General features: G+C 44.8%; 2 protein-coding genes across 3 annotated transcripts in view; both read left to right on the top strand.

Moving 5' to 3' along the window:
- Positions 1-1842: 1842 nt before the first annotated feature.
- LOC147637346 (zinc finger CCCH domain-containing protein 32-like) lies at positions 1843-54418 on the top strand. 2 transcript variants are annotated; one of them, XM_086799127.1, is made up of 7 exons: positions 1843-2171; positions 2605-2711; positions 2900-2965; positions 41242-41367; positions 41494-41850; positions 52824-53150; positions 53276-54418. In XM_086799127.1, the coding sequence occupies exons 1-7, from the start codon at positions 2078-2080 to the stop codon at positions 53582-53584; spliced, it is 1386 nt and encodes a 461-aa protein (XP_086655253.1). In that variant the 5' UTR covers positions 1843-2077; the 3' UTR covers positions 53585-54418. The 2 variants fall into 2 exon arrangements, with proteins under 2 accessions (XP_086655253.1, XP_086655255.1); XM_086799129.1 differs by lacking the exon at positions 1843-2171 and adding an exon at positions 2295-2354.
- A 16166-nt stretch (positions 54419-70584) lies between these two features.
- LOC147637347 (uncharacterized) overlaps positions 70585-72089 on the top strand; it is a 1834-nt gene continuing 329 nt past the window's right edge. The window contains exon 1 of the mRNA XM_086798852.1: positions 70585-72089. This exon is cut by the window's right edge and continues 329 nt beyond it. Coding sequence (XP_086654978.1) covers positions 71025-72089 — 1065 coding nt within the window. The 5' untranslated portion in view covers positions 70585-71024.

The following is a 72089-nucleotide window of genomic DNA, read 5'->3' on the forward strand; positions in this document are numbered from 1 at the left end:
ATTACAATACAACCATGTCGATTATCCTAGAAAGATACTAAAAAACAAAAAGTATATAAACCTTCATAGAGAAAGTTGATAGCGATATAACATCAATTGTATATAAAATAATAATGTTGACATCAATAGAACAAGAAATGACATGGAAGTTGATGCAAAGGAATAATAAAAGCAAACATAGTAAGAAAGGAAGAGAGAGATAGTAGACAAGGAGAGAGAAATTCATAATATATTATCAAACTTCAATTGTTAATTTATAAATTTTAAAAAGTGTAATTATTACTTAGCTTTCATCCGTAATTTGTAAGAAGTCGGAAGCTCGTATGTTGAAGAGTAAGTAGTGTCATTAGGAAGCCTTGATTTAATATGCAAAAAGTAAGTCTTAACAAAAGTATGAGACATTCTTGATAGAGTTTCGATGTAAGCTTGGATAATGCTTTGAAGACCTTGAGTTTGCTCAAGATCTTGAGTTTCGATGTAAGCTTGGATAATGCTTTGAAGATCTTGAGTTTGCTCAAATTTACTTTTCCTTGTGATCCTTTGTGTTGAATTCGCTGCTTGAAGCTTATGCTTGAGTGGTATGGCTCCTTCTTTTTAATAAATAAAATTAAAAACTAAAATGCTAAAGTCAAAGCTTTATAAAAAGACGCTTTATAATATGTGTTATAAAGCTTTAGAACATAAGGTAGGGAGGCTGGGAGGGAGGGAAGAAGGAGAGAAAGAGAGAGCGTGGAGAGAGAGAGAGAGAGAGAGAGAGAGAGAGAGAGAGAGAGAGAGAGAGAGAGAGAGAGGCAGGAAGAGGGTAGGAGAGGGAGAGAGAGAGGAAAGAGAGGAGAGAGGGAAGAGGGTGGGGGAGAGAGAGGGAGAGAGCGAGAGGGAGGGTGGGAAGGTGGGAGGGGAAAAGAGAGAGAGAGAGAGAGAGAGAGAGAAAAGAGGAGAGGAGTATGGGACATAGAGAGAGAGATGGGAGTAAGATGAAGTGAGTGAGAGAGAGGGAGGGTGGGAGAGGGAAAGAGAGGAAAGGGAGGAGCTAAGTTGGGTTGGAGGGGAGAAAGTGGGATGGGCTGAGAGGTGGTGGTGGAGGTAGTGGGAGGAGCTAGTGGTGGAGGGATTGGAGAGAGAATGTTCACATCTTTAAGAGAGAAGGGTTGCCAGCAAAAGCTCCCTCCACCAAGCTCCCCCAAAAAATACACTCTTATTCAAGAACCACATTAGAACTATTTGAAAGTCTCTCATCTTCTACCTAGTTAATAAGTCAATGATGGAATTGAGATGCTTAATGCAACCAAAAGCACTTCTTATTGAACACTTGCTTCTTCACTCCTTCTTGGGTGCCAAATTGCCAAAAAGGGCTTTGCACACATGACTCAAGTGCATTCTACAAAGGAGAGAAACGTCTTCTACACAAGCATTCCGTTTGGGTTGCCAAAAAAGACCTTGCAGACAGGACTCAAGTGCTTTTTACAAAGGAGATAAGTGCCTTCTACACAAGCATTGGGCTGCAATGGAGAGATAGGTTTTGTGAAAGGAAATAAACAAGTGTAGAGCCACCTAGGTAGAAAAGGCGGGAGGTGGTTAGGGGTGGGTTTGGGCCACCTTCGAGAAGGGTTTTGTGAAAGGAAATAAACTTGCACAGAGGTAGGAAGGGCGTGATGAGAGTAGGAAGCAAAGAAGAAGGTGGTTGAGCCATTTCCAAGAATCTGAAAGACTCACTGCATTGCTGTGTATACACTTTTAAGACTCCTAACTAGCTTAGTGTGGAACCTCAACGGAGGCGTGCAACGTACGCAATCAAGGAGCGGTCATGCGGTGTGAAATGTCGGCAAGACAAAAAAATCATCCAAGAAAACACATATTTATTAAAATCAGCGTCACAGATGCCACATTCTCTCTCCTCTCTCTTTCTCTGTTGATCCTCTCTCTAGCACTCCAGCTCTCTCCTCTTTCTTGAATGCACTGCTCAATATCCACACCTCCTCCTCTATGTGGAGAGAGAGAGAAGGTAAAGAGAGAAGGGTAGGTTTCTTTCCTAGCTAGCGTACAGAAAAGCAGGGTTATCTGCAAGTACGCATGATCGATGGACCATCCTGCTGCTTCTACCTCTTTATCGTCTGGAATGGTGAATCGAGTCCCGCACACAATCGCCAATGCAGGCGAAACCGGTCTGGAAGGTAAAGCCTTTTCACTGCCCTTGCAATTCAGACTGTTCAATGCACTTTCTTGAAGGTGGGTTTTTTATTCGATTGCTTGATTAATCTTTCCCTGCAGTAGAAATTTTATGAGCCATGAGACGGGGATTTTGATTGGTTAAACCCCCCCATCGTTGCTTGCCATGGTTATCTGTCAAAGCATGTGTGAGTGGAAACTCCCATCACCCATTATTTCAAACCATGGTTCACCGTTATCTGTCAAAGCATTTGTGAGTGGGAATCCCAATCACCCATCATTCCATACCATGGTTCATGTGTGAATGGAAGCCCCCATTTCTGCATGGCACGATTTCCTTTTACAGCATGTTGAATGATAACCATCATTCATGTGATATGGAATACACGGTTTTGCAATGTGGTTTATTGTGGTGTGGATGTGTATGCATGTATGCAGGAAGCTTGCAACAAATGAAGTTCCAGGATTGTGTACACTACATGCGGACTGGAAGTTGTGCCTTTGGAGCGAGATGCCGTTACAACCATCCAACTGCAGAAAGAATGGTGAGTCCTTAGTGGGTTAGTGTGCATGTATTTTTACATATACATATATTATGCTGCACGCATGATGCATGCACAGTGTGTATGTATGTATGGATATATGTTTGTGTGTGTGCATGGATGCATATATACGTATGGATGATGCCAGGTTTTGTGTGTTTATTTATTTTCTGGATTTGATGTGATGTCAGCAAGTTGTCACGCCCTGCCATAACATGGAGGAGTTGCCTAATAGGCCTGGGCAGCTTGAATGCCAGGTATTCACCATGATGCTGCTTTTATTTGCACACACTTTTGAAATCAATCTGCAAAAATTCTGTGATTATGAATGTGCTTTGGTGGCCATTTTGAGGTTCAATATCTTACAGCCGAACAGAGGAGCAGAACCAAGACGCTGCACTGATACAAGAGTGCTGAATACAAATGCTGAATTTGGAAGCTATTACCTTTGTGGTCATTGTATTATGAGGCCAGAACGGTCTATTTCTTCGCCTATAATTTGCAAGTACCTTTGCTGATATGGATGCTGGTGGAGATACTTCACTTTGTGGCTGGTTTCTGGGTGGATTTGGACTGCAGTGAGGGCCAAATCCTTGCCACGGTGAAGGTGATAAGGAGTTGGGTGTACAAATGAGGGATGGGGGGCTCTTTTTAACAGGATAATTCCCCAATCCCCTCCCCCCCAAACGGGGTGTTGGTTGGGTCTAGCAGGGTTTTCCACCATGTTGGGCCCTACTGACGGGTGCCAGACCAGCGCTATGGTGGATATCTCCAACTAGATGAGCAAACGGGGTACAAGGGAGAAAACCTATGTTTCATCTGCCACACTGTGCGGCATGTCACGTGCATCCTGCACTTGGATGCCATGGGGACATATACATAAATGAACAGAAGGCGTAGGACTTGGAGTGGAAACTGGTCCCATGTGAGCCCCAATCCGGGACGAGTTAGCCAAGGTTCTGTTAGTAGTCATCTCCTGTCTGTACACTATGTCAGGGCCTTTGTTCTGGGCGTGCCCGCCTGTATTTGGTGTCTTCCCATTTTTCCTCACTCTCCGTATTTTTTTCCTATTTTTTTGGAGGTGTGTATGGGCTGTTGGATGCCCCCAGATGACTGGCCGAGTGTGTTTGTGCTGCCCGATTGAACTTCAGTGCCGGCCGGCTGCCCTTCTCCTGGCCACCTGGGTATTTTATTGGTCGTGGGCTACCAAGGCGGTTGTCGGCTGACTTTGGTCTGGCCGACCAGCAGCCAAGGGCCATATAAAATGGTCCCTTGCCCACACACTCCATCATTGTATTATTCCGGGATTTATTGGTGTACATAGCAGAGTTACATAAGCTTCTCTCTCTCTTTCATCTGTGTATTGCTCTCTACAGCAGTTGTCTTCATTTCCGCTGTGCATTCTGACATGGTTCCAGAGCCCTAGGTGGCTTGAAGCTTGGAGACAGTGGGATGTCGAGGGTTTGCTGATTGAGGTGCTAATTGGAGACTGTTTGGGTTGTACGGGACTTGGAGATCAAGTAGAAGGTGGCCATCACCGTTGGACCACCTTGCATTCTATTTGCAGCCTTCTCTTCTTCTTTTTTCCCACCCACCCTTCCTTCACAAGACCTTGTGAACCCTTGTTGAGATGGCAGATTTGCTTGAGATGGCTAAGAAGCACGTGAAGATCCCGACACTCCCCACGTTCCGGGTGGACCGACAGTTGGACGGGAACAACTACGGCATATGGAAGGTAATGATGGAATCTGTTTTGGAGTCCTATGACTTGGCTGATTTCATTGTTGTTGGGGTTCCATGGCGGGAGTTGGAAGATGGGGAGTTACCCTCTATTCGGAAGGAACGGGAGGTACAGATACAATTATAGGATTGTGTTAATGTCCGAGTCTGTTCTTTCATCTTCCTCAATTACACACCACATGTGATCAATCACATAAAGTAAATGACACTGGCCAGAGGGATTTGGCAGCATTTGGCTTCTCTCTACAACATGGTATCACCCATGAAGAGGATCTCCTTGGAAGTTCAGATGCGGGTGATGAATCCTGCAAAGTCGTCGACGATGCAGGAACACATCAACAAGCTGCAGGCTCTTCATGTTAGAAGTCATCTCCTGTCTATATTCATACACCAGGGCCTCTGTTGTGGGTGTGCCCACCCTGTATAAGGTGTTTTATCTTTTTTCCACACTCCCTGTACTTTTCCCTATTTTTTTCCATTTTTCCTAGTGGTGGGAGGGTTGCCAGAGGATGCCATGAGCACTCCAGTGTTGGCCGACTGCATGTTTATCAGTCGTGGGCTACTGGGCTGCTGGCCGACTGGAGTTTCTCGGTCGTGGGCATTCATCTGCTGGCCGTTGCATTTATGCAGTCGTGGGACCATTTTCAGCAGTCGTGGGCACCTTTTATGCTGGCCGACTGCTCTCCTAGGGATGTATATATAGGCCCCTTGTCCCCACCACTTCCTCATTCAGTTTTCTCAGGATCTTGTGTATAGAGAAGAGTTTACACACCTATCTCTCTGTGTTTCTTGTGCTGTTTATTTTTTGCAGTCTACTTGCTCTTGTCTACCCAAGTTTGGTTATCATTTCCGCTGCATATTCTGACATGGTATCAGAGCCATAGGCTCTAGACAGATCTTGGGCGTTTTTCTGAGCAAGAGGGGGAGCGTTAGGCTGCTGATTGGTGGACTGTTTTGGGCTGAACGGGAAGAGAAGGTGCAAGAGGAAGGCGGGCAAAGGTGCTGGACAGCCACTTGCAGGTTTTCATATTTTTTTTTCCCCACCCACCCACCCTTTTCAGGTTACTCTCCGCGATGGCAGATTTACTAGAGATGGTTGAGAAGCACGTAAAGATTCCGACTCTCCCCACGTTCCCAGTGGATCGTCAGTTGGACGGGTCCAATTACGGCATCTGGAAGGTCATGATGGAGTCGGTTCTGGAGTCATATGACCTTGCTGATTTTATTATCATCGGGGTGCCACGGCCGGAAGCTGAGGAAGGGGAGTTATTATCGACGAGGAAGGACCCTAGAGGCACAGGTTCATATGTGGGACTGTGTCAACGCCAGGGTCCGGTCGTTTATTTTCCTCAATTGCACACCACAAGTGATCAATCATGTGAAGCACATGACGCTGGCGAGAGGCATATGGGAGCACTTGGCTTCTTTGTATAACAGGGTGTCACCCATGAAACGGATCTCCTTGGAAGTGCAGATGCGGGTTATGAACCCTGCAAAGTCTTCGACGATGCGGGAACACATTAACAAGCTGCAGGCCCTTCAGCAGGAAGTCCTACAAGCTGGGAAAGAGAGATCATCTGAAGATATGGCCATCACTTTGCTTTCCCACTTGCCTGGTCAGTATTCTGCTTTCTATTCCTCGTTGATCACGAGTGGCAGGCTCAGCGCCATTACTTGGGAGGAGCTTGTGCCAATGGTCTTGGACCAGGAGGAACGTTTCACGAACCCTCCTCACGGCGGAGGTTCGGAGGCCTTAATTGGCCAACGGTCGAAAGGCCGGAATACCAACAAGGGCAAAGGGAAGGCTTCACCGGAGAAGTCTTCTGAGAAGAAGCGTGATCCAGAACGAGAGAAGCTGAAGGCCGAAAGATCTTGTAATGATTGTGGCGAGAAAGGCCACTACTGGAGGAAGTGCCCTAAGCGGTTAGGGAAGAGTGCTGATTCCTCAGCCTCAGTTGCGAAGACTCCGGCATTTGTGCACTTAGAGATGGTGGACTCCGATGCTTCATCATCTTCGAGCGAGGAGGCAGTTGGCTTCACCGCGAAGGATACCCGGGAATGGATTATGACTCCATCCCGTGACTTCTTTCTGGATCTGAAACGGCAGTCAGGTCGTATCTTTATTGGCGATAACTCCACTATTCCGATACATAGTGAGGGCCGGATGGAGATTATTCCCGACGGCAAGGGGGGCAAGCATGCTTCCCGTGTTCTTTATGTCCCTGCTCTGGGTTTTCATCTTCTGTCAGTGCATGAGGTATGCAAGACTGGCTTTCGGGTGGAATTTGAGGAGCATTCAGTTGCTCTAAGGGACCGTGAGACAGGCAAAGTTGTTTGGGAAGGCGGTGTGGAGAATGGCATCTACAAGCTCTCTGCACTCTCCTCATTGACAGGTTCTCAGGTCGGAGATTTGTGGCACTTTCGTTTTGGCCACTTAAATGTGGATGCTTTAAGGCGCGCCTTCCGGGACCAGATGGTGGTTGGCTTGCCAGATGTTGGTAGTAGGCAAGGACGTTGCAGCTCTTGCATACGTGGTAAGCAGCACAGGGAATCCTTTCTGAAGCAGGCTTCCAGGGGGGATTCGAAACCATTGGAGTTGATTCACACTGACTTGTGTGGACCACAGCAGATACCATCCTTGGGAGGATCTCTCTACTTCATGCTGCTTGTTGATGATTGTACCAGATTCACGTGGGTCTACTTTCTTTCCCAGAAGGACCAGGCTTTTGCTCGGTTCAAGGATTGGCACGTGATGGTGGAGAAAGAGTCTGGATATCAGGTTAAGACTCTCAGGGCTGATAAAGGAGGTGAATTCTCCTCGACTGTATTTTTCAGGTTTTGTGCAGATCATGGCATCAAAAGGGAATTGGCCAATACCGGATCGCCTTCGGAGAATGGAGTTGTTGAACGAAAGAACAGGACTGTGGTGGAGATGGCGAGGACCATGCTGGAGCATCGTGATCTTCCTCGTCCACTTTGGGGTGAGGCTGTGGCAACGGCTGTCCATACCATTAACCGCTCTCCGACGACTTCTGTACCCCATATGACTCCATTTGAGGCATATTTTGGCAGGAAACGCGATGTCTCGCACTTCCGTGTCTTTGGGAGTGACGCGTATGTACATATTCCGAAGAAGCAGAGGGGGAAGCTTGGCTCCAAGTCCCGCAAGCTGGTGTTTGTGGGGTATAACTCTCTTTCCAAGGGATACAGGTTGTATGATCAAGAGAGGAATGAGATTGTTGTCAGCCGGGATGTGGTCTTTGACGAGCATGTTCCAGCATCCACTGTCGAGGAGCTGCGACTTCTTGGAGATCCAGAGGAGTCTGATGACGATTCTCAGTCTATCACTCCAGTTGATCCACCTCAGTCATCAAAGGAGGTTGAGCCCGCAGCTGGAGTTGAGCCCCGACGACCAACAGGAGGCTCCACTATCTGTTCGAGTACCTAGGTGGTTGTTAGACACCCTTCGGGAGTCGGGTGTCACGGAGCTACCCTCCAAGTGGACCACAGAGGACGGCCCTCGAAGATCACATCGAGTCCGAGATAAAAGCAACACGGCGGAGCTTCTTCAGGTGAACTATGCTTTGATGTCTCGTATCATGCGGGACAAGGAGCCCACTTCCGTAAAGGAAGCCCTTTCACAGGATACTTGGAGGAAAGCCATGCAGGTGGAACTTGATGCCATCGAGAAGAACAACACTTGGGAGTTGGTTCCGAGGCCGTCGAAGGGGTAAGTCATTGGTGTCAAATGGGTCTTTAAGACCAAATACGCGTCTGATGGATCGGTGGACAAACACAAAGCCAGGCTTGTGGCTAAAGGTTATGCTCAGCGGCCAGGCATCGACTACGAGGATACCTTTGCACCGACAGCGCGGATGACCACGATTCGGACTGTTCTTGCCCTTGCTTCTTCTCAGAGGTGGCCCGTGTATCAGATGGATGTAAAATTTGCGTTCCTTAATGGTGACTTGCAGGAGGAGGTGTACGTTGAGCAGCCTCCCGGCTTTATTGTTCCAGGATTGGGGGGGATGGTTTACAGGTTACGTAAGGCCTTGTATGGTCTTAAGCAGGCTCCCAGGGCTTGGAACCAGAAGATTGATTCCTTCTTTATTCGGACTGGATTTCAGAGATCGGTTGCAGATCCGAACCTGTATCTCTTTCGGGAACGCGGCATGGCCACACTTATCATCCTTTATGTGGATGATCTCATTCTCACCGGCGGTCATGTGGAGCACATTGGAGTGACGAAGGCTGCCTTGTCAAAGGAGTTTGAGATGACCGACTGAAACCGATCCCGTCAAGTGGGAAAGACTCCGTTGGACACCCACACGCTTAATAGCACAACTTTAAAACCACAAATTTGAAATGGACAACTTAATACAACTTGAAATTTAAATGAAATGAAATGGAAAGATGGACACCAGCACTGGGGCCGGAACGGGCCGACCCCCCCCTCAATATATGATATATTTATTGGGAGTATTTAATGAATACAATGCTCCATGGGTTCCAAGAACCAGATGATGTCCATATACATATGAAAACAGTACCAAACAAATAGGCTCGAAGTCGAATTTCGATGTAGAAGCTCGAAGCAGAACGACCACTAGTGTGGTCCAATCTCTACGGTCCTGTGCTTTCACTGGACTCCGCGGAGAGCGCCTCACTGGTGTTCCGAGACCACGCACAAACAGGCGCTCTCGTACTAACGCCTGGCTCTCCTGATCTCAGCACCTTTGGACCGAGGTTCTCCAATAGAGCTTGGACAACCTGGCACCGAACGGGTGTGGCCGTAGAGGGAGTCGGGAATCCCTTATCAGATTTAAACACAAAATACTTTACTTAAATCTGAAATTCACTTACTTGTGGATGGCTGATAGAAAACCAATACTCGTGGTGTTTGTGTAGGAGATGAAGCCACCCAGGGGATGTGAAGTCTTCTTGTAGTCACCGGTGGAGAAGATGAGCAACCTCTTTCAAGGTAGGAAAAAGACACCTTGTTGAAGAAATAGTCACCTCGTGGCGAACCACCAAGACAAGTACCACCGCAAGAGACCACAGCCGCCTGCTGTGAAAGGAGGAGTACCCACTTGCAAGGAGAAGATACCTGGCTGCTGTGTGGAGGAGAAGAGGGCTTGGATGAGCAGCCTGTTTTGAAGAGAGTGTACACCCACAGTTGCCTGCAAGAGAAAAAGGGCAGCCTGCTGGAGAACAAGTGCAGCCACCTTGTATGGAGAAGAGGGATACTTGGCTGCAGCCGCCTGTGGGGAGTAGAAGCTGCAGGCGAATAGGTGCAGTCGCCTGTATAGGAGGTGAAGCAGCCGCCTGCAGGAGAGCTCACGCAGCCTGCTGAGAAAGGGAACCGGTAGAGGGTACAGCCGCCATAGATGGTCCAGAAGCGCAGCCTGGACAGCATACAGGCGAGGCCGCCAATAGATGATGGGCAGCCTGTAGCGTGTGCAGTCGTAGAGCAGCCAGCCGCCTGGGAAAAGCAAGCGCAAAGAAGATGGTCGCCGGTTTCTCAACGCAAGAAGGTGATCGCCGGGTGATCTCACGTAAAAGGGTGGAAGCGATGATGTCTACGCTTGAAGGAGGGAGCCTTTTTTTATAAAATTAAAGTGAAGTTTTCTCTACGCTTGCATGTGGGTGGGGAGTATGGGTAGGTGACCATGCCCACCCCCACACTCACTTAAGTGGGGCTCCCCACCTTGGCCCCTAAGCGGGTGCCCACATTTAAGTGAATGTGAACACTTAACCTTATAAAACTAAAGGTTAGAAATAAAATAATAAAAACAACATGTGCGATATACTTACCACCTGTTCACATGCACTAAAGCTCGTCAGAATACAGAGCAGACTTCACGACTCACTGGCAGGCGTCCCCGCTCAGTAAGTAACACGTCAAGCAGGCAAACACACAAATACATGTCATGCGAAAACAGTTTCAAACATGCAAAATATGTGTGCATGTGCAAATAGTAACATGGAAATATCTCCTGTTCATGGAACAAGTACGAAATATCTGTCGGCACAAAACTGGCACGACATAAAAACATAAAATCCTGGTCTTCCTATGGAGTGAGAGTCCCATAGGTAAGACACAGTTCCAGGCACGAGTTTCCCTATGGTGTGACAGTCCCGTAGGCAAAACACGGCATGAATACTGGCTCTTCCATGGCGTGACAGTCCCATGGGTCGAACACAGTCCAGGTCATACACGGGTGGCACCAGTCTGGCTCCCGTCCATACGACACCATCCTGCTAACACACGGGTGGCACCAGTCTGGCTCCTGTCCATGTCAGCAAAATACTGGCCTCTTCACATGAGACACTGGCCTGGCCTCAAGTGAACGAGACGCAAAAACTGGAGATGGACCAAATGGTCGGCCAATTGGTGATACCGACTTAGGCTTACTCCACTTCTTCTTGGGATTGGAGATCTGGCAGACCCAGAGGGGGTTTTTCGTCTCTCAGCAGCGATATGTTCATGAGTTGCTTGAGGCCTTTGGGATGGAGAACTGCAAGCCTATTACTTCGCCGATGGACCCGAACACAAAGTTAACCGTTACAGATCCTTGTGAGCCAGTTGATGCCTCGCAGTACAGGAAGTTGGTTGGTTCATTGATCTGGTTGTTGAACACCAGATTGGACTTGAGCTTCTCTGTGGGGCTGTTGAGCTCTTTTATACAGACGCCATTGAAGTCTCATTGGGACGCAGGATTGCGGATCTTGTGGTATCTGCAGAGTACGAAGGATCTGGGACTCTTTTACACTGGAGGGAATGGAGTCAAGCTCCAAGGTTGGAGTGACTCAGATTGGGGAGGAGATCCAGACACGAGGAGATCTACTTCAGGATACAGTTTTACCCTCGGCTCAGGAGCAGTTTCTTAGAGCAGCAAGAGGCAGCCAACTATTGCCCTTTCTTCGACAGAGGCAGAGTATCGGGCTGCTTGTGGTGCTGCTTGTGAGGTTGTATGGCTGCGGAGGCTGCTAGGCGAGATTGGGTTTCCACAGAGGGAGCCCACAGTCATCCAGTGCGATAACCGGAGTTGTATAGCTATTGCTCGGAACCCGGTTTTCCATGCCCGGACCAAGCATATAGAGATACAGTATCACTTTGTACGTGAGAAGATCTTGGCTGGTGACATCTTGCTACTTTATTGTTCGACGGAGGACAATGCGGCGGACCTCTTCACGAAGTCTCTACCTCAGGCTACGCTTAGGCGGCACTCCAGCTCCCTTGGGTTGGTTTCAGAGCCAGGAGCTGAGAGGGGGTGTTAGAAGTCATCTCCTGTCTATATTCATACACCAGGGCCTCTGTTGTGGGTGTGCCCGCCCTGTATAAGGTGTTTTATCATTTTTCCACACTCCCCATATTTTTCCCTATTTTTTCCCATTTTTCCTAGTGGTGGGAGGGTTGCCAGAGGATGCCAGGAGCACTCCAGTGCTGGCCGACTGCATGTTTATCAGTCGTGGGCTACTGGGCTGCTGGCCGACTGGAGTTTCTCAGTCGTGGGCATTCATCTGCTGGTTGACTGCATTTATGCAGTCGTGGGACCATTTTCAGCAGTCATGGGCACCTTTTATGCTGGCCAACTGCTCTCCCAGGGATGTATATATAGGCCCCTTGCCCCCACCACTTCCCCATTCAGTTTTCTCGGGATCTTGTGTATAGAGAAGAGTTTACACACCTATCTCTCTGTGTTTCTTGTGCTGTTTATTTTCTGCAGTCTACTTGCTCTTGTCTACCCAAGTTTGGTTATCATTTCCGCTGCATATTCTGACACTTCAGTAGGAGGTTCTCCAGGTCGGGAAAGAGAGATCGTTAGAGGATATGGCCATAACGTTGTTGTCACACTTGTCACACTTGCCCTCTCAGTACTTAGCATTTTACTCCTCTTTGATCACCAGTGGCGGGCTTAGCACCATCACATGGGAGGTGCTTGTGCCCATGGTCTTGGACCAAGAAGAGCGATTCACGAACCCTCCACAGGGCGGAGGTTATGAGGCCTTGACTGGCCAATGGTCGAAAGGCCGTAACAACAACAACGAGGGCAAAGGGAAGTCTTGATCGGAGAAGTCTTTTGAGGAGAAGCCCGATTTAGACCGAGAGAAACTGAAGGCCGAGAGGACCTGTAATGATTGTGGCGAGAAAGGCCACTATTGGAGGAAGTGTCCCAAGTGGACTGGGAAGAGTGCTAATTCTTCAGCTTCAGCTGCAAAGACTCCAGCCTTTGTGCACTTGGAGATGTTGGACATCGATGCTTCATCTTCTTCGAGCGAGGAGGCAGTTGGCTTCACCTCCAAGGATACTCGGGAATGGATTCTTGATAGTGGCGCTTCCCGGCACATGACTCCTTCCTGTGACTTCTTTCAGGATCTGAAATGGCAGTCAGATTGCATTTTCATTGGTGACAATTCCACTATACCGATTCACAGTGAGGGCCGGATGGAGATCATTCTTGATGGCAGAGGGGGGAAGCATTCCTCTCGTGATCTTTACATCCCCACACTTGGTTTTCATCTGTTGTCAGTGCATGAGGTGTGCAAGACTGGCTTCCGGGTGAAGTTTGAGGACCATTCTGTTGCTCTACGGGACCGCGAGACTGGCCAGGTTGTTTGGGAAGGCGGAGTGGAGAATGGTATATACAAACTCTCAGCACTCTTCTCTTTGACAGGTTCTCAGATTGGTGATTTTTGGCACTTTCGGTTTGGCCACTTGGATGTGGATGCATTGCGGCGAGCTTTCCGGACCAGATGGTGGTTGGCTTGCCAGATGTTGGCAGCAGGCAGGGACGCTGTAGTTCTTGCATTCGTGGTAAGCAGCACAGGGAATCTTTTTCGAAGCAGGCTTCTAGGCGGGCTTCGAAACCTTTGGAGTTGGTACACACTGACTTGTGTGGACCTATGCAGACACCATCCTTGGGAGGTTCTCTGTACTTCATGGTGCTTGTTGATGATTGTAGCAGATTCTCTTGGGTTTATTTTCTTTCACAGAAGGACCAAGCTTTTGCTCGGTTCAAAGAGTGGCATGTGATGGTGGAGAAAGAGTCTGGCTTGTAGGTAAAGACTCTTAGGGCTGACAAAGGAGGAGAATTTTCTTCCAATGCATTCGTGCGGTTTTGTGCGGAACATGGCATCAAGTGGGAGCTGGCCAATACAGGTTCGCCGTCAGAGAATGGAGTAGTTGAGCGTAAGAACAGGACTGTGGTGGAGATGGCGAGGAAGATGCTGTAGCATCGTGATCTTCCTCGTCCACTTTGGGGAGAGGTTGTGGCTACGGGTGTCCATATCCTTAACCGTTCTCCGACGACTTCAGTACCGAACATGACTCCCTTTGAGGCGTAATTGGCAAGAAACTAGATGTCTCCCATTTTTGTGTGTTTGGGAGTGATGCATATGTTCACATTCCAAAGAAGTAGAGGGGGAAGCTCGACTCAAAGTCCCAAAAGCTTGTCTTTGTGGGATATAACTCTCTTTCCAAGGAATACAAGTTGTATGATCCAGAAAGGAACGAGGTTGTCGTCAGCAGGGATGTGATTTTTGATGAGCATGTTCCAGTTTCCACTGTTGATGAGCCGCCACTTCTTGGAGACCCAGATGATTTTGATGATGATTCCCATTCGATTGTTCCAGCTAGGTAGCCTCAGTTAGTTGAGGAGGTTGAGTCTGTAGCTGGAGATGAGTCCCTGCCGTATAGCAGGAGGCTCCGTGTTCTGTTTGAGTACCCAGGTGGTTGGTTGACACCCTTCGGGAGTCGGGTGCTATGGAGATTCCCTTCGAAGGGACCCCAAAGGACGGACCTCGAAGATCGCATAGAGTTCGTGACAAAAGTCATTCAACGGAGCTTTTATAGGTAAACAATGCTTTGATATCTTGTATCATGAGGGACAAAGAGCCCACTTCCGTTAAGGAAGCCCTTGCACAGAATACTTGGAGAAAAGCCAGGTGGAACTGGATGCCATAGAGACTCGGGAGTTGGTTTTGAGCCCGTTGAAACGGTCTGTCTCATTGGTGTCAAGTGGGTCTTTAAGACCAAGTATACGTCAGATGGGTCGGTGGACAAACACAAAGCTAGACTTGTGGCTAAGGGTTATGCTCGGCGGCCTGCATTGACTATGAGGATACCTTTGCACCGACAACGAGGATGACCACGATTCGGACCGTTCTTGCCCTTGCTTCTTCTCAGCAGTGGCTCATATTTCAGATGGATGTTAAATCTGCGTTCCTTAATGGTGACTTGCAGGAGAGGTGTATGTTGAGCAGCCTCGAGGCTTTGAGGCTCCAGGATCAAAGGGGATGGTTTACAGGTTTGCGGAAGGCCTTGTATGGTCTTAAGCAGGCTCTCAGGGCTTGGAATCAGAAGATTGATTCCTTCTTTCTACGGACTGGATTTCAGAGATCGGTTGCTGATCCTAACCTATATCTCTTTCGGGAATGGGCATGGTCACGTTGATCATCCTTTATGTGGATGACCCTCATTCTCACTGGCGGTCATATGGAGCACATTGCAGTGACGAAGGCTGCCTTGTCAAAGGAGTTTGAGATGACCGATTTAGGCTTACTCCACTTCTTCTTGGGATTGGAGATCTGGTTGACCCAGAGGGGGTTCTTTGTCTCTCGATAGCGGTATGTCCATGAGTTGCTTGACGCCTTTGGGATGGAGAACTGTAAGCCTATCATGTCACCGATGGACCCAAACACAAAATTTACAGTTAATGATTCTTGTGAGCTAGTTGATGCCTCTCTGTAGCGGAAGGTGGTTGGTTCATTGATCTGGTTGCTGAACACCAGATTGGACTTGAGCTTTCTTGTGGGGCTGTTGAGCTCGTTTATGCAGACGCCGTTGAAGTCTCATTGGGACGTAGGATTGCGGATCTTGCGGTATTTGCAGGGTACGAAGGATCTTGGACTCTTCTACACCATTGGAGGTGAAACGACGGAACGAGTTCGACTCCAAGGTTAGAGTGACTCAGATTGGGGAGGAGATCCAGACACGAGGAGATCTACATTAGGCTATAGTTTTACCCTCGGCTCAGGAGCTGTTTCATGGAGCAGTAAGAGGCAGCCAACTATTGCCTTGTTGTCAACAGAGGCAGAGTAGTGGGCTGCTTGTGGTGTTGCTTGCGAGGTTGTGGGGCTGCGGAGGTTGCTTGGCGAGATTGGGTTTCCACAGAAGGAGCCCACGATCATCCAGTGTGATAACCAGAGCTGTATCGCTATTGCTCGGAACCCGGCCTTCCATGCCCGGACCAAGCACATAGAGAGACAATATCACTTTGTTCGTGAGAAGATCTTGGTTGGTGACATCTTGCTTCTTTATTGTTCGACGGAGGACAATGCAGCGGACCTCTTCACGAAGTCTCTACCTTAGGCTATGCTCTGGCGGCACTCCACCTCCTCGGGGTTGGTTTCACATCCAGGAGCTGAGAGGGGGTGTTAGCAGTCATCTCCTGTCTGTACACAATGTCAGGGCCTCTGTTGTGGGTGTGCCCGCCCGTATTTGGTGTCTTCCCATTTTTCCTCACTCTTTGTATTTTTTTCCTATTTTTCTGGAGCTGTGTATGGGCTGTCGGCTGCTCCTAGATGATTGGCCGACTGTGTCTGTGCTGCCCGACTGATGTGGTGCTGCCCGACTGTACTTCAGTGTTGGCCGACTGCCCTTCTCTTGGCCGATTGGGTATTTTATTGGTCGTGGGCTAACAGGGCAGCTGTCGGCTGACCTTGGGTTGGAGCCTGGCCGACCAGCATCCAGGGGCCATACAAATGGCCCCTTGCCCACACACTCCATCATTGTATTTTTCCGAGATTTATTGGTGTATATAGTAGAGTTACACAAGCTTCTCTCTCTCTTTCATTTGTGTATTGCTCTCTACAGCAGTTGTCTTCATTTCCGCTGTGCATTCTGACAGGTTCCACTCTAAGCGTCCAAGTTCAGGTGTGCATTTTCTTGCACATGAAGTAGTACCAGTTCGTAGTGTGAGTCTCCCTTTGGAATGATGTCAGGTGACTTGAGTGTTTGGTTTGCAACCAGATGCCATACATCTGTAGGAAACGCATGTAGGTTGCATGTAGAAGGGGTCCAGCCCTTAGGGCTACCCAGCTTTGGATTGGGCAAGGAGTGCCACCCCAAGGGGCCTAAGGAGGCCCTAGGCTTTGCCCACCAGCCCAATGGAGGGCTAATAACTGGCTCAAGCGGCTCAAGACCCACATATTTCTTGAGGAGGCTAACGTGAAAAGCATTATGCAAGCAAGCTTGAAAGCCACCTCATTAATCCGTTCCAACACTTGGAATGGCCCATAGTACTTGGGAGACAACTTTGGGCACTTGCCTTCTTTGCCGGGTTGCTTCCGAAGGTGTGCCTTCTCAAACTTGAGAAGCACCCAATCACCTCCTTTGAAATCCACATGTCTGTGAGGATGTCTATCTGCAGCTGTCTAATGTTTTTCTTGAGTTCTTTGTATGGATGTTCGTACCTGTGAGAAAGCTGTATCCAGATCTCTAACATAGTTCATACTCATCGACAGAAAAGAATTCATCCTTCGTGTGAAGAATAGGTGGAAGCACCACCTTGCCATAAACAATCTGAAAAGGTGCTTTCCCAGTGGAAGTGTACACTGTATTGTTATAAGCAAACTCCACAAGTGGCAAGTACTTCTCCCAATCCGATTTCCGCACAGTGACATAACACTTGAGCAAATCAAGTACAACTGAATTTGTAGTTTCACTCTGCTCATCTATCAGAGGATGATAAGCTGATGAAAAATTCAGCTTTGTGCCCATATTTTCAAATAAAGCCCACCAAAACAACCTTGTGGTTCTCGAATCCCGATTGCCCACAATAGTCTTGGGCATCCCAATGATGCTTGAAAATCTGGGCCAAGAATATTCTCGCCATGTAATATTCTTTCGCACAGGAATGGAATGAGGTTGCTTGCTAAACCTGTTGATGATGGTCCATATGGCATCATTCCCTTGTCCCGTTTTAGGTAAATCCATGGCTATGGACTCCCATGGCTGATCTTGAACAGGTAATGGTTAAAGCAAACCAGGTGCCTTAGGCGTGTCAAACTTCACTTTCTGGCAAACCACACATTCACGCACATAAACGTCTATGTCTTACGCTGCTGCTGGACAGAAACACTGGCTGTACGGCTGCTGCTGGACAGAAAACGCAGGTGTACGGCTGCTGCTGGACAGAAACGCAGGCTGGCTGTAGGTGACTGGTTCACATGCAGAAAACGCAGGTTGTATGCTGAATCAGAGATTGAATTGATGCTGAATGCAGGCGCCTAGGGCTGTAGGGACTGCTGAACAGCAGGTGTTGGAGAGATAGGGCTGGCTGAAGCAACCCCAAACACTCCAAGGGCTGGATGAGACTAGTCTAGTGCTGAAGGCAAGGGAACTCCTAGGGCTGAGGAGGAAAGCTCTTGGCACACTGAAGACTGAATGAGAAACTAAGCCCTATGCAAGTCTATTTATACTAACTGGAGGTTGGTCAAGTTGACTTGTCATTTAATAAAGTTTATATTTATAAATGACAAATAATGCAAATAATGCTAAATAAATAGTATAAAATATGGAAAAAATACCAGATAAATTCTAGTAAATTCCCTAAGACTTCTGGGATGTTCTAAATGATGCACAGGCATATGAATGCATATTATGCAGGATGCAGAGTGCTTTCTGATGCAAACCCTAAGGCTTCTACTGACTCTACATGCATGAATGGTTCTCTCCAAGTGGGTTAAGGGACTTGACTGAGTGACTGACCCGCTAAGGCTGAGGAATGACCTACGTAGCTCGTGCCTGACTTATCCTGGACTGAGGATGTACAATGGGGTCACGGCGTACGACAAATATCATCCTATTGGGTTCTAAAACTGTACAACTGTTGCACTTCTGATGATGAGCCATCTTGTCACCATGCACTGAGTGCAGAGTGCATGTGACAAATGATCTACACCGGGTTTGATGGGTAAGCCACCACTTGCAACGCTAGAGAAGTAGCCATTCGGCAGTGCCGATAACTATGCAGCTAGACCGATAAATATGTAGTTGAGACTGATAAGTAGTCTCCCTCCCCAAATGATGCAATGTCTCACCATGAGACAACTCAATGGGCAAAGTCTTTTGGCTTGCATGCGGACCACTCTCTCCATGATATACATCCTTTGAATCCACAAGGCCATCATGTCGCCCACTAGCTCCAACATGCACAGACTTGTTGCCTCTTGCCCCAAGAGGAGTAGATGCATGGCGAGAAGTGACTGATACCTCTTCCTTGTATATAAAAGACCTCAACCGTTGAGATGCTGGGTCTCGCTGCTTCAAACGAGGTGGATTCTTGAATACTAACTCTCCATTCTCTCCTTCTTTGAGATCACCCTTGCGGATAAGATAGGAGAGTGCCAACTCCCTTGGCTTCTTGCCCACTTCACGAGCCATAGATTCAAAGGTCATATCCACCATGGCATCAGCTTTCCTTGCTTCAATAACACTTTGTACATGGGGATCTTCATGCAAGAATTTCAGCTCTTGCTCCTTTGCTTGCAAAAGCTTCTTCATGTGCTCCAATTCAGCCCTCAATGCATTGGACTCATCCTCATGCACAGGCTCTTTTCCACGGGATGGTTGCCCCATGAATGCAGTGTCATAACCTCTCTCAAGAGGCTTGTGCCTTCCAAGCAATGCATCAGAATCGCGAGAAGCACTGGACTGGCCTCTGGAATTTGGCACTTCCAAAGGGTTGCCATGGCTGTCCATTGAGTCAAGTGTCTGTATTTGCTTCCGATCTCAAAACACCGTGTCTCCTCTTGAGAAAGAGAGACGACCGGGCTCTGATACCAATGTAACCGTTCCCTACAGGAGGCCTGACAAATCTGAAGATAAAATACACGTATTTTAGATCACTTAACTAAGTCAAACAATGGACAACACTTGCAACACGTATTTTAGATCACTTAACTAAGTCAAACAATGGACAACACTTGCAACATTAAAACTGAAAATAACAAAGAACACTTGACATTTTAGATCACTTAACTAAGTCAAACAATGGACAACACTTGCAACATTAAAACTGAAAATAACAAAGAACACTTGACACCATCATTGGGGCCGGGAAGCCCCCTCCCTCCCTCAATATTGTTATATTTCTTGGAGTATTTATTTGTACGAGTGTTCACGGCCCCTAGGCCAGATTTCTCCAAAACAAGGAGTGAATACAATCGGTAAACAATGAGATGTTGTCGGTGAAGAATCAGTTGTCGGAGTAGACCAAGTCACAAGTAATCTCCCATCTTCATTGGGTGAACACATGTCCTCATTGGTCTTCCGGGACCGTGCACCAACAAGCACGCCCGTAGTAACGCCTGGCAAGGTGAAACACCGCGGAGGGAGCAATAGCTGGTGCTCCTGAATCAGCTTTGCTCCCAATTTTCCTCATATCCCAAATGACCTTTACTGGCTCCTCCAAAATGTAAGGGCGCGGCTAGGGTAATCATGGGAAGAAATCACCGTCTTGCAAGGGGTGATATTTTGCCTGACAAGACATGTACAAACAACATTGAATTTTAACAATTATTGAATCTGAAAATACAAAGATAAATACCTGACAAATATTCAAATTCAATTCCTAAGAGAGAAGCTCATCCCCTTTTTATTGCACTCCCAAATCGTAGGCAGATCCTAGCAGCAGTAGATGTTGGAAAGCAGTTGGTACAAAATAGGTACAATAGAATAGGTATAGGAGGTAGAGTTGGTGCAACAGGTACAGTAGATATAGTAGGTACAGTAGGTACAGTCGGGTACATCTGGTACAACAGGAGATGCAATCGAGTACACCAAGCGGGTATAGCAAGTACAGGCGCAGTCGGGTACAACAGGCGAGTATAGCAAGTATAGGTGTAGTCGGGTACAGGCGGGTAATAACAAGGCAGGTACATGTTGATAATAACTAGGTGGGTACTTTTCTTCAATCTTCTCCCAGCAACCATCCATGTGTGGGGGAAGAATAATTACCTCATGCAATAATAACTATAAATGTTATTAATAATGTTGGGCACCCACATTAGAGCAAATGTCTTAAATCTGTGTGAACACCCAACCTTATAATTATTAAGGTTGACATTACTTAAAGGATTTTACATTTTACATTTTATCTTATACTTACCACCTGTTCACACGCCACACCAACTCATCAGCAAACAGCACACCCTTGGTACACTGGGGGCGTCCCCGTCCAGTGTACTGGCACGACATAGCAGGCAAACACAGTCATGCGAAAACAAGTTTATGCATTCAAACATAAATGCATGTGCACATGTAATGGACAAAATCTCCCTTTCATGAAACTTGTACAAAGATTTCTTGTCAAGCACGGAACTGGTGCGATAGGAATGTGAAGTCTTGTTCCAAAAGCAAAACACAAGTCCTGGCACGGGCCTTGCTATGGAGTGAAAATCCCATAGACAAGGTCGGCACAAATATCAGTCCTACCATGGAGCGACAGTCCCATGGATAAGACGCAATCCTAGTCATACATGGATGGTAGCAAACAGGCTCCTGTCCATATGGCACAATACTGGTCACACACGGGTGGCACACAACTGGTTCCTGTCCATGTGATGCCAAATGACTGACCCTTTCACATGGGGCACTGGCTTGGTCACATGTGAACATGGTACAAATCTGGCCGCTCTATGGAGTGACAGTCCCATAGAAGTGGCTCCAAAAATGGAGATGGACCAAATGGTGACATCCCCCCCGGCTTCTAAATAGTTAACCTCAACTGAAAAGCCTTAAGATATGCTGCAAAAGCTGCAGGTAGTCAACAAAGTAATCCTCATCTACCCACTTTGCATCAATGGGTAAGTAGTTCTTAAATTTCACAAGGTATCTCTTGGAAAGCTTCCCATGTGGTAACTTTCTTTCCTTGTGAAATACAATCTGCTCTAGTTGGAGGATCTTCTGAAGCTCATCAATCTTGGGCAGATCTTCTGTGAGAGGCTCTTCCGGGTCTGGCCCCACATATTTCTGCAAAAGACTCACATGAAAAGCATTGTGAATCTTCCAATGACTGGGTAAAGCAAGCCTGTAGGACACTTCATTGATCTTTTCAATCACTTTGAAGGGTCCATAATATCGAGTAGAAAGCTTTGGAAATGAAACAAGCCGAACCATCAAGCTTATCCAAGATGTCATCTATGCGTGGGATTGGAAACCTGTTCTTGATGGTGAGCTTGTTTAGAGCTTGATAATCCACACATGTGAACATGGTACGAATGTGGCCGTTCCCTAGAGTTTGCATTAGCGGCATGATGAGAAACGTTCTTATTCACCTCTCCTTTTGAAAGAAAGTGAAAGCAATAGAAAACACAGGTGTAGGCCCAGGTAGCTATGGCCTCAAAAACCTCGCGATCTGAAGTACTCTTTTTTAGACCCTCTGTAGACTGTACATCAGGATCTTCCTCTATGGCCCATAGTGTTGCGGTCTCATCACGATAACGCCTAACCTAGCGTCTTAGAGTTTCCAACTCGGACAATACATCGGCAAGTGGTGTGTTATGTACATCCCTAGGCACCTCATCCTGCATCTGCTTGTTGGGTGTATTCATTACATGCTCATCATCACTCACATGCTTAGTCACGATTGCTGACCACAAATTTTTGCAAACGCAATAATTTCTAGGCCCGGAACACTCTATCTGCTACGACGAGAGGATTTACCACATACTAGAGAACTGAGGCTTTGATATCACTGTCACAATCCGGAAACGTGTGCACAGAAAATCTTAACCCATACATAGCATCATGGCAAAATACATAGGCATTTGACAACACATGAACTTGCTTTTAAACCACTGAAAAGAAAGATGAAAGCTTGCACAAGACATAGCAATAGGGCCTGAAGTACAACACAACCCCCCCCCCCTCCGCGGGCCCGCCCTCAAGGTATCTTTATTACCAACAGAGTGTTCCTTTACAAGAAAATGGGTGCCAGAGAGTAAGCACTCTATCGGCTGGCACCAGATGCATCCATAATATGATGAAAACAAGTAAAACAAATGCTTGAGACTTCGGTCTCAGTCTTCCAAGAGTCCTTCAGGCACAACCATACTCTAGTACGTGATCACACCCTCTAGCATTTGAGCTGTCCCGCCATGAAAAACCTTAGCTCTGGCCACCCGAAGGTTCCACCCTTAAGAGCCACAGGCCTAATGTAGGTGTAAACACTGTTTGCCTTGGATTTTGCCACGAAGAAGCCTGCTGAAATGGACTGTACAGCCCTGTTTGCTGCCCCAAATCTTGCCAGATAGGTCACCCCAAGTGTAGAGAAGGGTGTCCTGTTGATTGGCTTGAGTGCAAGGCCTTTGGAGCATCAGAAACCTATTGGAAGGTTGGCGATTTCGAGCGTGTGATCTATGGCTAGAAGTTGCCTTGGATTATCCCATAAGTGGAAGCATGGGAAGTTGAAGAGCCGTATATAGGCTAGAGTGGCACCTTGTCATAATCATCTCCTTTGACCGGTGTTTTGGGAGGCAGCTCACTGGGAGATTTGGAGCTCAGTGGAGGGATGCTGCAGTGCCCGTTGGGGGTGTTCGTGGAGCTCGATGGTGATGCGTCTCCTACGTGCGTTAGTCTTCCGCTGTGCATTCTGACATGGTATCAGAGCCCGGGCGTGTGTGGTCGTGGGCGGCTCAGGCATGTGTGGTCGTGGGCGACCCCCTTGCGCCTCGGTGGCTTGCGGAGCTCGAATCGAGGGAGGGTGTTGGAAGGTTGGCGATTTCGAGCGTGTGATCTATGGCTAGAAGGTGCCTTGGATTATCCCATAAGTGGAAGCATTGGAAGTTGAAGAGCCATATATAGGCTAGAGTGGCACCTTGTCATAATCATCTTCTCCGCCTGGTGTTTTGGGAGGCAGCTCACCAGGAGATGGGAGCCCGGTGGAGGGATGCTCCAGCGCCCGTTGGGGGTGTTCGTGGAGCTCGATGGTGATGCGTCTCCTATGTGCGTTAGTCTTCCGCTGCGCATTTTGACAAAACCAGTCCCCATGACTGCTTTCCAGCAGTTGACTAGCCCCAGAGATAAGCTAGAAGCAGTCGCCTGCACCAAAAGAGAGAGAAAGAACGTGCCTGTGTCTGTAACACCTGTAGGAGCAAGTGATCAGCCCTTATGCAGCCCTGGAAGCAGTCGACCAGCTCCAACAGTGCTGGCCAGCATGCAAACTGACACCTGTCAAAACCTAGAGTGTCCAACACTCCCTGCCACCATTTAGTCCATCTTCATTTCTGGAGCCACTTCTATGGGACTGTCACTCCATAGAGCGGCGAGATTTGTACCATGTTCACATCTGGCTAGGCCAGTGCCCCATGTGAAAGGGTGAATTATTTGGTGTCATATGGACGGGAACCAGTTTTGTGCCATCCGTGTGTGACCAGTATTGTGCCATATGGACGGGAGCATGTTTGCTGCCACCCGTGTATGACCAGGATTGCGTCTTACCCATGGGACTGTCACTCCATGGTAGGATTGGTATTTGTGCCGAGCTTTGTCTATGGGATTGTCACTCCATAGGTAGGCCTATGCGAGGATGTCACCATTTGGTTCATCTCCATTTCTGAAGCCACTTCTATGGGACTGTCACTTCATAGAGCGGCCAGATTTGTACCATGTTCACATGTGGCGAGGCTAGTGTCCCATGTTAAAGGGTTAGTGTCCCATGTTAAAGGGTTAGTTATTTGGTGTCACATGGACGAGAACCAGTTTTGTGCCACCCGTGTGTGACTAGTATTGTGCCATATTGACGAGAGCCTGTTTGCTGCCACACGTGTATGACCAGGATTGCGTCTTACTGTCACCATTTGGCTACCCGAATGGTTCACTCTTGCTTTCACACTATGTACATATTGGATTGGTGTCATGTCAACAAATGTTGGAAAGTTGTGCTTGAGGTTACTCCCTTTATGCAACTCTCCGAAGATGAAAGGAAAAGGAAGTTTCGCTTCGGGTTGCAACCACCTTACTGTTCCGGCATCGAATTGCACCCGAAACACACCTTTAGCAGTTCATAGCATCTGCCCTTGCTATGGAGCAATTGGTGTTTAAAATTAAGCAGGATCAAGAATAGGAAGTTATAAGGGCAAAGAGAGGGCTGTCCCAAACCTGCAAAAAGGTGGACAGCCACCTAAAAAAGAGCTTTCGGGAAGCCTTAAAGGGAGGTAAAGCTGAAAGTACCCTAAGCAAAGGGAGCAATATGCAAAAGAGAGGAAATGCTTTTCTTGTGGTAACATTGAGCATGATGGCAAAGAGAGAGTGGTATGCAAAGCTTGGGGCAAATCAAGGATCAGCCTGTCTTATTCATGTTTGATGATTGTGCAACAGATAACTTCATCTCTACACAGATGGCAGCCGCCTTGGACATTGAGATTGGGGACATGGGACCCCAGATTGAGGTAGAGGCTGCTTTTGTTGGCAAAGAGGTGTAGATGACTCCTCTTATTGGCAAGTTGCGAATACATATAGAGGGTTACTTGGATCAGGAGTATTTCTTGATTGCCTCTCTCAATCGATGTGATGTATTGCTTGGCAAGCCTTGGCATCATAGGCTTGAGTCCCGCAAAGAATATAAAACCAACAGGATCACTTTTATGCATAAAAGAGGCATGCATGTCATTGATGCTGGCAAAGAAGGGGATTCCATCCGACTTGTATCTCACATCCAAATTAATAAGGGAATAAAAAAGAGTCTTTCCGCGTACTTGGTTTTTGTTCGTGACAAAATTGAACAACATAATGTGAATGTGGATGTATTAACTCAAGAGATGCTGAATTTTCTTAATGCATATAAAGTTTGTTTTGCCGATGCATTGCGAGGAAACCGTGTGGTGTTGTTAACCGCACTCTCAGAGCTCTTGAGAGCCAGTGAAGGTTAGACTCACTAGGGAATTTGGAAGCAAAGCTCATTGGGGAGAACCAAGCCACGTTTTCTCCGCGGTGTACTCCTTGGCATGCGTTAGTATGGGCATGCCTGTTGGTGCACGGTCCCGGAAGACCAGTGAAAGGCAGGTGTCCACCCAGTGAAGGTGGGGATGAGCCTGTGATTTGGGACTACTCCGACCAACACCTCTTCATCGATTTGAACCATTTTTATTTGGTTGTTTTCACTCCTTTGTGGAGAAATCTGGCCTGTCAGGCCCGTGACACTTGTACAAATATAAATACTCCAAGAAATACAAAAAAGTATTGAGGGGGGGGGGGGGGGCGGCCCTTTCCCGCCCCAGTGCTGGTGTCATTTGTATTTCCAGTATTTGTGTTGTTGATGTTGTTTCCATTGTTTAATAACAGTTAAATTAAGTGTATTTTTATCTTTTTACTTATGAGTTTGATTTTATGGAACACCTTGTTTCTTCAAATACTTATCCTGTCTTTCTTCACAAACTTTGTAATGTGAGACGTTTTGTAGATGACCTCTTCGTTTCCAACATTCCTTCCTTTCAAGAGTTTTTGTATATTAGTCCAAATTCCTTAGGTAGAGGGATCTATTCCAAGGAATTTTGCGAACTTAACCGCACCTCGAATAGCGATAGTTGTGCTTTTTTAGACCTTAAGATCACTCAATCATCTTTAGGCTTCATAGTAGATATTTATGACTAACTTAAAGATCATTCGGATGCCACACTTTTCTTCCAATATTTCTGATACAGCTAAGTATGGTGTTATCTGCTCTCAACTTTTTAGATTCTCTCGTCTTTGCTCTACTAAAATTGCCTTTATCTCTCAATCATGCCATCTTATTTTTCTGCTTATCGAAAAAGGTCATAGTTTCAATAAGATTTTGAAAAAGGTTCGTTCTTTCATGAATTGTAGTAAGTTTATCTTTGGTATTTCAGCTTTTGGAATGTTTAAAATGATAAGGAGTAAGTTTAATAGAAGTGGGGAGCTGAAAAGCCAACTTAATTCATAATTCAATGCTCTTTTTTGTAAAAGTGGCTTGTTCTAGCTTAGAGTAGGGTTTGTTGTTTTAACTTAGAGTAGGCCTTGTTTAGTCTTTTCTTTCTTGCTCTAGATTAATACAGACTTAGTTTGGTTCTTTTCTATGTTTTGTAATTGTTTGTTGTTATATCTAAGAGTAGACTTTGAGTGCTAGTCTCTATCATGGCTGAGTATGCCCATCACCTCCGGAGAGTGATAGAAACTCAGTAGTTTGCTGGTGGCAGATAACAATAACAATGTGGGGATTGAGAAATTGGATAAGAACAACTAGCAACCATGGAACTTTAGAATGAGGAACTACCTTATTGGCAAGAGTTTTTGGGGATATTGTAACTCGCGGGCGGGGGTGCTCGGGGGACTAGGGCCTTTGACACACTTGTTGATACCATCAATGCATATTAAAACATTTAAATATGGCCACAGCCTTAACACATATCCATCATCACTTTGCATAAAATATAAAGCTGGACAAAACATCCACAAATGCTGAAAATGGATCTTGCACATGTGACACCACATAGAGGCCGGAATGGGCCGACCCCCCCCCCCCCCCCCCCCCCCTTGGAGTATTTTATTACCCAAGGAGAATAATATCATGTACAAGCTTTGAGGGCCTTACTCTCCCCACGGGAGATGCCGGATTATCCATATACAAATGCCATAACACAGCCCAACACAAGGCAACCAAGCCGGAACATAGGCTGTAGAAATGCCGCCTGAGAGACCCGAGGATCATTGCATAGATCTTGTGCTAGGTAGTTTTCCACCGAACATACGCGCATATCGTGTGAGTGTTGCACAACAAGAGGAGATCATGAAGCAGGTTAATGAGCTTTTGGAGAAGGGTTTGGTTCAGCCAAGCTCCTCACTCTTTTGTTCTCCTGTGCTTCTTGTGCAAAAGAAGGATGGATCCTTCCGCATGTGTGTGGATTATCGAGCTCTAAACAAGCTCACCATCAAGAACAGGTTTCCAATCCCACGCATAGATGACATCTTGGATAAGCTTGATGGCTCGGCCTGTTTCAGCTGTATAGACTTGAAGAGTGGCTATCACCAGATTCGTGTGGTACCCCAAGATGTCCATAAAATTGCATTCAGAACAGCTTTTGGATTGTATGAGATTTTGGTGATGCCTTTTGGCCTTACCAATGTCCCGGCAACATTCAACCGTATGATGGAGAGGATATTTCGATCCCATCGTAAATTCAAAGGTGTATTCTTTGATGATATCTTGGTTTTCTCCACGAATGAGATGGAGCATAAGACTCATTTGGCTACAGTGTTTGAAGAGTTGCGAAAGCGTAAACTCTTCATAATTGCTAAGAAAAGTGAGTTCTTCTTCTCAGAGATACACTATTTGGGACACACGCATAGATGACATCTTGGATAAGCTTGATGGTTCGGCTTGTTTTAGCCGTATAGATTTGAAGAGTGGTTACCACTAGATTCGTGTGGTACCCCAGGATGTTCATAAAATTGCATTCAGGACAGCTTTTGGATTGTATGAATACTTGGTGATGTCTTTTGGCCTTACCAATGACCTGGCAACATTCAACCGTATGATGGACAGGATATTTCGACCTCCTCGTAAGTTCATAGGTGTAGTCTTTGATGATATCTAGGTTTTCTCCAAGAATGAGGAGGAGCATAAGACTCATTTGGCTACAAGTTGCGAAAGCATAAACTCTTCATAAATGCTAAGAAAAGTGAGTTCTTCCTCTCAGAGATCACTATTTGGGACACATTGTATCCAAAGAGGATGTAAAAATGGATCCTGCTAAAATTGAAACCATTCGAAATTGGCCAGAGTTACAAAATGTACATTAAGTACGTAGCTTTCTTGGATTATGTTCATACTATATAGGCGATTCATCAGGCATTTTGCCAAGATTGCCTCGCCATTGCATGATCTTACAAAGAAGAAAGCCACCTTCCAATGGACTTCAAATGAGCAAGATGCCTTCTTGCAACTCAAAAATGCCATCATTTGTGGACCTGTGTTGATTGTTCCCGACTTGCAAAAGCCATTCACAGTGGAATGTGATGCATGTGGGAATTGTATAAGAGCTGTCCTAAATCAAGAGGGTCATGCAGTTGCTTATGAGAGCCGTCGATTGCATGATGCTGAGATCCATATGGACATTTATGAAAAAGATCTCTTGGCTGTAATTCATGCCTTAAAAATATGGAAGCATTATCTTCTTGGGTCTGAATTTGTAGTCAAGACAGATCACCAAAGCTTGATGTACTTTCTATCTCAAACAAGGCTCTCGGAGAAGCAAATGAGAATGGCAAACTTTCTTTCGATATTTCATTTTCAGATTGTACATACTCAGGGAAAAAAGAATCTAGTGGCAGATGCTTTGTCCAGGAAGCCTTATATAGCTACAGTTTTAGTGGCCTCTCATGGGGACTTATCTGCCATGCGGGATTTGTATCATTTGGATGCTGATTTTTCCCATATATGGACTGATTTGATGGCTGGTCACTCACATGCCTCTTATGTGATCGAGAGGGTTATCTTATGAAGGATAACTGTCTATGCGTGGTGAGGGAGATGCATCCAAAGGTTATGGAGGAATGTCACGCTTCACCTTATGCTGGTCATAGAGGTATTTTACCCGCGACACGCATGATAGAAAGATATTTCTTTTGGCCAAGCATGCGTAAAGACATTGAGGCTTATGTACGCGCATGTATTACTTGCCAAAAAGTGAAATTTGATAGGCAAAAGTCTCCAGGTTTGCTTCAGCCTTTGCCTATTTCCTCGCAACCATGGGAAAGAATTACTATGGACTTTGCTATGGACTTACCTAGATCCCAGCATGGGAATGATGCTATTTGGACCATAGTTGATAGGTTTAGCAAGCAAGCTCACTTTTTGCCCGTCAAGAAAACCATTAAAGTTGATCATATGGTGAAGCTTTTCCTTGCTCACATATTCAAGCATCATGGTATGCCTAAGTCCATTGTTGGGGATAGAGATCCCAGGACTACGAGCCTCTTTTGGAGGGCTTTATTTGATAACATGGGCACTAAGCTTGAATTCTCATCTGTTTATCACTCCCAAACAGATGGTCAAAGTGAGGCTACAAATTTTGCTGTGTTGGATTTGTTGAAGTGTTATGTGGCAGATCAAAAGAGTGCCTGCGAGAAGTATCTTTCACTTGTACAGTTTGCCTACAATAACACAGTACATGCCTCCACGAGAAAGGCTCCGTTTGAGATTATTTCTGGCGGGGTGGTCTTGCCACCCATCCTTCATACAAAGGATGAGATTTTTGCAGCCGATGAGTATGTACGTGATTTGGATGTAGCCTTTGCTCGGGTGCGAATAGCCATTGCAAGATCTAAAGACAAGTATAAGAGGGTTGCCGACAAGCATAAAAGGGACATGCAAGTCAAGGAAGGTGATTGGGTATTGCTGAAATTTGAGAAAGCTAGGCTTCGGAACGGGCCAAGACGAGAGGGATCATCCAACAATATAATCCATATACCTCCGTGTGGGTACTGATTCTTCCCCAAAAACCACGGGTCTTCATGCAATAGAGCTTCAGTATTTCTTCGCGATGGAAGCCTCCAAAACAGTCCCATACAGTCGGTATTCTTCATGGGCAGCCTTCAAGTGAGAGAGAAAGAGAGTAGCCATCATTAGAGAAGCCTTCAACGGTGGTAGAGGCTAGTGTGTAGCAAGAGAGCCTCCATTAATGAAGAGAGAGGGCTCCAATTTATAGATTTGGGCCTCCCATGAGCTAAAATGGCAAGAGAAGGCTACAATGACAAGTGGAGAGCCACACAATAGCTGAAGTGACAAGTGTGAGGCCACTTGTCTCACTTTGATCCTTTTTCTAACAAGTGTCAGGCCACTTGTCTCACTTTGGTCCACTTTCTTGCCACATGTCCCAATCTAAGAGATGGGTCCTTCCATGATCTTTACCTCTAAAAATATCCCAACTGGTATACATTCTGTCATAGGCACTTTGCCAACTCTTGGTATCTGCTCAATTCCAGATGTAATGACGCGAACAGAATTTCCATCGGAGTCGGGCCAAAAATAGCAACTCTTCTAAATTTTAGGAGTGTGGTCCTTTGTATTCTAGGATAATCCCCCATTCCCAAAGCTTGTACTTTTCAAATATTTAAACATCCTGGAGTCCACCAGACCCCTTTCAGACTGGGAAATGTCCAGGCTGGTGACATCCTCCCCAACTTCTTAAAAGTTGTCCGCAACTTTAAGCTTCAAGTCATATATTCAAGATATAATCATGTCCCATCGATTGGGCGAGACGAGACAGTCTCAAAAAATCCAATATTACTGAAGAATCCATGTCCCAAAGAAATGGGTGAGACTAAATAAGTCTCCATAATACCAATATCAAAATCATGTCCCAAGATAAATGGGTGAGACAAAACAGTCCCATAAGTCTAGATAGCATAATCCATGTCCGAAGTAAATGGGCGAGACAAATCAGTCCCATAAGTCCAGATATCATAATCCATGTCCCAAGTAAATGGGCGAGACAAAATAAGTCTCCTGCCAACAAGACATCGGTCCACATGACCCTTGGCATAGACATAAATCCCGTCATGTGCACTTTACCACTTGCACTCCGTGTTGGTACTCTGACCACACACCTTGGATGAGAGGTGGGCTTACAAGAGACACACAATGAGCCAAAACGGCTGACCCCTCCCTTGAGTAAATTGTATTACTATTGGAGAAATTCAATACATAGCTTCACGGGCATCCATTGCCAAATCCTCCATGCCAATGCATATGAAATTCAGCATTTAGAAAACAATGGTATGTCGATGTAGATCACCAAGGAGCTGCCTTGACGCCCGGCCCGACTTCAGTGCCCATATTCTCTACCATTGGCTCTATGTTCTACCAAGCAAGGTAGCAACATCTTGAAGAGCACTTAGGACAAGAGAAATACTACACAGGGCGGCTAAACAAGGAGTCCTGAAAACAATCACTCGCAGGCATAGATAACCTGGTGTTCCATACGCATTTCTGCTACACATAGTTTATTGGCATTTCGGCCACCAACTCACACTACCCTCTCAAGTGCCCATGTTCCCTTCCATCTGCTCTCTATTGTTCCACCCACACATGGTAGAAACAATCTTCAAGAGAGCACGTAGGACAAGAGAACACTACACAGGGTATGTTGTGCTTGTCACTATCCTTTGAAGTGCCCATGTTCCCTTCCATCTGCTCTCTATTGTTCCACCCTCACATGGTAGAAACAATCTTCAAGAGAGCACATAGGACAAGAGAACACTACACAGGGTATGTGAATCATGAGTTCCATAAGTCCAATGCATGCCAAAAAAGAATAATCCATCCCAGTAAAAGGGAGCCATAAACATAATCCATAAACCTGAGGATGGATCCAAATTCCTAGAAAAGAAGTCCAAGAATTCATACACCTGTATACCATAATCCTTGTATACCATAACTCTTACCACATACTCCGTGCTAACCACACACCTTGGAGTAGAGGTGGACTTTATCCATAAAAGCATCATATCCATGAGATATCCAAAGATTTCTTCTCTATAAACTCGGACAGATTCGTCCATAAAAATTGCTTGTGAAGCCCAATATCTATATAAATCTCGTCCAAGAAAGAAATCTCCATAGATATAATCCATCCCAATAAAGAGAGCCATGAAAAGAATTCATCCCATTAAAAGGAGCCATGAAAAGAATTCATCCCATTAAAGGGAGCCATAAACAATGTTTCCCTGAAACCATCTCAAGGCAAACAACAACACCTTTCTCCTTGCATAGCTATACAAGGGTTAGTGAACATCAAAAACACTTCATAGTAAATAGCCAACGCACCAACTTTGCAAACTCAAAGTATACTTAGCTTTTCTTTGCCAGGTTGGTCATGAAGCCAAAAGAAATATCTCCTCACCATATCCTTAAGATATCCCAAGATATATCTCCATATAGCTTGCCTTTAAGCTTGATAATATAATCCGCAATATCCATATGGAAAGAGTGCTAAAAGTGTGCACATAAAGCCAACTCCATACTTCCAAGATAAATTTTGTGAATTCATAAATCCTTAGACCAAGCTGTCTATTGCTCATGCTCTTGCTTCATAGGCTCTGAAGTGGCTGGCCATGCTTAATAGCAATGATGGTAAGTGTGGTCCCCACTCGAGATCTTTTCTCTTCCTTATTGATAGAAGAAAGCCTCCGCTTCCAAGAAAGCCTATGCTCTGATACCAATGTAACTCGCGGGCGGGGGTGCTCGGGGGACTAGGGCCTTTGACACACTTGTTGATACCATCAATGCATATTAAAACATTTAAACATGGCCACAGCCTTAACACATATCCATCATCACTTTGCATAAAATATAAAGCTGGACAAAACATCCACAAATGCTGAAAATGGATCTTGCACATGTGACACCACATAGAGGCCGGAATGGGCCGACCCCCCCCCCCCCTTGGAGTATTTTATTACCCAAGGAGAATAATATCATGTACAAGCTTTGAGGGCCTTCTCTCCCCACGGGAGATGCCGGATTATCCATATACAAATGCCATAACACAGCCCAACACAAGGCAACCAAGCCGGAACATAGGCTGTAGAAATGCCGAGCCAACAATATAATCCATATACCTCCGTGTGGGTACTGATTCTTCCCCAAAAACCACGGGTCTTCATGCAATAGAGCTTCAGTATTTCTTCGCGATGGAAGCCTCCAAAACAGTCCCATACAGTCGGTATTCTTCATGGGCAGCCTTCAAGTGAGAGAGAAAGAGAGTAGCCATCATTAGAGAAGCCTTCAACGGTGGTAGAGGCTAGTGTGCAGCAAGAAAGCCTCCATTAATGAAGAGAGTGTTGGAAATAAGTGCACACTAGGTGTACTATTTCTCTAGTCTAGTTTCACTTAAGTCTTTGTGTCTTGAGTCTAGTGCCATGTGGCACCTCTACATTTACCCCATAAGTCAGTCTACTCAATCTTGTACTTCTCACCTATATATTGTAGGTGTCACATCAATGAAAGCATCAATCTTGTGTCTTGTCTACACTCATCTCAAGGTAACTCTTTGTATTTCATTTGTTCTTGTTTTATTTCTAGTTTTGCTCTTGCTTTCATAGTTCCTACATGGTATCAGAGCAGGCTGCTTCTGCCCTATATTGCCTGCCATAGCTTCTCCCTAGCTGCGCTCAGCCTGTAGGACCAGCCTACTCACACTCTGCACAGGCTGCGCCAACCTGAATCTGCTGTCCACCCTGCGCCGGCCTGATTTCAGTAGCTGCTGCATACTTCTCTTGTTTTCGTGAAGCTGCTACTGCTCTCTCACTTGGAGCTGCTGCTGCCCGCCATACTGTTGCAGCTCTTCTTTGGCTGCCTTCTTCATCGACTCAAGGGTGCGTATCATCTCAAGGAAGCTGCAGATCGACTGTCCTCCTAAACGAGCTATTTTTGCTGCATTCAGTTCTGCCATTGCTTCCTCTTGAAGAGTCTACAAGGTACTGTGCATTGTTTCCATCAGTTTGCTGGTTAGTCCTTTTCTTATCCTCATTTCTGCAAACTGCTAGTTCCTCATGCTTCGATGGGCTGTCAAATGCTATGGCCTTGACAAGTGGTGAGAGAGCCGGCTTCTAAAAACAGTTTGGATCTCTTCTTTCATTCATTTCTGCAATCTTGTAAGGGAATAGACACTGCCCTTGCATTTTAGCAAGAGGTAAGACCTTCCCACATGGCCTCTTCTACTCATTCTCTCATGTCTATCGACAAATTCAATGGGTCCAACTTTCATACTTGGCAAATCAAAATCAAGTGCCATCTTATGAAAGAAAGTCTTTGGGAGGTTGTTCATCCTGCTGCTCCCGAAGATTCCGACATTGAGCAAGTTATCACTTATGCTCCCACTGCCAAGAATGACAAAGCCTATGCTATCATCTTGCTTGGTCTTGGAGATGATTACATTCATCACATCTCCGACATACAGTCTGCTTCTCGAGCATGGATCACTTTGGATACCCTTTTTGGACCCCGCTCTAAAAATTCTAAGATTGCACTTATGATCTCATTCTTTGATCTATATATGCAGGAGGGAGCTACTATAGCCTCTCATGTCAATTATTTTCGCAGTCTTATGGTTCAGCTTGCATCAGTGAAGTCCCCCATCTCCGAAGATATTGCTATTGCTGTGCTTCTCAAAAGCTTACCTGACACCTATGCTACTCTTGTCACTATCTTCAAATATCACAATAATCCTACTCTTGAAGGTATCATCAATGCTCTCCAAGAAGAGGAAAGAACAAAACAACAAAAGGTAACTGACACTGCATTTTTAGCAAAGAAAGGAGGATCTAAGGTAAGAAAGCCTTGCACCCATTGTGGAAAAACTAATCATTTGGAGAAGGACTGCTTCAAGGCTCATCCATGCACCATTTGTGGCCGTGATAATCACCGGGAGAAGGACTGCTACTCTAAAACCTCTACATCAGCCCCTGTATCTACCTCAGCCCATGTTGCTGCAGCATCTACATCAGCAGATCTTGCTGTTCATTCCTCACATGATGAGGAATGGGCTTTCTGATTACTTCACCTTTCTTGTCTACCACTTTGACCACCGATGATGTAGGTCAAGGGGTTCTAGTGTCTTACTCATTATGTTTTTTTGTCCCTACCCAAGAGGCAGAGATTGCCCTTGAGGAGGGGATGTCTTCAAGGTCCATCTGTTTGTCTACAGTCAGTCTTCTGTCTATCTAGTCTTGTCTGTCTGTCTATCTGCTGTCTGTCTATCTGTCTGACTGAGACTTGTTTTAAGATCCATCTTGTCCCTATCCTTGTGGACCCATATGAGGATATCACTTGAGGAGGGGTGTCTCAGGATCTTGTCTCTCATGTCTTGTCTCTCAGTCTCTCAGTCTTTATATCTGTCTTCTAGTATTGTCTATCTTGTCTTCTAGCTTGTCTCTCAATCCTTGTCTAGTCTCTCTGTCTTGGTCTTATCTTTTGTCATGTCATAGTCTTGTCTTTGTGTCTTCCTCCTAGTGTCCACTTAAGGAGGGTGTTGGAAATAAGTGCACACTAGGTGTACTATTTCTCTAGTCTAGTTTCACTTAAGTCTTTGTGTCTTGAGTCTAGTGCCATGTGGCACCTCTACATTTATCCCATAAGTCAGTCTACTCAATCTTGTACTTCTCACCTATATATTGTAGGTGTCACATCAATGAAAGCATCAATCTTGTGTCTTGTCTACACTCATCTCAAGGTAACTCTTTGTATTTCATTTGTTCTTGTTTTATTTCTAGTTTTGCTCTTGCTTTCATAGTTCCTACAGAGAGAGGGCTCCAATTTATAGATTTGGGCCTCCCATGAGCTAAAATGGCAAGAGAAGGCTACAATGACAAGTGGAGAGCCACACAATAGCTGAAGTGACAAGTGTGAGGCCACTTGTCTCACTTTGATCCTTTTTCTAACAAGTGTCAGGCCACTTGTCTCACTTTGGTCCACTTTCTTGCCACATGTCCCAATCTAAGAGATGGGTCCTTCCATGATCTTTACCTCTAAAAATATCCCAACTGGTATACATTCTGTCATAGGCACTTTGCCAACTCTTGGTATCTGCTCAATTCCAGATGTAATGACGCGAACAGAATTTCCATCGGAGTCGGGCCAAAAATAGCAACTCTTCTAAATTTTAGGAGTGTGGTCCTTTGTATTCTAGGATAATCCCCCATTCCCAAAGCTTGTACTTTTCAAATATTTAAACATCCTGGAGTCCACCAGACCCCTTTCAGACTGGGAAATGTCCAGGCTGGTGACAGATATGTAAGTGGAGAGAACAAGAACTAGAGCTTGTTGAAGATGGGAATATGTCAGCAGAGCAAGTAAAGACATGGAAGGCTTGAAATGAGAAGAGTCATGTATTAATAAAGTGTACCTAGAATGAAGAGAAGACTTTTTTTTGCACCAAAAAGAACTTCATAAGTGAAGTGTGCTTACATGGTGGTTTTACATGGGCGATGAAATCTAGTGCTCTTGTGATACTTTACTACCTTCCCTATAAATAAGTAAAAATACTTTTGAATTTCTAGTTACTATAGCCGCTCTAACAGAAATGCCAGTATGCGTTCTGATCAAGCATTTGCAGCCATGCAAATGCATGTGAATGGAAAAAATACAAGTAAGTGTGCTTAATCCTCAACCGATCTCCGATGATTGCAGTGCCTAAAACGACTCCGTTTGGGGGTTATTTTGCCAGGAAACCAGATGTCTCCCATTTCTGTGTTTTTGGGAGTGATGCCTATGTTCACATTCCAAAGAAGCAGAGGGGGAAGCTTGACTTAGTCCCAGAAGCTTGTTTTTGTGGGATATAACTCTCTTTCCAAAGGCTACATGTTATATGACTCGGAGCGGAATGAGGTTGTTGTCAGTAGAGATGTTGTCTTTGATGAGCATGTTCCAGCTTCCACTATTGAGGAGCCACCGCTTCTTGGAGAGCTAGATGTGTACGAGGATGAGTCTTGGGCTATTGTTCTAGCTAGCTAGCCTTAGTCAGTTGTAGAGGTTGAGCCCAAGGTTGGAGATGTTGCACAGCAGCAGCAGGAGGCTCCACGTTCTGTTCGGGTACCAAAGTGGTTGTTGGATACCATTCGACAGTCATGTGCGATGCAGTATTCCTTCGAGTGGACCACGGAGGATGGACCTCAAAGATCACAGAGTTCTTGACAAATGTCAGCCAGAGGAGCATTTATAGGTAAATTATGCCTTGATGTCTCGTATCATTCGAGACAAGGAGCCTACTTCAGTTAAAGAAGTTCTTTCCCAAGAGACTTGGAGGAAAGCCATGCAAGTGGAACTAGAGGCCATAGAGAAGAATGGGACTTGGGAGTTGGTTCCGAGGCCGTCGAAACGGTCAGTCATTGGTGTGAAGTGGGTTTACAAAAACAAGTATAAGTCCGATGGGTCTGTGGACAAGCACAAAGCCAGACTTGTGGCTAAGGGCCATGCTCAGCTGCTAGGCATTGACTATGAGGACACTTTTGCACCGGCAGCTAGGATGGCTACGATTCGGATAGTTCTTGCTCTTGCCTCTCATCGGCAATGGCCAGTGTATCAGATGGATGTTAAATCTGTGTTCCTGAATGGTCACTTACAGGAGGAGGTGTATGTTGAGCAACCTCTTGGCTTTGAGGTTTCTGGCTACAAAGGTATGGTTTACAGGTTGTGGAAGGCCTTCTATGGTCTGAAACAAGCTCGTGGGGCTTGGAATCGGAAGATTGATAGTTTCTTTTAAAAGCAGGGTTTCCAGAGATTAGTTTTGCAGATCCAAACTTGTATCTCTTTTGGAACCGTGGTATGGTCACTTTGATTATCCTATATGTGATCATCCTCATTGGCAGTCATGTGGAGCACATAGCTGTGACGAAGACTGCCATGTCGGAGAAGTTTAAGATGACTGATTTAGGCTTATTTCATTTCTTTTTGGGATTGGAGATTTGGTAGACCCAGAGGGGGTTCTTTGTTTCTTAGTAGCGGTATGTTCATGAGTTGCTGGAGGCCTTTGGGATGGAGAACTGCAAGCCTATTTCATCTCCGATAGACCCGAATACCAAACTTACTGCACATGATCCTTGTGAGCATGTTATGCCTCTTTGTATTGGAAACTTGTCGGTTCATTGATTTGGTTGCTGAACACTAGATTGGACTTGAGTTTTTCAGTGGGGCTGTTGAGGTCATTTATGCAGACACCTTTGAAGACTCTTTGGGACGTAGGATTGCAGATCTTGTTATATCTTCAAGGTATGAAGGATCTTGGACTCTTTTATGACACTAGAGGGGGATCGAAGGACCGAGTCAGACTCCGAGGTTGGAGTGACTCTGATTGGGGAGGAGATCCAGACACGAGGAGATCTACTTCAGGATACGGCTTTACCCTTGGCTTAGGAGCGCTTTCTTGGAGCAGCAAGAAGCAACCAACTGTTGCCTTGTCTTCCACTGAGGCAGAGTATCAGGCTACTTGTGCTACTGCTTGTGAGGTTGTGTGGCTTAGAAGGTTACTTGGCAAGATTGTGTTTCAATAGAAGGAACCCACGGTCATCCAGTACGACAACTAGAGCTGTATACCTATTGCTCGGAACCCGGTCTTCCATGCCCGGACCAAGCATATAGAGATACAATATCACTTTGTTCTAGAGAAGATTTTGTTTGGTGACATCTTGCTAGTTTTTTTTTCGATGGAGGATAAAGCGATGAACCTCTTCACGAAGCCTCTACCTCAGCAGATGTTCCATTATTGCCGCTCCCCCCCCCCCCCCCCCCCCCCCCCCGCGCAGTTCTGTACCGGATATACTTGTGTATATACTAGAGTTCGACACCGTCTCTCCTCTCTTGCTCTTCTGCTGTTTTTTGCTCTTTGATTTCTCTCTCTTTTCTGCTGCACATTCCGACAGGGTGTCCCCTAGGACCGCCAAACTTCCACATAAACATAAAAGCAAACTTAAAAGCAGTGGCCTGGGAAGATTAGTCTTCCCTTGCCACAACCTTCATCTCCCCATGGAGTAGGTGACAACGCACATTTTGTTTTACTCGAAATTGAAGGAGCAACGTTTGCATCTTGCCATTGTGTTTGAAGAGCTCTGAATGCATAAGCTCTACATAAATGGTAAGAAAAGTTAATTCTTCCTGCACAAAACTGGCGAAAATTGATCAAAAGCTGCACGGGGAGCTTGGATGACTTTCCAACAGCCTTTGGCATCAACCCACGCTGAGAGATGAGGCTCCGACAACTTATTGCCAACCCTCAATGCTGAAAACAATGAAATAGAGGCTCGCTTTATAATAGTGCTCGAGTTTGATTTTTCTACTTTTTAGTTAGGAAATTTCTGTTGTGTTTTTATTTTTGCTCTTTTGCTGCTTTCTGGGTCTATGCATGTCAGAATCAAGCAAGAGTGGAATCAAAATGATTGTCTTTTAGAGCTCCTTGATTTGATTGCTGATATGCTGGTCCCATTTGATGTGCACTGCTTATAATTAATTTCGTGAGTCATGTCTTGTGACGTGCTGGACCTATGGTCTCATAGCTTGACCATAGATGTTGGATATTGTGATCTGTTCCTCTTTAGCTCGAGAGTGAGCTTGTGAGCCGTTCTCGTTTGGATCTAACTCTCTGGGTCAGGAGGTTAATTAGAGTTCCGCCACTACCGTTCCACTATTGGATGTGTTATATTGTGCTTGGTGTGAGTTGATCTCGGTTTAAATCCTGGTTCTGTGAATGGGAACTTCATATGTAATGTTAAGGAAGCAGCAGTCAGTTCAACTTTTCTTACTACCATAAGTTTCACTTTGTATGTAACATGCAACGGAAGTCTTCGTATTGGAGGATCCTGTCACACAAATGCTCACACCGTCTTCTGTATCCAGAGTTTCGCGAGTTTAGCAGTCCACTTTAATACTTAAAACTTTAGAGAGATACGAGAGAGAGAGAGAGAGAGAGAGAGAGAGAGAGAGATGAGAACCATACACCGTATGGGGTCCCGAATTACCCACTGAAGGGCCCCCTATCCCGTCAGCGAGATAGTATTTGCTTTATTATCTTTAAAGAGACTGACGGTGTGACTGACAATAAGCCAAACGCAAGACCTTTGAAGACCAAAGAACTGTGCTGGGCTGAACTGTGCACTGCTGTAGAAGCACCAAAGATGTCCAATCTTGAGTCTATGCTCTCTTCCCAATGGTATGAGGGAGGGATGCAAAGCTAGGGTTGAGAGAGGGGCTGTTTGGGACTGCTCTAGATTGTAGATGATTGCTGTAAATGAATGAGAATGCTGGGTTTTACCTTCACCAAGTGGCTGGAGCAAAACGATGAATGAATGAATGTTGAAAACTGCATGGATGCAGAAAGCGCAAGGTTTACTGATGGCTGAATGCTGTGAACTGATGGCTGAATGCTGAGGACTGATGCGTTTGCTGATGGAGGGCTGAAAGCACAAGCGTTGATGCTCCTCTTGTTGAAGGATGATTTGCTTCTCCAAAACGCATGGATCTGAGGTGGATGCAAGGCCGAATATGATGCGCCTGAATGCTCTTTGCTGAATATGAATGAATGAATAGATGATTATGCAAAGCCTCTATTTATATGGACAAGATGTGCCAGTCGGCTGGCTGCAGTGCTGGCCGACTGCACATGTCCAAATAAAATGTCTAAATGATGTATAAAATGCTGGGAAAAATACCATAAAAATCCTAGATAAATCCTGGATGCTATCTCAGGTTCGTGCAATCCTAGATAAATACCATAAAAATCCTAGATAAATCTTGGATGCTATCTGAGGTTCCTGCAATGGTCTAGATGCTATGCATGAATGCTGTGCAATATGCAGGATGCTTTCTAATGCAAACCCTAAGGTTTCTACTGACTGTATATGCATGAATGCGTCTCTTTAAGTGGGTTAAGGGACTTATACTAACTGACTGACTGACTATGGCTGAGAATGACCTACGTAGCTCGTGCCTGACTTATCCTGGACTGAGGATTACAATGGGGTCACGGCGTACGACAAATATCATTCTGAATGGAACTAATACTGTACAATTGTTGCACTGTTGATGATGAGCCAGCTTGTCACCACGTACTATAGTGCAGAGTGCATGCGACATTGTAGCTCAAATTGGAGAAGTGTCTTTCTTCCGTGAATTGTATTTTTTACAATGATGCAAGAATGCTGAGTCATTTTTCACCCTGTTTTGTAAGGAAAGCGCTGTACAATTGTGTAAGGGGATGACTTTCTTGAACTTATTTGCAGTTCTACATCAAAACAGGAACCTGCAAGTTCGGGCCTGCATGCCGGTACCATCATCCCCGGCCAAAGGATGAATCAGACAGTAGTGGACAAGTGCAGCTTAATTTCCTTGGCCTGCCTCTAAGACCGGTTCGTGGATAAGTATGATTGCTTGCATGTCGAAGTGCTATTGCACTGTGTTGTCTTGATTTGTGCAACCGTTTCGTTAAATTTTACACTGGTTTTTGAAAGAAATTTTTGTGATGTCTCTTACAGGGAGAGAAGGAATGTGCTTACTATGTGCAGACAGGTTCCTGCATGTATGGTGGTACTTGCAGGTTTCATCATCCTCAGCCCACTGCAGCTGGAACTATGCTGCCTGTTTCTAACTCTTTCATGTACTCACCCAGCAGAGCAGAATCTCCAGCACCTGTGCCTTATCAAGGTGGAGTGCCTTCATGTCCTGTGACAAGGGCTACTTTTATCCCATCCGGATCAGGAGTGCCTTCATGTCCTGTGACAAGGGCTCCTTTTATCCCATCTGGTTCCGGACTGCCAAGCCCTCTGAGCCACATGCCTGTGCTTGTATCTTCTCCTCAGACCATTTCAATGGCCGGATCAAATGCATATAAAGTAAGTTCTCTTTTTGTTATAATGCTAATGTCACACGAAATAATCTTTAGATTTCTTTTCTCTTTCCTTGTGTTGTTCTTAGAACTATTCAAATGACGTAAGTGCTAGTAAGTCTTTTTTATGGTTTGTCATCCTTCAATCATGCGATGCTGTTGCAGCCCAGTCTCAACCATCTAACATGATAATCTAGTAACTCCTTGGTAACCTTGAAACCTTTCATGAGAGTCAAAACCTGGACGAAAGCTGCTTTGATTTGGTTAGCATGCTGTACAAGGTGCTGAGTATAGTATGAAATTACGTGTTTGGTTTGTATTTCCGAGTGTTCTCTGCCTGCTTTCCTCCATTTGTTCCTTCACTAGTGGCTGTGGCTTCAGCTGTTGTTTCTATGGGGATGGGAACCTATGGATGAATAGGTGTGCCTCTGTGCCCTCTTCTTTCTTCTCCCTCGTTTTAAACAATCCCGCCACTTGCTCGCCCCAAAATCCCCCCACTCGCTCGGTTATGGTGTTTAACACCACACAAGCATGGGTGACGAGATCAGAGCCTCAGTTCACTTTCCGAGGGGAGCCGGTAGAGTACATCAGGTCATATGTCTACTTGGGAGTTACTTTCACAGGACCGCGTTTTTCCCTGAAGGAGGCAGCAGCAGCTAGATTAGCTCGAGGGCATGCAGCCTTGGGGGCACTTGAGAGGCAGTGTGCACACATACAATTTCAGGAGCCACGCACCAAATTGTGACTATATGATACGCTTGTCACACCGACCCTCCTGTACGGAGCTCCAATTTGGGGGCCCAGTATACATCACAAATCTCAGAGAGGGACAGATGAGGGATGGAGGCAAATGGAGAGACCACTGATTATGATGATTGCCCGCATGATTCGGAGCAAATCATCAGTACCACATGAGATTGTTCGGGCTGAGCTGGGTGCCCCATCAGTAGTAACCGAGGCCCTATTCCAGGCAGTTACCTTTTTACAGCGGCTATGGGAGCTCCCTCAGCAGAGGTACTCCCGTTTGGCATTGACCTCATTCATACAATTGGCAGAGGATGGAGATACTCATTGTTGGTACGCTTAGATGAGATCATGGTTTGACCTACATGGTTTGCGGATAGAGGCACTACCACCCTTTCAGTATAGTCTGGATTGCCCATTTTTGGATCTCACCCACTCCGTGATCAGGATGGATATCATCAGAGTGGACACATAGAGGACATGGACTAGCCCCCTTGAGCCCTTGGGCACGAAAATGACTCATTACAAGAGCCATTTTCTACACCTCTCACCGGATGATTTTATCACCCGCCCGGCGTACATGGATGTACACTTATCACATGGGATACGTTGTGCCATTGGATAGATCTGGACCTCATCACACCAGCTGCAGATTGAGACAGGGCGATATGTGCATCAGATCGTGGATGACCGCATTTGTCAGCTATGCTACCAGGAGGTAGAGACACAGGAACACTACATTTGTGGATGTACAATCTATTATGAGATCCGAGGGAGATATCACTGCCTCTTCCGAGAGGGTTTTGGGCCGTTACGCAGGGTCATGGAGTTTGAGGATCAGAGATGCCTCGGATTGTTTCTACCTGAGCTTAGGAGACATAGAGAGACCCTCTTGGCAGACAAAAGGCCGAGCCATGATGTACCTAGACAGAGGACCCTGACAGATTTCTTCGGCACTAGCACCAGCAACCCAGCCCACACACCTCCTGTTACCTCCTCCATTGGGCCATCAGAGCACCAACCACGCTCCCAGGGAGTCACCACTGATAGAGCAGTTATCTTATGTCGTGCTCGTCGGCCACGCCCACCAGGATCCCGACCACGGCATCCTCACCATCGCCAGATCAAAGCCATTATTGCTCGGCATCGGAGGCGCCTACCTCGCTTCTACGACCTCTCCATTCTAGACAGTCCCTTGGCGGAGATACTTTAAGTGCATCTGCCAGACAATGCATACCAAGGAGTACAGACTATAGAGCATAGTCATCAAAAGCAACGGCATCAGAAAACATCTCTGCAGGTGATGAAGATGTAAGGGTCAAGGTTGATACATGTGTAGCCAAACTGGCCTGATCTGCACCTGCGGAAGAAGATGCCAGCTTCTTCTTTTTTTTTTTTCTCTCAATACACTTCCTGCATTTCTCTATGGTGTGCCCTGTTTTCCTGCAATAATTATAGCGCTTTTTCTTTTCAGGCTTGTTCTCTGGCTTGGGAGGATCCGATGGGCTAGGTTTAGGCCCAGATCTATTCCCACGAAAGGGAGCAGACATTGCTGACTCAGCAGACATCATGTCGTTCCTGTTGGAATGAGATTGCTCTTCACTGAGCAAGAGAGTCACAAGGTTGTCAAAAGTGACCGCATTAGGTGCATTGCCAGCCAACAACCGCAAAGTGGTGCCAAATGTCTGATAAGAGTCGGGCAAATTACGCAAAACTGTCTGAACAAGATAGCCATCTGCCAAGACCTCATCAATGTTAATGAGCTGCTCTCGTAGGTCTTTCACATGCGTAAGGTATTGATCGATAGAGTCACCTTTAAGCATGCGGTCAGTCTCAAGCTTGCCCCGAAGGTAAGCTACAGGAGCCTCATTGCGACCTGAATACAACGCCGCCAAGGTATCCCAAGCACCCTTTGTAGTGGTGCAGGAACGAATGTGCGGAATGATATGCTTGCGGCACGAGAGAGCAATCAACGCATGGGCCTGAGCATCCCTAGCATCCCAAGTACACTGCTGCTGAGTAGGAGGTGGACGAGGAGGTGGACCTACAGGAGGGTGAGCGGGAATCACTTCACCTTCCGCTGGAGCAGGTGCAAGAGGATGCTCCTCAGTGTCATCCACATATAGCCATACATTCTTGGCAACCAATACATGACGCATCATATAAGCCCACATAGGGTAGTTATCTCCAATGAGCTTGTCCTCTTGAGATAGCATTCCAAAGAGGTCATTATTACTGTTCGCCATGGTAACACAACAAATCTGTCTCAAGTCACCACGAGCAGGCAATGCCTAGCAAAACCGTAAGAATGCTGGAGATAAATAGCAAGATAATGAATGGACTGAAATGCGCGATGATGGTCAAAGTGTCCACAATGGCATACATATACTGCAACAAACCACAAATGTACACATGTGCCGTGAAAAACACGATCAGCTGACACCTGTAAGAGCTGCAAGTGCTCAAATCCTGACAAAAGCAAAGGTAAACTGGTCAAATGCTGCAAAGATGGGCTCAATGTAGAAAAGCCCCAATTTTTAGGCAGCCAATTAGACCAAATCTGAACCGGATCTGTACCTGTAAATTTGCTAAAGCAATTGTCACCCGTACCAAATGCTGTAATGCCCCAAAAAATTGGAGGAAATGCCTCAATGCCAAGTAAATGTGCCTGTAATACCCAAAATGACTGCAAATAGTGCCAATTTTTGCAAAATAGTGCCAATTTCTGCAAAATAGTGCCAATTTTTGCAAAATTACCAAATTTCTAGTGCAATTATGCACCAAATCTACTGAAATCAATGCCAATGTGTGCCAATGTTGCAATTGCAAGCTCAATGGTGAAAAGCCCCAAAATTAATGCAACTAATTTGCTAATTTTTAGCAATTTTAGGTCAAAATTTGCAAATCCCACAAACTTGAAATCTGTAAGGGATTTGGAGTTGCAGTTGGGCAGCAGCAATAGGTAGGTGGTGAACGGATCTGATGCCCGACGTGTAGATATGACAGATCTGAGGTGCAGTCAGCGGGTGCTGTACAGTCCACGGTGGCAGAGCAGAGGCGGTTTAGGTACAGTTGGCAAGGGCGCATAGAGTGGAAGGCGCACAGATCTGAGGCGTAGGTTCGCTGCAGGTACAGGCGGCGCTGCACATAGGTACGGTCGGCGCAGTACAAGTAGGCGCAAGGGGCGATGGCGGATCTTGAGAGAGGCGGCGGCGCAAGGGTGACGACGGATTAGAGAGGTGGCGGATTTGAGGGTGGATGCAGAGGGCTGTAGGGGAAACCCTAACCCTAATGCTCAGAAACCCTAATGCAGGATGCAGGGAGAAACCCTAACCCTAATGCTCTGAAACCCTAACCCTAATGCACCGATGTGTGCAATAGGCTCAAGCAAGAGGAGAAGCTCAAGGGCAATGGGTGTAACCCTAACCCTAGCAGCACCCTGCTCTGATACCAATGTTGGGTAGGAGGGCAGCTAGCACGCGCGCGCGCGCGCGCACACACACACACACACACACAACCTCAAGCACAGAGAAACGTGAGAGTACTGGAAAAGATGCTCTCAATAATGATAAAATGAAAGTACAAGTGAGTACATATAGTAGCCTAGGGCAAAGTGCCCAACACACATAAGTGTGTTCACACGGGGAAAAAACTTGTGTCCAGTCATAGGGATGCTTGTGAGTAAGTTGTGTTCACACCTGAACTAGCCGGGAGTGGACATGACCAACATTTTCTCGTACCATGCTCTGGGAGCTTGCGTACGACCACACAAAGCCTTCCATAACCTGCACACTTTGTGTTCTTGACCCTTCTGAACAACCCCACAAGGCCGAGAAACCACAATGCGAGTACAAAAGATAAGTGAGAGTGGCCTAAAGTACAAAAGTTACTTCACACACACTCTCAATTGTGAGATAAGAGTGTGTTCCTGTGCATGGGGAAAAGTGCCCTGGCTAGTCCTAGAGTGTTTAGACACCACTGCCCATGACATAGATGTCTACATAAATCTTGGAGGCAATGCAACTCCCGTCATCAATTTAAGCAGGAGGGGATGCCATGTGCACACCACTTGTACTAGGGTGCATGTGGCCGTTCTAGGTAATCAATATAATTACGAGTCATTTTGGGATGGGCACTCTGCATTTTGTGAGCCTTTGTCTAGGGACATGTTGCCAAGCACCGTCTAGGTCTAGGATCTAGTTATCGTCAAGTCTCGAGCAAGTCAGATGTAACCCATTGGCAAGTCGTAAAGGTTGTACAAGGTGTGCTGAGCACTTGTTAGACATATTGTTGGTGTAGGAAAAGATACTTTTAGTAGTGACACGTGTGAACATGGGCTAACTAGGGGTACTTTTTTCCTTCACACATGAAGGGTTTTTTCTCCCTAGCTTTATTTGGTGTGATGTGACTTTAAGTCACTACACCAGTACTTAGGAGGTGGTATGGGATGCCAGGGCATGGCTATCAGGGCCTTGCTGACTCACGGCAATTGACCTTAGGCTCGAGGGTGGCTCTGGAATGGAGCCTATGGCTAGGAGGTGAGTCGTTAGCCACAATCTATTGTGGTCATCGATTTAGATTCGATGGGGGTTACTTCCAACCCTATTAGGGTTTCGAGGTATTTGGTCCTTACATTGGTATTATTGCCAGACCTGTTGGCTTGAAGCACGAGGAACTTCGAAAGGAGGAAAGAATGAAATCCATCACCAAGATCTTTTGATTCAAGCCAAGAGGCTTGATTTTGAATCTTCCAAGGTGTGAGGTGGTATGGTACACCACACATGGAGGACGAAAAAGGGCCTGGTATGAAAGGAGAAGGTGGCATGGCTGGGTTTGCAAGGAGCTGTGTTTCACTGCTGTGGGTGTACTATTGTAGAAAGAGCAGACCGGGATGTATGTCAGGCACATGCATGGTCATGATCAGGCATTTGTGATCAAGGACAATGGCAAGAGACATGTGTCCAGCCGTGGTGTAAATCAGCCAAAGGCTGATAATGGACAGCCATTGAACAAGTCTAATATGTCAAGGAAAGAGGATGTAGTTAAGCTTAAGAAGAAGGGCAAATGCCATTATTGTCGCTAAGAAAGGTGTGTGCAAACTTTGGGCATGGTTGATTGGGCTTTTTTGGTATGCAGTTATGATCCCTTTGAGCATGACATGTCCCTTAGTGCATGAGAGAATTGTGACGCTATATTGCTCTTTGATAGTGGTTCCTCTAGACACATTTCCTCCAGAAAGGACCGGTTCATTAACTTAGGACCATCACTAGATAGTAAAAGAATCATGTGCAAATAACACTTCTTATCACGTGAAGGGAGTTGGAAAGATTGTACTCATTTGCTGCTAATGGGAAAGATCTTTGCCTTCATGACGTGCTGTATGTTCCATGAATTAAAAGAATCTATTTTTTGTTCTACCTTTGCTAGAGAAGGTATAGCGGTGAATTTTGTAGATGACAAATGCATAGTGAGACATTGTGAGAAAGACAATATGATCGTGACATCTGGAACATTATACCAGGCCTATATCAGCTGGGTAGATATAAGATTCACCAACACGGTGCATACTCAGTAACTATTAGTACTCTTGCAATGAAAGATGTGGAGTTGTGGCATATGCTCGATTTGAGCATGTGAACTTGGGTAGTTTGATGCTTTTGCAGAAGCATCAGATGGTTTCAGATATGCCACATTTGGAGCCACAGGTTGGCCATGTTTGTGTTAGCAGTCACCTCTTGTCTGTACCATATTACTTTGTCGGGAGTGAGGGCGTCTGTTGTGGGTGTGCCGACCCAGTTAGGAGTAGTCTCCATTTTTCCTGATTTTTCATGGTTTTTTTCCAAGTTTTGCTAGTCGTGGGGGGACTCTCTGTGCTGGCCGACTGTCGTGATGTTGGCCGGCCTGATTTGGTCCTGGCCGACTGCCATGTTTGCTGGCTGACTGGATTTATTCCAGTCGTGGACTTCTCAGGGGTTGTCGGCTGTTTTGTGGCTGGCCGACCAGCAGCCCAGGGTGGTATAAATATCACCCTTGCCCCCCACTTGTCATTGTACCGGATCTTGTGTATATAGCAGGGTTTATACAGCTTCTCTCTCTCTCTACACTTCTGTGTTTTCTTTCTCACAGCAGTTCATCTCTTTTCCGTTGTGCATTCCAACATGGTATCAGAGCCCCAAGTGGCTTGAAGCTTGGAGACAGTGAGAGTTTGACGGTTTTCTGTTTTTTGGTGCTGATTGGAGAATTTCTGGGCTATTTGGGACTTGGAGAAACAGGTAGAAGGCGGCCATCATTGCTGGATAGCCACCTTACATAGTGTTTGCAGCCTCCTCTTCATTTTTTTTCCCACCCACGCTCCCTTCACAAGACCTTGTGAACCCTCGAGATGGCAGATTTGCTTGAGATGGCTAAGAAGCATGTGAAGATCCCCACTCTCCCGACATTCCCGGTGGACTGACACCAATTATGGCATATGGAAGGTAATGATGGGGTCTGTCCTAGAGTCTTATGATTTGGTTGATTTCATTGTAGTTGGAGTTCCATGGCTAGAGTTGGAGGAGGGTGAGCCTTTACCTTCTACTAGGAAAGAGCGGGAGACTCATGCACAGTTATGGGATCGTGTCAATGCCCATGTGCGTTCTTTCATCTTCCTTAATTGCACACCCCAAGTGATCAATCACATCAAACATATGACGCTGGTCCAAGGGATTTGGCAACACTTGGCTTCTTTGTATAATAGGATATCACCCATGAAGCGGATTTCCTTGGAAGTGCAGATGCGAGTGATGAATCCTGCAAAGTCTTCAACAATGCGGGAGCATATCAACAAACTCTAGGCTCTTCAGGAGGAGGTTCTTCAGACTGGAAAGGAGATATCTTCAGAGGACATGGCCATCACTTTGCTGACTCATCTGACCTCTCAGTATTCAACTTTCTATTCTTCTCTGATCACCAGCGGGAGACTCAGCACCATCACATGGGAGGAGCTTGTGTCGATGGTTTTGGATCAGGAAGAGCGGTTTACGAACCCTTCACAGGGAAGAGGTTTTGATGCTCTGATTGGCTAGCGGTCGGAAGGCCGCAACAACAACAACAAGAAGGGCAAAGGCAAGTCTTCACCGACAAAGTCTTCTGAGAAGAAGCCCGACTCAGAGCGTGATGCTTTGAAGGCCGAGTGGACCTGTAACCATTGTGGCCAGAAGGGTCACTATTGGAGGAAGTGTCCTTAGCAGAGTACTGAGAAAGGTGCAGATTCCTCAGCTGTAACCGTGAAGACTCTAGCTTTTGTGCACTTGGAGATTATGGACATCGGAGTTTCATCTTCTTCTAGCAGGGAGACGGTTGGACTCACCGTTGCGGATACTCGGGAGTGGATTCTAGATAGTGGTGCTTCCAGGCACATGACTCCTTCCTGAGAGTTGTTACAGGATCTTCACAGGCAAACATGTCACATCCTTATTACTATCGCAATTCACAGTGAGGGCAGGTTGGAGATCGTTCCCGATGGCAAAGAGGAGAAGCAAATCGCAATTCACAGTGAGGGCAGGTTGGAGATCGTTCCCGATGGCAAAGAGGAGAAGCATTCCTCCCAGGTTTTGCAACCCGAACAAATTGTCTTTCATAAAGAGCGTAAACTTGCAGGTGGCAAACTACAAAGACGGTATCTTGTGAAATTCAAGAATTATTTTCCGATGGATGCAAAGTGGATGAATGAAACTTACTTTTAGGAGTATCGGCAGCTCCTTTGAGCATACCTAGAAGCATTTCAGTTGCAGTCAACTGTTTAGAAGCAAAGAGAGATGTTACTATTTGGTCATTCTCTGTGCTTCAGCAGGCTTATAGACGAGTTCCATAAGATGGACTGGCGTGGTCGAGGACTTATTGTCAATGCCAAGAGCTAGTAGGTTGGTTATGTAGGCTGGGGATATTTATTCACGTCCATATCTAGAATACGGTACCATGGGTTACTAGTGAAATGAAATGGGAAATTGGTCCATGGTGCATTCTTGCATTGCATTGCATTTATGTCTGAAAGGTTTTTGAACTTGTTTTTGTAGGAACTATTTTACTGCATGCGTGAATTGTGCATGTAGTTCATGAGTTGGAGATGTCCTCTTGTGAACCGTGCAAGTGAAACTGTCTTCTGATCTTGCTTGTGGGATGTAGACAAGTGGTAAGTATACTACTTTACTCTATGTTACTCATTTTATGAGCAAATGGCAAATTTTTTTGTTTTGCATATCCACGTGTGTCCGCCCAAGCTATAAGTGAGTTTGGACGTCCACACTTCATTAAAGTTCCGGCGGTCAATTCATAAAGAGGTTGGATGAGTTTCCACTTCCGGTCGGCCGGGCAAATATTCAGGCGCTCTTTTCCTCATGTTATGAGCTTTGGGCGGCTTCCCACATGTCAAGAGAAGGGATGATTTGGACGGGTGGCCCAATAGGCACCGTCCACTCATCCTCTACATGTTGGGAAAGCTTAGCTTCCCTCTCTCTCCTTTCTCTAGAAGTGGTGCCAACCATATGGGGGCTTCTCTTTTCATTTTTGGGCACACACACTTATGGGAAAGCTGAGTTTTTTCTTTTTCATGGTTCCCATAGCCATGAAAGCTTGAGGATCCTCGTCTTCTACTTATATAGTCTCCATACGATCACCAATTTGCGAAATTCCTCTTCTATTCATGAATATGGAGCCTCCTAATTATTCTATCGTCCCCAAATTTTTTATAAACGCTAATTTACAGAATCCTAATTCTATCATAAATCCTGATTTCAGAAAACCTAATTTTGGGGCAACCATAGTATATCTATAGCCCTATGCTTTGGACATCTTTTGCACCTAAAAGCCCCCAATTTTGGAGTCCGAATATTTGGTGAAAACTCTAATATACAGAAACCCTTATTTCAGTCGGGAGTGAAAATGGACCCGTGGAAGCGTGGACATCAACCATATGATGGTTGTACTCAAAGGCAAGAAGCAGAATTGTGGTAAGAGCTTGTTTAAGCTCTCTTTCACCTACTTAAGCTCTGAATATTAGTCATTATGGTCCTATGTCTCGGTCTTGGCACACACAATGTTTGTGTATGGATGCCAATGGAGGATAGTTACATTTGATAAGCTATGAGGGATGAGGGGTGAGACTGTGAAATAAAATGGAAGCTATGAACTGCATCAACAACCATGTTTGCAACACTGTTTTCAACAAGAACCTTGATAATACAATCTATTACAAGGGGGGTCGGCCCTTTCCGGCCTTGGTGCAGTGTGCAAGTGATTTCAATTTTCAGCTTTGTTAAGCTTCATTTTGTGGTGCCATTTTTAACTTGTTTAATTGTGTTAATTGCTCAAGTGTAAGGCAAGATTGTGCTCAACCCTGACGGGGGAGTCTCATAAAGCCTCGTGCTTACTATCTTTGCCTCTTAGTGCCAATCTCTATCTCCAATATAGGCTACTGCTCTATAGATCTTGGACAAAGTATGGCCAATCATGATAGTCAGGTAGGTATGGGGGGAAGGCCTTCACACAAAGCTCTATCGAAGGAATTGGGGCAACGTGGTGGATCCATGTGCAGAGTGCTCCGTGCCAAGATCCTCGTGGTCCTTGGCTGTACCAAATCAGACATATGCAGGAAGCATATGCTCCAAAACCTGATTCATCTTCTCTGTTTGCCCATCAGACTGAGGGTGATCAAAGGAAATCATACTCGGGAGGTGTTGAAGCACATTGAGACTGTAAAACCCACATCGGAGGGCTGTGAGTTGCAATCCCATAGGCAACGGTGCTGAGGTGTAGGACAGTGAGGGAACATGAGTAGTGCCTTTTGTGCTTGCATCTTAGGCCAGCCTTTGGGGTTTGACATTTGGAACTCGACAACATTAAGGATATTGGATTTTAAGTGCGGAGCAATGTGGCATGGGACTGTGCCTGCAAGGTGGCCTGGAAAGGGGTCACATTGTGCAACAGGGCATTGGGGTAGCTCCTAGTCTCTTTAAATTGGCGCGTTTTTATTTCATAATGCATAAAACTCTGCATCCTATATAGATTTAAAAAGTTATCACTGTTGCTTGGAGTTCAATATCTGTAGTCTCTCTCAGTGTGGCCTTGGCCATTAAACGAGTCCACGAGCCTTGGCCATTAAACGAGTCCACGAGTCCTGTATGTAAATCACATGCATGTTCACAAACAATTCATATCTTATCCTTTTAATGTCGGACTTTTTGTATCCTGTTTCTGCAGCAACAGGGACTACCAAGTCAGATGCTGTCTGCAGATGGGGGCCCACAGGTTGCGCCAAGAGGTTTCAGTCATAGTAAGCCACAGCAGCAATTGGATGCAACAACTGCCACAGGTGTGCAGGGGTTTGGTGCCCGTCCTGCAAATTCAATAGCACCCTTGCCACATAGGGAAACTGTTTTCCCAGAAAGGCCAGGGCAACCCGACTGCCATTATTATATGAAGACAGGGGACTGCAAGTTTGGCACCAATTGCAGATACCATCACCCGAAAGACCGGGCCATGTCATTGCCCCTGGGCCTCAATCCAATGGGGCTTCCACTTCGCCCAGTGAGTATTCTGTCTTGTACACAACGTTTATTAGAGCAACTGCCTTACCTGAACCCTTTGTTGAGCATTTTGTGGAGTTGTGATAACCATATTTCTAAAGGGAAACTATGTTGATGTCTTCACAGGGAAAGCCTTCATGCACGTTCTATGTCAGACATGGTATCTGTAAATTCGGACCTGTATGCAAGTTTGATCATCCAGTTGGTGTGCTGCCATACAGCCCGTCACTGTCTTCTTTGAACGAAATGCCTGTGGCTCCTTATGTACCTGCTTCTACATCATCAGAAAGGCCCTATGAAGTTTCCAAGGTGGTGGAGTTGCAACCTTCAGCACTAGGCAAGCCTAACCTTCAGTTTACAGGAAATGGATACATGCAACATATTACATCGGCTGAGGATGACATAGATGATAAGACTGAGGGTGCGATAGATTAATTTTTCAATGCCAAAAGGAGGTCACGTAACCAAATTTGAGCTGAAACCAAACAACCCTTGAATTTTCCTTGATTTGGAGGGTTGCTGACTTGCTGTTTCTTCGGATCAAGGGACTTGGGGCAATCTCACTTGAGTCCAGTTTTCAAGAAATTTTACTATCAACAAGGCGCCAGTTTTGATGTGATGCTTCATCTGATGGTGCCAATAACTTGCCTCTTCACTGTGGTGAGGTTTTGGTCTCTAGAGTGTTTAGTCAGGCAGACTTGCTTGGACAAGGTTGAATTGCAATGCGGAGTTTTGTGTCCTGTAAATATGATCACACATGAATCACTGCCTTCTGCGACTTCTATTTCCATTCATGAAAATGCTTCAACTGTGCTTTTGGGATAGTGTTGCATGTTTTGAAATGCTTACTTCTGTGCTACATGAGGATCTGTCCTCCTCAGTACTTGCATTCAAACATGAGGCCTGTTTCATCTCTTCTAAACTAGAGAGAATGGAGTGCAATGGAAAAAATGACTCCGCCTGTTGCTTGAAACCTGTGCTATGGTGGTAGGGTCCTTCGTCCTTAGAACGCACATTGTACTCTTGTTCCATTGTACATGGCATTTTGTCTGCTATATAGATGCATGATCTTTAGAGGTTTCATATATTTTGCATTGCTTTCTCCGTATTTACTAGTTTTGTGAGACTGTAGCGCGTATCTATGCACTGCATTATTGAGACTACCTCCATAGATTCCTTCCACCTTGGTCCAGTCTGGTGTCTTGTCTGGAACTTTTAGTTTGAAAAAAGATGAAGGCTGCGTCAATACAGCGGTGAGACATTTAAATTCCACATCACCTTTTGCAAATTTGATAATTATCTGTTGCATCTTCGGTAATGCTCATACCATCAACTCTAAGTGTTGCTCCTTTAAATGAAGTCCTATTTTGTTATTTTTCCATTTAGTTTGCTTGAGCCTTGAACCATACATACATAGTAGTACTTGTTCCATCAAGTTGTTTTTCTCCCTCTTATTTATTTGCATAGTGCTACCCCCTTCCCTCAGCCTTTTCGTGGTGATGTTAGAAGGCATGTCAGAGATCCTACTCTTTAATCCCTTTAAATGGACCAAGGCAGTGACCTGTAGCAGCACTCAAGGACAGGCAAATATGACTAGTCAAACAAGCTCTCCTGTTGGTGGCCGCTAGGCTCGATCATTTTGCGGTTCACATTCTGTGTCTTTTGCTAGGCAGAATCTTTGTGGTGCAATATATTGTTGTGGTTTTCTTGCTGTGTGTCTTTTGTCAAGATGCATGTAGTATCACCCTCTCTCACCCCCTCGCTCACCAGCCCAAATAGTAACACAAAATCATATCAACACTAGATAGCATGGCCTAAGCAAGGTCATAACATATAAATAACATAATGGAGAGAAGTGTTACTCCTCAATGATTTTAGGTGTAGTTATATATGAAGGTGAAAACTGTTTTTGTCAAACCATGTTCTTGTGTGGCGTTAAGAGGATCTCTAGATTGTCTCTTGTGAATAATCTCAATTTACTAGACAAATAAGGAGTAAAATAAGGTTTTTAGTCTTAAAAAGGCAGTGGAGGATCGAAGAGCTACAAGTAAGTCTTGGATTTTCATGTTTTTGGCTTCAATCTCTATTTTCCTTGTTTATGCATAATAGAAAACTTACTCATTGTGTCCTCATTAATGCAACTATTGAAACAAAAAATTCTATTACTCACTAGATGGATTAAGATAATTGTTCCAATAAAAAACCTAATTAGCAAGAATTAAGTACTGTAAATACCCTTTTGGATGAACGGGGCATACTGCATCCTTGTTTCCAGTCATTCGTCACGTGTAACTTGTAAATACAAGTTCAAGGACATTGGATGCACCATCCATATGAACCAGCTATTATAAGGATCATAGTGGTACTCTAGAAAACAACTGTTTGACAAAATAAGAAAGAAACATGTCGCATCAAAATAGGAGATAGGGCTTATAGGGTGAAGGTTGAAGATAATTGTGAAGGTTGATGACCATAAAAAATAAGCCTTTGTGCTCGCTAGCAGAAATCAAAAGAGCATGCTTTAAGATCATCATTCAGAAGCAAGGGCATCCTTTTTTTCCCCACTGTAGCAAAGCTGACAAGAGGATCCATTGTTCTCCTTTACATTGTCACACCACCAGGGACTCCAACTTAATAGGTGGTTGTATAGAAGGAGTGGGGCTATGGAGAGCTTTACTGCACCTTCCTACCATGCCTACCTCTCTCTTAAGCTAAAATGGAGAAGAGAATGAAGATGAAGAAGCATAGAAGGACAGGCAGTCTCAACTCCAATTCTACTCACATGTAGATAGAAAAAAAGAGGCAAGCACAAGAACACGTGTGAAGTAAAATTGAGATGGGATTGGTTCTTTCTTATTATTTCAAACTGTCTTCTATGTAGGTTTTCATATTTACATTTGAACGCCCATGGGATATCCGTGGTGCCTTACTCCAAAATGACTACTCCTGCTAGTATGTGTATTATAGAATACTTGTGGGCTTCTTACATAAAGATAATAAGCTTGGATTCATAGAATACTTGTGGGCTTCTTACATAAAGATAATAAGCTTGGATTCATAGCTTAATACGGCTATAAAAGATAATAAGCTTGGGATTCATAGCTTCATACGGCTATAAAACAGAGAGAGAAAAAAAGCTAACTAATGCTAATCAATGTCTCTGTCCTAATCTATATCCTGTCTAAACCATGGAAAGCTATTATATTGGAGCTTGGGGTTTATGCTTAAAAGCAGGCATGCCCACCTCTCCGTATGGGAAAGTAAAGCGCCTACTCCTATGGCTTTGTTTATCGCTAAGGAAGGGGTAGCTACTACTGTCGTTATGTTGTTGCTTTGAGTAAAGAGAACTTCGTCCTGGGCTAGATGTGGTGGTATATGTGCGAGAGAGCTGAGATGCAAATGAAGGGGGGGAAGCTGAGAGACGTGTTGATTATACATTGGACACGCGTTGATTATCATAAGGGAGGCGTCAATTTGCTTAGGAGACACGTGTACACATTGTTGCCAAAATTGCCAGACCGCCAGACGCAGATCAGTCTCAGACACATGACAAAAAGCATTGGCGATATGTGTACACATTGTTGCCAAAATTGTTAGCCCGTCAAACGCAGAACAGTCTCAGACACGTAACAAAAAAGCATTGGCGACATGTCGAAAAGCATGCGACACACCAAAAATCATGTGAGATTAGAGAGGTGTCGACACTTGTTCAAAAGGTATTAGAGTTGCATACGTCCAAACACTTGCTATGCAGGGCATTAATTAATACAACCTTACACGATTAAGGTTCATCTCCCTCTCTGTTAGATTTCCCGTCTTCTCCAATTCCCTTCCCGTCATCTTTCTCGTCATTCTGCTCCTCTATCTCCGTTTTCCTCTACTTGCTCCGCCCGTCTGGTTTCCCGTCTCCTTGCACCGGCTGTCAAATTTCCCGTCATCTTTCTCTGAGAGAACCCTAATTGCTGCCATAGCTAGCCTCGTCCAGCCTCCACCTTCCCCTCAAGCCCTCCTTCTCCTTCTGCTGCCATTGCACCCCTTCTCCTTTCGCTACTGCACCCCCCCCTCAAGCCGTCCTCCTCGTACCGCTTCCTTGCTCCTCGTCCTGCTTGAACTGCACCCCTCTCTCGATTGCTTTCCAACACCCCTCAAGCCCTCCTTAATAAGCTATTGAACTATATAAAGATAATAAGCTTGGATTCATAGCTTAATACGGCTATAAAAGATAATAAGCGTGGGATTCATAGCTTAATACGGCTATAAAAGAGAAAGAAAAAAAAAGCTAACTAATGCTAATCAATGTCTCTTTCCTAATCTATATCATGTCCAAACCATGGAAAGCTATTATATTGGAGCTTGGGGTTTATGCTTAAAAGCATGGCATGCCCACCTCTCGATATGGGAAAGTAAAGCGCCTACTCCTATGGCTTTGTTTATCGCTAAGGAAGGGGTAGCTACTATTGTCGTTATGTTGCTGCTTTGAGTAAAGAGAACTTCGTCCTGGGCTGGATGTGGTGGTATATATCCCAGAGAGCTGAGATGCAAATGAAGGGGGGGAAGCTGAGAGACGTGTTGATTATACATTGGACACGCGTTGATTATCATAAGAGACACGTCAATTTTCTTAGGAGACACCTGTACACATTGTTGCCCAAATTGCCAGACCGTCACACGCAGATCAGTCTCAGACACGTGACAAAAAGCATTGGCGACATGTGTACACATTGTTAGACCGTCAAATGCAGAACAGTCTCAGACACGTGACAAAAAAGCATTGGTGACATGTCGAAAAGCATGCGACACACCAAAAATCATGTGAGATAAGAGAGGTGTCGACACTGGTTCAAAAGGTATTAGAGTTGCATAGGTCCAAACACAATGCGCAGGCATTAATTAATACAACCTTACACGATTAAGGTTCGTCTTCCTCTCTGTTAGATTTCCCATCTTCTCCAATTCCTTTCCCGTCATCTTTCTCGTCATTCTGCTCCTCTATCTCCGTTTTCCTCTACTTGCTCTGCCCGTCTGGTTTCCCGTCTCCTTGCACCGGTTGTCATCTTTCTCAGAGAACCGTAATTGCTGCCATAGCTAGCCTCGTCTAGCCTCCACCTTCCCCTCAAGCCCTCCTTCTCCTTCCGCCATTGCACCCCTTCTCCTTCCGCTACTGCACCCCCCCTCAAGCCGTCCTCCTTGTACCACTTCCTTGCTCCTCGTCCTACTCGAACTGCACCCCTCTCTCGATTGCTATCCAACACCCCTCAAGCCCTCCTTATCGTAGCCGAACCCCTTCCTACACATAGGAGAATGACACAGACACAAAGAGAGCCTTATAGAGAGATTCGCTGGAGCATGCACTGAGAAGGCATGCATGCATTTCAAGCGTCCAACTCACTAAAAAAGGGTAGATTTGATTCATTTAGGGTAGATTTGATTCATTTCCACAAACCTTAACAAGAATTTGACAATACATGGTCATTAATTAATGCTCTTTTAAAAAAACGTTGTGAGCGCATCTTGGTTTGGGTGCATTGAATGGCCACATGCCAACAATGATGAATTGGGTGTGAAAATAGAACATCCTATACCTCAGGATGATACTGAATGCACAAGGATAGGTTAAATATGGTACCTTAATGCAAATAAAGTTGCACAATACCTCTACTTTTTTGGGCAAGAGGACTACTTAGTTGATTTCGGTTTTTGTTCTTCCATGGGGCCAATAGGTTCTTGAGTTTGGTTTCATGTTCTGGAACTCAGGTGGTGGTGTCTATCCCAAGAGCCTACTACAAAGATAAAGTTACTATATCACCCTCCACATTGCATGAGTGTAAGTGCTTGGTGGTGGTGAAATACCTGAAGGCTTGGGCGATTTGCTAGCTTTTCTAATAATATTACATTGTTTATAGTGGCTTTTTGTGACACTTTTTGTGCTACTCCCATCTGTAGTAGTCTGGAAGACTTGGGCGAGAGGTTCTTGTGTCTTTGCTATTTTTGGCCACAAGGACTACGTGGCTTCTTTTGGTCTTTATTCTCCCATGGGGACAATAGATTCTGGTGTTTGGTTTCATGTTGTGGAACTTAGGTGCTTGTGTCTATGCCAAGACTCTACTACAAAGATAAAGTTCCTGCGAGTGTCAAGTGCTTGTTTGGTGGTGGTGAAATTCCCAACGAAGACTTGGGCGAGAGGTTCTTGTCTCTGTGTAATTTTTGGGCACAAGGACTACATGGTTGTTTTTGGTTTTTGTTCTCCCATGGGGGTAATAGTTTCTTGAGTTTGGTTTCATGTTCTAAAACTCAGGTGGTTGTGTCTGTCCCAAGACTCTACTACAAAGATAAAGTTACCATATCACCACATTCCATGAGTGTCAAGTGCTTGGTAGTGGTGAAATACCTGAGGACTTGGGTGAGAGGTTCTTTCGTCTCTACTATTTTTTGGGCACAAGGACTTCTTGGTTGTTTTTTGTTTTCATTCTATCATGGGGGCAATAGATTCTTGGGTGTGGTTTCATGTTTTGGAACTCAGGTACTTATGTCTATCCCAAGACTTTGCTACATAAAAAGAATGCGGGCGAGAGGGAGAGCTTGAGTTCCTTGCATGCAAATACACACATACGAGAGAGAGAGTAAGACACAAGAGAGAGATGGATGGCTGAATTTTCTTCTATCTTCTTGTCTTCTCAACAACCATTAACATAAAGAGATAAGTGTATATACTATAAGGGAAAGTAGTCTCCTACTATAACATACAATGGTCGATCCCATAGTGTGAACCCAACTATAGGAGTAGGTGTCTATTACACCAAAGTGGCTTCTATCACATAGCCTATCATCCAATGTCAACATATCAACCATAATCTCGCCAATCATGCCAGTGGCATAAGTGCGATCCTCTATGTTAACATATTTACCAGATCTACATCACCTTCCTAGAACCTTCTCCCTCACAAAGTGATAATGCACCTCAATGTGCTTCGTTTTACATATTTACCAGATCTACATCACCTTCCTAGAACCTTCTCCCTCACAAAGTGATAATGCACCTCAATGTGCTTCGTTAGCATGGGTATACTGGGTTACTAGCCAACTGTATGCTACTCATGTTGTCACAATAAATGACAATGACCCTATCTACAGGCTCACCCATATCACCAAATAGCTTGTGAAACTGTAGTACCCATGTACTTTGCCTTTATACTTGACAAAGCAACTGTCCGTTGTTTCCTGCTGTGCTCCAACTTATAGACTTAGCACTCCCAAATGAAAAGATAAAGCTGTTGGTAGATCTCCAGTCTACGACACTACCAACCCAATTAGCATGTGTGTATCCATGTATCTGTATCTCTATACCAGCCTCATAGAAAAGTCCATAATCCAATATGGACTCTATGTACCTGAGAATCTATCTAGTCACATCCAACTGTAGCTTCCTAGGGGCCTATATAAACTGACTCACAAGTCCAAAAACATAACTCAAGTATGGCCTAGGAATGGTCATGTAGATCAAGCTACCCACTATGCGCTTATACATAGTGGGATCCTCCAAAAGCTCACCTGTATCTATGGAAAGCTTTGTGTTTTTCTCCAATGGCACTGAAATAGGCTTACAACCTATCATACCATACTTGGACACAACATCTCCAATACTGTCTTTGTAAGAAAATGCTATGAGGTGATCTCACCACCTCTATTCCCAAGAAATACCGTAGCTCACCCAAATACTTTTTCTCAAACTTCTACTTCAAAAGCCTCTTGATATCATGTATGTTAGCATCACTAGTGATAATCAAGTCATCCACATAAATGACTAATAACATGTTCCCTCTATTTATCTTTTTCACATAAAGTGAAAAATTTACATTGGCTATCTGCTGTACATGTGGGACATCATTACTTCTTACATCTGCATCTTCTGTTATCTTCACTAGTGCATACTAGCTACTTATCTCATCAAAGACTTCTTTGCTTACTCGCATTTCACGAGTGGTAGGTTAGCATAACTAATGAAGATGCATTTCTCTACCTAGGAATGCACACCGCATATTCAGGGATATACCCTCAACATCCACTAAACTCCAGGGCAGCTTGCCACCCCCACCACTTCCTCCCCCACTCAGCTAATGTTCCACACCTCCTAATAACCAACCCCCACCATCACCACCCCCCTTAGGTTCCTCTACCCTTCCTCTTTTTCATGCACCATTTCTTCTCCCCCCTTCGTTTTCCCACTCCACCCCCATCACCCACACCCCCCTCCCCACCTTCCTTCCCTTCACTTAGGAATGCACACCGCATATTCAGGGATATACCCTCAACATCCGCTAAACTCCGAGCCGCTGCCACCATCTGAGCATGAGGAGGTCGTCCCTCCGCTTAACCCTCTAAACTGGTGCGATCCCCTCGACCGCACGGAGTTCGAGCAAGCCATAGCCATCCTTCTCGGTCGACAACTCCAGGCTGAGCCCCTTGCCGGCATCACTGACCTCCTCGACCTCAACGTCCTTCGCTTGTACCTTGACGTGAAGCATCATCAATGGTGGCATGACCACCCACCCCGAACCCACAACGGCTACCACCTGGCGATGCTTGCTCCATAACATTCGATCTCATGGGCAAGCATTCGGCCTGGCGGCAACCATTTCTTGCTAAACCATTATTTGGGAGCCCTATTACAATGCGCCACGTGCACTGAGGATTAGCCTTGACTACCTCCCAATTCGTTTACGATGGGCCAAGAGTGTCTTTCATGAAGAGCAGAGAAAGAACCCCAAGTTAAAGTTCAACTTTCCATGGCTCACCTCCCCATCCACGCAATATCCATGCACTGAAGAAAATACGGTCCGGCGCTTCCATGAGTTCATCCGCCGCTACAACCAGGTCTCGACCCAGCTGTGATTGCCACCATTCAGTTCTTCAATCTTATCATCACGCTGCTGGAGTCGTTTCTGGACTGGGACCATTACTTTGAAGGCATCCAAGGTCTTGCTTTCGACATCAACAAAGGGTCCACCCTCAAGCAGCTCTTTGGCTATTACGAGCGACTTATGTAGATGCTCGCTTGGTGACTTCAAACTTTTGAAGATATGATAGAGACCACTTTTTGGACCAGCTCTACCGAGTCTTCCATCGAGCCCCTCCGCTCCTACCTCGCGTTGGGATTTCATCCGCACCTACTCCATCTATTATCGATAGATTCGGCTAGTTCTGGAGGACGGACCTGCTTTAGGGAGGGGGGTATGTTAACCACTCCGGTTAATATTACCTTTCATGTGGCTACTACGCCCCTTTTGTAACCTATCTTTTTGTAACCGCGCAATGCGCTGATTGTATATGAGACATGGGATGACCTAGCTTATGGCTTGTGTAATGCCGGTCATAAGAAATAGATGTACATAGAGCTAGTGAAACTAGGAAGACTAGTTTTGGGCCCCTACTTGTAAATGGGCGGTTAGACATTGTAAATATGAGCTCATGTATATAAGACATTTTATGAAATATAAAAAGGGACAATCCCATTTGTCTCACTTGAGTTTGCCTTCTCTCTCTGTCTCTCTCATTTGAGCTCATGGTTGCATGCTTGCTTGTGTTCTTGCTTACTTGTATGCTTAGATTGTTGGTGTATGTGAGTAGGAATGGTAATGCTCTCCCTTCTCTTCTCCTCTACCCTCTCCTTGCTATCTACCATGTCTCATTTGCATACTAGTGGCATGAGGTAGAGGTTGAGCTCTCCATAGCTCCTTCCCTCTCTACCTATCATTGGATCTCTTCTTGGGTGACACAAGGAGTGTGTGGAGTGAGCACCTAGCGGCTTCACATCGAGGAGTTAATCCTCATAGAGTTGGCCAAGTGCTATTCTTTGGATTCGACTCTTGCATGCATCCTTCTCTTCTTCTTTCTCTCTTGTGTGCAAGGTAGTGTGTTATTCCTTAACATTTTGAGACTCAAAACTTTCCTTATGTTTTGAGTAATGCTCCAAATCTAGAATGCTTCTTTGTAGATGTGAAATGTTTTCCTCTCAACAATGGTGTAGATAACTACACTGATGTGAATCGCTATAAAGAGTTTATTATTTTTAATTTTTATTTTCTTGTGCCGAGTCAATTGTCTTCTACTAGCTTAACAATTCCATATTTTTAAAAAAAGTCCAATTGACATAAGTCTTACACTTTGTTTCAAAATAGTCTTTGATTGTTACATTATTGGTGGGCCATTATTGATGTTCCATCTTAAAAAACAGAGAATGTACCTAAATGTTAATGGGATGTGTACATGCCAAAGTGAAGCTGTGTTTTATGCACCGCAAAACAATATTCATAGGTCCTGCCATAGAAGACTTCAAAAATTTTCTAAACAAGGAGACAAGAGTTGTGTTTACTAACAAGTGTACATGGGAGACAAGAAGGCACCAGCTGTGCATAATAAAGATTTAATATATACAATTATCTTGCTTAAGAAGATCGAATAGTTATATTTCTCTTTTGAAGGTGAGTGGACGATTTGTTCTCGTGCTGCTCCATGGATGTTTAGGAGTCAGCAGACAAAGGGATTTAAGTAAGGAACCTATGGATTCCTCCCTGTGTATTGAACTGCAATGGGATCTTAGGGTTGCCTTATTTTAGGGCAGCGTTTTCTCTTCAGTGAAAGGCGGCACAAACACGAGGGAGCCCACTGCCCAGCGGAAGGCCTTGCAATGTGACGAAGCTTCGTGGAATGCGGCTACCTACCTACCTAGCTCTTTAGTGCATTTCGATGTGAGGAGACTCGACAGCTTCTTGGAAGTGCACCGTTTAGCCCGCTGCAGACATATTATTATCATTAACTACATTAATCCCCTTCATAGTTTATTTGCTGCAACCCAGGGAGGAACAATATAGTTCCGGCCTTACCAGCATGCTGACTCAGGCAGCCGCCGCAGCAGAGTGAGCACACTATACGCTCTAGCTTCGTGAGTACGTTAATCGAGAGTAATAATTATTTTCTAGTTTGGTAACTTGTAATGAAACAAGGCCCTCGAGTTGAAGAGTAACTTATGATACATGGCTGGAACTAGAAGCTGCCAACGATGTAGACGCACCAACAGCAACATGGGCGCGGCTGGCAGATGTTGAACATGTGTGCGCGTGTTTGGGGGGGGGGGGGGGGTTTGAGGTAAAGAAGAGACATGACCTCCTCCTTATAAAGGGAAGTTGTCAAAAGGGCTTCCATGCAGATGCTACCAGAGTTCTTTTTTCTGTCTTTCAACTGTTTGTCCTGGCATCCAACAACACACATACATTTTGACGCACACGCGGATGCATATGCCGATGAATTATTGATGACAATAGGTCATGGATAGTAAGATCACATGCGTGAGAAACTCTCTCCTTAAAAACGTCCATAGACGGCATCACTGTTGGGTACATCTCTTATAGTAGTAGAAGTAAAGTTATGGGCCATACTACATTTTTAATTTATATGTCATTACTCAAAAAGACCAAGCAACATTTCTTTATTCTAAAAGTTTTATTTAAGTACAATGAGGTAGGCCATCAATGATCAAGTCTCACTCTCATGGAGCAGTGATACATAACGGATAGACATGCCATAATAAACGCCATCAAAGGCTTAGCTATAACAGTCAAAATCCTTTGATCGGGAATATAGTTTCTAAGAGTTCTATACATCAGACGATGGGCTCTAAGATCACGTTGTAGAGATCCATAGAGAACTATGCCTCTCATGACATCCAAATTGAATAAGTATCATCGCATGAGCAATGTTCTCTACCAACCTCTCATCTTGACTACAAAGCGCCATGATCCACTCTCTAGAGTACCAACTACGTCTTCGATTTTTGTTAGTCAAAAAATAAAGGTTCTCAAAGTGTCTCACTAAGGTGACTCTATCTTCTACACAACGAATTAAGGAAAGGATATCCTTAAAGGTGAAGGCTATCATATCGTGCTTTGTAGGTAATCCAGGAGGATGCTAGATAAGTGTGGCCTCATCAATGATCGTCTATACTGCTCTATCTGAAAGGGAAAACCCAATAAAATACTATAAGTTTTAGTTTTAGATTACATGTAGAGTGTGCCAAAATTCAAATTCTAACATTGCATGCTTACATTTAAACTTGACTCATTACACTGATACTAGTTGTGAGACCCCTACCCCTTTTATCTATACAATATTTTGGCAACATAAATCGCACGCTAAGGGTAGAGTGACTCACTCGAGGCCTCATATCACAATATCCTAATGCTTGGCTATTCCATCATCTCTCCTCAGTCTGACTAGAGTAATTGTCACGCAAGGAAATTTGAATGATTCCTATAAGTGTTTTCCCTTCATAATAATTCTCACATGCAAGTCACATCTAGTATCTTGTCAAGGATCAACAAGATGTATTGACTCCTCGATAATGAAGGCAATTCCTGTATCTTTGTTCATGTCTGTTGGTCTAGGCTACTCATCCCAAATTTCTCGTTCTAAAGTATAATTTGGTCTCATTTTGGGAAAGTACGTACCCTTGAATGGGTTAACCTTGCCACCTACTTTTGAGTGTTTGATCCTTTTTCTACTTAGACTAGATCCATAAGCTCAGCCTAGCCTTATCCAATTCCATGGGTGTAGCCTTGCGCCTGACCATTAGTCCAGTGTGAATGCATGCACCCATAATTAAAACTGCCATTTTACTTACACACACCACTTAAACAAGTGCAAACACACACACTCCTTTGAAAATAATCATTTTATAAAAAACATAAGAGTTCTGAAATAAGCATCATGAGAGCCATTAGAAGGCATGGATGGAGGTATTGAAGTACATCTCAAAGGTATAAGACTATGACATTACATGTACTTTAAGCAATACCTTAAGTGGAAATCAAGCTGCATAAGAGACTATGCTATGAGGAGTTCAATGTCAAGTTATTGTTTCTCTTGCATCTAGATTTATCGAGGATTTACCACTTGGATCAGAAAAAAGCAACCTATAATTTCCTTTCCTATAAAAATTAGCATGGTTTACTTCATGTGAAGTAGTCAGGCTGAGGATTATTTTAGGGCACATGAGTGTGGAGCTACAATGTAATACCCAAAGCTACATGATTGTAAAGGATCATGAATTTCATGCATGTACGGAGCACATTGTGATTCAATATCCCTTTATATGTGAGCTTAGCATGGATGAATATTTCAAGATGGTCTATAATTACCAAATAACTTACATAAATATGTAATCTATTACCAACTTCTTAAATCGATGGTAAAGCAAAGAGGTAGTTTATCTCCAAGTAAACACGAGGAGAGGGGGTGGTGACTATTACAACGGAAATCAATGCTTCACCCTAATTATGTCGACTACATCAGAGTTAGCTCTATATTTTAAGGACCTCATAATAAGGAAAAGTTTCTTTGTGGTAGGGGAGCACAGATTAGACAGCGAGGTGGGGCTATATGTGGTCAAATGGTTAAGGGGCTTCTTAGGTAGGTTTTACATCATACCAAATTATGGGCACCTAGATAGCCTTGATAGGTTTTAAATTTGTGCACCATGACTACAAGTATGAAGTTTAGTATTTTATTACAACCAAGTGATATGGTGCTTTGGTCCAGTTGGAGTCAACAAAGGGTGACCTGTTTGACAACTTCTATCATATATTCAGTTGGAGTCAACAAAGGGTGACTTGTGATTACTTCTATCATATATTCAGATATCGATTTTAAGATCTACCTTCAATGCTTCGTATACCATTCTTTCACAGTGCATACAGCCTTTGTCTCAGTGTCTTTCCATATTGCCATCTACCTTCAGTGCTTCATATACCATTCTTTTAGAGTGCATACAACCTTTGTCTCAGTGTCTTTCCATATTGCCATCTAAGCTTCCTCATAGGAGTGAACATATGGAAGGAAATTGTTATCAATTTTCATATTGGTTCGCAATACTAATTTAGATCATTTCGCATCCCTATCTTATTTGATTTCATTCTCTGTGTAGGTCTTGCTATTTGTGTTAACATATAACTTATGAATTCTTACAATTAGGTGATCATCCATAATACCTAGAAGTGTAGTAATGCATTACGCATAATGCATCATTCATTAAGCATTAATACATTACCCTTAACTACATTATGCATATGCTTAATTAATTATGCATTATGCATTAAGTATATTGTATTAATGCTTAATGCATAATGCATTAAGTATATTGTATTAATGCTTAATGCATAATGCGGAGAGTTTATGCATGGTTTGAGCTATGTATGCATGTGTTTATGCGTAGAGCTTGCATAGAGCATACACATGTTCTATGTAAGCTATGTATGCATATGTGCCAGCTATGTATGCTCTATGTGAGCTATGTAATGTTTTCATGCATAAAGCTTTTTATGTAATGTATGCCTTACGTGAGCTATGTTTTTATACATATAGATGTGGCCATCATGAGGATCATCACCAATGGCCCAAGATCGGATATATGGAGGGGCATCCTCTAGTACACTTTCCATCCCTATAGATGACCTAGATTTGTAATGTGTTTTAAAGGCACTTGCGGCTTGAAACCGACTGAACTTTAGGTACGGGGCCGAACAATTGAGTCGCTTGGGCTTATACCCCACCTTTTATATGCCAAACATGTAAGGTATCCCACAGTCACCCACATCCATGCATCCCACCACCTTCCCTACCACTCTCACTTCTACTTTGCCTACCCCTCACTCTTCTACTTTCCCTACTCCTCATCCTTCAGCTCCTCGTAGTGCTCAGTGCACTCCTATCCCATCCAGAGTGCCATCTCCCTGATATGTAGCATCCTCACAATGCCATTCAGGTGGTCATAGCTCGAAGGCTTCTCAGAGCCCTCGATGATCTGGTAGTGGGGGAGGTGGGTGTAGCGGGATTCTTTAGGAGAGGTGCACTGTCACCTTCACCTATGGCGACATGACGACATGCCTAGGGAGGGTGGTATGATTTAACTATATCCTTGATGAGGAGGGCGGGCCTTATATGGACAACACGTGATGGAGGGTTTATTATACCTTCCGTCATTTAGTCAACCAAACCTATAAAGATGCCTTCAAACCATGGGGAGAATAGAAAGTTAGAGATTTCATGTATGTGGTGGTGCAGTGCATGCATGAGTAGTTCCCAAATCCACCACACATGCATTTTTTTAATGAGTGGGCAAGGAATTGCATAATAAAGATCCTCAATAATAGGAGGTCTCATGTAAGGAGGTGCACAAAAGATGGGAAAAATGCCCGCCAATTACATCATTAAGGACTGGAAGAAGGCAAAGAAGGAAGCTAGGGAGGGTACTCAACACCCTCAATAAAAGGCGATACATGCGAGCCAACTGTTGAAGTATGGTGCAGAAAAGTATGGATTCGGAGAAAAGGCAAGCTAGGTGGCACGATTTGTAAGTTTTCTCTTTGCCATTTTTTACTAAGCTTACTTCATTTTCCGTCATGATTTTCATATCTCATGCATGTCGTACATAATTTTTTTATAGAAAAGGGTAACTGGTCGACCCCAACGTCTGGGGATGTACCAAAAGCATCACGACGAAAGACAACACTTGGGAGTGGCTCAAATGCCAGGGAGTGGTCACTAAAATGGATATCCAATGAGCTTGGTAGGGCAACTTGGTGAGACCCTAAACTTGAATTTTAATTATCATCCAACTTGTTTTACTAGTGGATAACTTTTTTGCATTGTATCACTATTTAACATCGTAGGAAGACGATGCTAAAAGTGACGGTGATGATGAAGGTGGTGGTGCATGTGGTGAAGATGCGGGAAAAGATGAAGACGAAGATGATGCATTAATTTAATTTATTTTCAATATCTTCATCTTTATTCATTTTTGGACATGAACACTTTATGTAATTTGTAACTATGTATGTAATTTGCAATATAATCCATGCCATTATTGTATTGTAATTATTTTTTGTGTTTTAAGTGTTTAAGTGTTCTAAAAAATGTGATTAAGTAGTGTTTAAATAATATGATTTAATAAAAGTGGGGACAAAATGGGAGAGAGATGTGGGGACACATGTCCCCACAAACCTCACCCATTCTGTCCCTTTTTTTTTTGCAGACAGTTCGTGGCTATAGCTATGTGTGGCTATATACGCGGTTATGTGCGCAGTTGTACATGCTGCTATATATGCGGTTATTTGCATGGCTGTAGCCATGTGCATAGCTGTGCTGATAGTCGCGTGAATGTTTATATATATATATAGATTCTTTTAAATTTTCACGGCTCTTGACGTGGTTGTGCTCTTCGTTTGTTGTAGTGATGTTATAGGAGTGAGAAACTCATAAGAAAAAAATCTCAAGCTTCTCTTTTTCTGATGATACAATTTCGATGAATGTGCTAGTATTTTGACATGGTTAGCCTCCAATTAGCCAAAGAGCGATTTATTATAAAATGCCATTAGAGTTTTTTTTCTTTCTTTTGCTCCCCCTTTTGAGACTCAAGTCTTTCCTCAAATTGAGAACTCTTCTCTATAGATATGAAATGTTTTCCTCGCAACAATGGTGATAATGTTTTTCTCCCTCGTTTTCAACTCATTGATATAGATAGCTATAGTGATGTGAATCACTAGAAAGAGCTTATTATTTTTAATTGTATTTCTTTTCTTGCTGAGTCAATTGTCTCCTACTAGCTTAACAATTCCATATTAAAAAAAAGAAGTCCAATTGCCACATGTCTTACTCTTTGTTTCAAAATAGTCTCATAGTTTGGAACATTGATACATGATGTCTATCTAAATAAATTGTCACATTATTAGTAGGCCATCATTGTTCCCATATTATAACGTCATAAAAACCAGAGAATGTACCAAAGTGTTAATAGGATGTGTAGGTGCCAAGTAAAGCCAAGTTTTATGAGGTGCTGCCGTAGAAGACTTCGAAAATTTTATAAACAAAGGAAACAAGCCGCGTTGTATTTACTAACAAGTGTACAAGGGAGAGAAGAAGGCACCAGCTGTGCCTAATGAAGATTTAATATATACAATTATCTTAGTGGGTGCCTAACGAAGATTTAATATATGTTGGTCACGAAGATTGAATAGTTATATTTCTCTTTTGAAGGAGGAGTGGACGATTTGTTCTCGTGCTCCATGGATGCTTTGGAGTCAGGCGCAGACAAAGGGATTTAAGTAAGGAACCTGTGTATTCCCCCATGTGTATTGAACTGCAACAGGATCTTAGGGTTGCCTTATTATAGGGCAGCGTTTTCTCTTCAGTGAAAGGCGGCACAAACACGAGGGTGCTTACTGTAAAGCCTTGCGATGTGACGAGATTTCAAGAGCAGCTTCGTGGAATGCGGCTAGCCGCAGCTACCTAGCTCTTATATAGTTAACTGTAAAACGTGCACAAACACACGAGCGTGCCTGGTGTAAAGCATTTCGTCGATGTGAGGAGAGTCGACATCAAGAGCAGCTTCTTGGAAGTGCACCATAGCCTAACGTACATGCAGACATATTATTAACTACATTAATCCCCTTCATAGTTTACTTGCTGCAACCCAGGGAGGAACAATATAGTTCCGGCCTTACCAGCATGCTGACTCAGGCAGCCGCAGCAGCAGAGTGAGCACACTATACGCTCTAGCTTCGTGAGTACAGAGTAATAATTATTTTCTAGTATGGTAACTTGTAATGAAACAAGGCCCTCGAGTTGAAGAGTAACTTATGATATATGGCTGGAACTAGAAGCTGCCAACGACGTAGACGCACCAACAGCAACGTGGGCGCCGCTGGCAGATGTTTTTTTTGGAGGTGAGGCACCCACCACGACGTCTTCCCTCTCTGTGTAACGTGTGTGTGTGGCGCATGATGCGGAGCTCTTCTCCTTATAAACGAGAGTGATCAAAAGGGCTTCCATGCAGATGCTAGCAGAGTTCTTTTTTCTCTCTTTCAACTGTTTAATTTGTCTTGCCTTGAAATCCAACACACACAGATCTGTGGAAAAGCTCCAATTTCGTGCACAAGGACATTGGATCTTAGTGCTCTTGTGTGTAGTAGCGATGGGAAGGCGTGTGTTGGGCAAGATGGTCCCCGTTTGGGTTGGCCTATTCAGGCTGCTGAAGAAGGCCCCAAAGAGCCTCCCCTCTATACAGATTGCACCTAAACTTGTGATGAAAGCCATGAGATGTGGGGCACTTGAGACTGAGTCCTTCCGCTATGCAGACAATTACCTCCTCTCCAATACCAATCATATCATTGAAGGTAGGCAGCCAAAGGCTCTGCTGCTGCCTAGTTGCACATCCAGGCCTCACACAGACTCTTTCCGTGTGCACCACGTGGTCAATCAGGAGGCCCTCCATGGGCTAGATCCGTCTGATGCGGATCTACATGTTGCTGCACGCACCACTGCACGTGCCAGCATAAGTTGCAGTAATACCTCTACACTAGCAGCTAGAAGCAGTACAGATTCGGAGGAACATTACAGCACAGCAGCGTCCTCCATAGATACGCCAGCTGAAAGCAATTCCAGCTGCAGCTCATCGCCAAGCCGCGCTTCTCAAACATCGGATGGGTTAGAAGTGTACTGCGATGCGGTTTCTTCCCATCACGACCAGCTTGACAGTAAAGGGCAGAAGCAGGAGGAGGAGGCGGCATCGATGGCGAGCTGCAATCCTGGCTCTTTCGTAGCTTCCAGATCTTGCAGTAGCCGCCCAAAGCATGGAAACGAGCTCTGCCTCAGTTTAGAAGCCCCTGCAGCCTCCATTGAGAAACCCGCTACGCCAAGCATGGCCATCAGGCCAGCCAAAGTTGTGGAAACTGCGAGGGGTAAGTATAAGCCAACGCCCATAACCATTAAAAGTACAGCTCCGAATAATTGTAAGCCGAAACGCCCTTCAACTTGCATAAGGCCACGAAGCTCAGCTCTCAATCGCAAGCAAATGCGCCGACTGCAAAGTGGAAGCAGCCATGGCGCAGATCAC

The sequence above is a fragment of the Cibotium barometz genome, chromosome 6 (assembly GCF_041138505.1).
Source record: "Cibotium barometz isolate CiBa-2024 chromosome 6, ASM4113850v1, whole genome shotgun sequence".
Lineage (NCBI taxonomy): Eukaryota > Viridiplantae > Streptophyta > Polypodiopsida > Cyatheales > Cibotiaceae > Cibotium > Cibotium barometz.

Bases quoted from the DNA above. Each gene is read 5' to 3' on its own strand.
- LOC147637346 (XM_086799127.1), top strand. From the start codon at position 2,078: ATGGACCATCCTGCTGCTTCTACCTCTTTATCGTCTGGAATGGTGAAT. The intron at 2,172-2,604 runs GTAAAGCCTTTT...GCATGTATGCAG, and splicing joins AGGCGAAACCGGTCTGGAAG to GAAGCTTGCAACAAATGAAG. The intron at 53,151-53,275 runs GTGAGTATTCTG...ATGTCTTCACAG, and splicing joins TGGGGCTTCCACTTCGCCCA to GGAAAGCCTTCATGCACGTT.